Here is a 58,588-nt window from a genome sequence, read left to right on the forward strand (position 1 = left end):
AGACTAGATCACTGTTTTTCCCAGCTCCTGTCACGTCAGTGTTCTTGACTCTCATCACGAGATGACCCTACTCGCAGTCCTACGGGCCTTGGCTGCCGTGACAGTGGCCCTCTTTGTGCACAAAGGGGAATAAGGACCTTTGACACTAGATCCACACTAATGCCTAGTGTGTCCTGGAAACAAGTCAGGAGGGAGGGAGGAGCGAGTCAGTATGGAGAGAGGTTTTCACCAGCATGGGTTTTTAATGCTGACAAACAGTTTTTAGAATTAGATACTTCCTTAAGATTTACTGCTGTAAAAAATGAATATTTAATGCCTCTTTCTCTCCTAACTCCATGTTTCCTAAGCAACCTTGATTTTGCCATCTACAGTACTTTTCAGAAATCTGATTCCCATTATTGGCAAGAGATCAGTGGAGTTCCAGCTTACTAGAGTTAGGTTCTAAAGTCAGCAAGAAAGCAAAAAACACTTGTCATCATAATTACCCCTGAAAAACTCCTTAAATGGTCCATGGGGTACAGAATACATTATGTCACCATCTCTTGAGATACCTAGTTCAGGTTTTCCTCCAGCACTGGAACAGATCATCAGCCATCTAAGTGATATTAAAGGCCAGGAAACCACTAGGCTGACAGACTCTGTGGTGAAGACCTCCCCTACTTGAGGCCACAAGGTCAGCCTCACTGAGGGGACAGCACTCCCAGGGCACTGTTGAGGGGATGGACATGGAACTGTCTTCACAATGAAAATTTTTGCCCCTTAACAACTCATTTTTTGGAAGTTACATCTGTGTTTACTGATACTCCTCTGTGAATGAAGCTCCACACAGGTGGCTGCTTACAATAAGCACAATGACCACCTTTGGAGAATCGCATGAAGCAAAGAGATCAAAATACGATGGGAAATCAGAGCTCCCTGAGTTCTCTAAAAGCACATTTAAATGAATTAAATGAAGTCTGGATAACTGAATGACCTCTGGCTTTCAAACTTCTTGGCTGTGGCCCACAGTAAACATGCATTTTTACAATCCAGTCAAGATGTGTGTAGGTAACTGAAACACATTACTAATTCAGCACTGTCCCTTAACAGGTGTGATGACTCTGATTAATCTAGTGTATACTATTTCCTTAAAAAAAAAAAAAAAAAAAGTTGGTCCCATGAAACTACACACGTGGTGAAAATGCACAGAAACACACAACACACGCACAAACAAGTGCATGTAAACCTGGCAAACTCTGAACAAGGTAGGGCCTGTGTCAATGTCAGTTTCCTGGTGGTGGTATTGTACTATAGTTATACAAGATGTAACCACTTGGGGAAACTGACGAAGGGCACACAGGCTCTTTCTCTGTTATTTCTTACAACTGCATGTGAATCTACAATTATCTTAAAATGAAAAATTTAGAAAATAAAAATAAATTCTGGTTATATGGCAGTCAAGTGATTTCACACTTCATTAATGGGTCTCAAACCATTGTGAAACCCGCTTCCTTAGACTGAGACAAATTTAAAGGGATCGCAAGATGGCAGAAACCATTAGGATAGCCCCCAGACAACTGGAAAGGTGCCTCTGAAATTCTTCTTTTAGAAAGAGGAACTGCGGTCAATTAGTTTGCATTAGATCCACACCTAAACACTCGTCAATGTCCTGCACTGCTACATACACCATGGAATGCATTTTAGGAAACGCTATGCAATATTCATAGCATAAAGGAGGGAATAAGTCATAAAACACTTATATTTGCCTGTCATTGTCCTGGGAGCTTTTGGCCACTCAGGACCAGAGGGGTCAGGTCACTAGACTTAGTGACCAAGCTTTATCATCAGTACGTTCAAGTCTACTTAGAAATGTCAATCAACAGCTAATGGGTCCAGCATTCTCTCCTGTAAGGGGAGGCAGAGGATCTAGACCTGAGGAGTTCTTGAACCCGAGGTTTCCAGCTCAGTTTTGCAGGTTCAAGGGTAGTGCAGCTTTATCCTTCCTCCCTCCTCCTCTTTCTCTTGGACTCATTGTCCAGTTGTTGTTGTTAGGTGCCGTTGAGTCAGTTCCGACTCATAGCAACTTTACGTAAACAGAATGAAATACCGCGCGGTCCTTCACCGCCCTCACAATTGTTTTCATGCTTGAACCCTTGTTGCAGCCACGGTGTCAATCTCCCTTGTTGATGGAAACCCACCAATTCTCAAGTACGATAGAAAGATTTTCTTTATTAATGAACCCAACCGTATTTCTTTAGATATAGGAGTTTTGAACTCAAATACTTAGGAGAAAACAAGTTAAGATTGCATTATCCTGCAACTCATTACCAGTAACATATTGCAAAGCGAAACAGCTTGGAAAAGAGGGTGGAAGGGGAGTGAAGGAGGGAAGATAAAGAAAAGGAATTAAGTTGATCAAGTGGAATTCTTCTTTTTTTTCTTTTTTAAATTCTCGGGAAATATGAAGTCCTTGCAAGCACAGCTCGTTTCTGCAGATTATTTTCCAAACGTTACAAAATGGAACCAAAATGGAGAATCCCTTAAGAATCTGAAGAGGTGCAACATTAAAAGCTACGATTATCCAGTAGCAAGTGTTCCAGCCTTCGGTTGCCAGCCGCTGCCTCCTCCTGTGCCCCAGTTAGCGGGATGAAAACGTCTTCCCCCTTCAAAAGAAGAGAGTAAGTGTGAAGGCTAGTAGTTTCTGGCTGACTTTCCCTCCCACTCCACACTCCCGAACTAGGAATGGGATCCCAAAGAGACACTAACAGGAGGTGGACAGGGCTAGGGATTCCTTAGGTCAAGGTATGTACGATTTACAGGACAGGCACTGAGCTCCAGCTTTCATAGATTGGATTCATCACCCCTCTGCCCTTATGTTAAGCCCATAAGGACATTAAATGTACTGAGTTAGATGGGAGAATCACTTATCCATGATTTCTGGGTGGCCTAGATCTTGAATTTCAGACTGAGCTCAACCTGCTCCTAGTATTACCTAGTCAGTTCAGGCTCCGCCCACAAGCTTATACCTTTTTTTTTTTTTTATCACGAGGCCAAACAAAAAAAAAAAAAAAAAAAAAACCAAACCCCCTGCCGTCGAGTCAACTCCAACCCACAGCAACCCCACGGGACAGGGTAAAACTGCCCTATACAGTTTCCAAGGAGCACCTGATGGATTCGAAGCGCCAGCCTTTTGGTTAGCAGCTGTAGCTCTTAACCACTGCGCCACCAGGGTTTCCTATTGTGAGGGAGTGTTCTAAATATTCTACATTTAATTCTCACGTGGTAGATGTCCTAGCTGTCTCTGATTTACAGATAAGGAAGCTGAAGCACAGAGAGGACCACTTGCCCAAGTTTACACAGTGGCAAAGCCAAGATTCGAACCCAGACAGGCGGACCCTAGAATCTATGCTCTTAACTACTGTGCCACGCCATACGTGCTTATTTACAAGTCACATTCATATGCTACTATGATGATATATACCTTATGAAACATAAGCATCAATGCGGTGGAGCTTCCAACCTTTTCTAGAACCAGGGTCGTTCTCACTTTTAAAAAAAATCAGTGATAAAATATATGCAACATAAAATTTGTCTTTGTAACCATTTTTAACTATACATTTCACAGTGCAGTGGTATTAATTACATCCCCAATGTTGTGTGGCCATCAACCTATCTCTTTCTGTAACCTTTCCATGCCCCAGAGACATGCTCTGTAGCCATTAAGCAGCAACTCCTCATTCTTCCCTCTCTTCGGCCCCTGGTAACTTCTAATCTGCTTTCTGTCTCTGTGAATTTGCCTGTTCTAGGTATTTTATGTAAGTGCAGTCATGCCATGGACACCCTGCTGGCGCAGTGGTTAAAGCTTATACCTTTTAAGACCAGCAGAGAGCAGTTGCTTAAATCTTTCATCATGGGGGCAGGATGTTCGAAAAAGCAACCCCAGAACAGATAAGGGTGATGGATGAACTACATAATGAATGTAGTTAATGCCACTGAATGTGAAGACTTGCTAAAAATGTCAAATGTTCTGTTACATATGTATTTAAAAAAAAAAAAAAAAAGCAACCCCAAAATGTCTAAGGCTAAAGGCACTTCATGTTGTCACGTGGTGATTAGACTCCAGTTGGAACATTTGCCAGACTTTAGGCTCTTAGTCATAGTGGCCTGTCCTACCCAGTATTTCGTAAAAAGGGCCAGGTTTGGGAAGAGGCTGGTTCCAAAAGGTAAGTAAGGGAATTTGGTAAAGCAGCCTGGAAGCTGGAACTGAGAACTATGAAAATTAGAGCAAAAATACAGGGTCTCAATTTTCCCTGCCCTAATGTCTCACCTACTCCAAAACGAAACCATCTTTAATCACCCCTGCCTCCAAATAAAAAGCTCATAAGCGTGCTGACTCTGATAGTCAGCTTCTATCCAGGGCACTTTTTGTCACAGCAGCCAGCCACCTCCTTCCACCAGGTTCAGAGTGCTGCAGATTCCTCCCTCTGCCCCGTGCTGTGCGTGGGTGTCCTGGCACCTCCTGCCCACAGCTGGCCAGTTAACTCCCACCCTCCATTAGTGACATCATCTGGTTTTCAGAGTGGATACAGTTGTCTGCACTCCTCGTCTCCTTTCTGGAGTCTGACTCCGCCAAAGAAGGCCAAAAGACGAAAAAGGTTTATGGACAATTTGTTCATTTCAAGGATTCATCCTTCCTTAGTTCCTCTGTCATGAGAGGGAGTTATCCCTGCCCCTTATACAACGGCCCTTACTCTGCAGCATCCCCAAGACTGCCTGCTGGCTGTGTACTACAGAGGGAGAGAATCCCTGGTGGGAGACACTGGGCAGTGGCTGCCTGGTAGGCTCTCCTCCTGAACGAATGATACCAGCAATCCTGTGACTCTCTACTTACGAGACCCAGCCTTCCTGTGTGGTTCGTGACAGCTGGCAAGGTCAGCTTCCCTCCTGCTGTACCTAGCTGCCAGTTCACCTCCTGGCCTCTACTGAATTGTTTGTCTCTCCCTTGGGCCCTAAAAGTGGCTGCCTCACACCCAAGGTCACCAAAGTGGTGCCTGGTGAGAAAAGCAGCCCTGTGAAGGGCAAGCAGGGAAAGGGGCAATTTTCAACTCCAGGATGGAGACCAAGTTCTAGAGTTGCAGCAAGGGCACGTTCTCTCACCCCCCCACTCCACCTTGTTGGGAGTCATGCCCATTTTACTATATGCTAAGAAGCTGCAGGGTAGAAGAAATGATGCTACAATCTCACTGCATCGCATCTGGACACCTCTCTAAGCAAAAGACCCATCTAGAGGCTGAATACCATTTCTCGGGCTCTGGGTGGTAAGCACAGAGCTAGTACAAAGCCTTTGGTATCCATTTCCTAATGAGACATGTACAGTCTCTAGAGGCTTTGCCCAAAGAAGTCAAGGTGACAAAGTACTTTGTGTAACCGCCTGCTGTTTCTGTGACTGAAAACCCTTCCCTAGTGCTCAGAGTTAGGCAACTCTCTCATCCTTTCAAACGGCAGCAGAAACTAACTTGGGAGAAGAGGGCCTCCTATGCCAGGGGAAGAGGCCAGAAGGCCCAGACACACCACACCCATCAAAGGGGGTTGGCAAATTCACTGGCTGGGAGGGGTGAAGGCAGGCTTGGTTCACCAGAAGACTTTTAACCCTTTAGTGACTTGTGGGACATATGTATCCCAACCACTTTTTATGCCTCTGGAGCTCTTTGTGAAGGTGAAGGAAGGCCAGTCTTATTTTAACACGTTTACCTTTAAGACGGGAGCATTTTGAAATGCGTGCACCTCAGGAACCCCAGCTGGAGCCGTGTTATTGTGTGGAATGAGCACTGTGTTGGAGTATGTCTCCTGGGTGTGTGAATTTTGTAAACTTTTGACAGGTTTGCCTTTGTTTCTATGAGATAAGCCTCCTCACTGTGTTTCTCAGTTACTATGTTCTCCTAAGAATGTACTTATTGCAAGAGCAAGCTATTCCTAGTCTTCATTAAGTCACAGCGGCCGTTTTCTCCCTGATGCCATTCACTGTTTCCAGCCCCCCGCTCTGCTTTGAGTCTTTGCTTTACAATCTGTCAGGACTGCTTTTCTAGCTTCTCCACAGTAAGTAATGCCTTTGCAATAAGGAATAAGGCATTGCAGTAGAACTTTTCAAGAGGCTCAGGACCTCCTCTAAGTTATTCTTACCCCATAATCTTAGGGCCCAATCACTGCTTTCACGTGTAGCAGGGAGAATGCACTGCTGGGAGCAGGTCTATAATATTCCAAGGTGGCTGTTCTGCCTCTTAGCTGTTGATGTTAGTACTGCTTTTATTACAATGAAGAATATGTGGTAGTGCTAACTTTTCTGAGATTCAAATTACTTTAGTTGTGGCTTTTACAGCAATGAAGAATGCACTGTAGTGCTCAGTTTCCTGAGATAAAAAAAATCCCTTGGCTTTATTTCTCTGGGCTGTAAGTACAGCTTTTGCAGTAAGGAAGAATGCACTGTACCATGTTTTGAATACTTTTGTGAAAAAATAATAAAAAGGCTAAGAAGGAAACTAGAATAAAATATATGTGCAATCATTGCCAGGTGCCTTCATGTTTTACAAATTTTCAATTACAAAAAAAAAAAAAAAAACCCAGTTTTATCATTAACTCCTATTGGTAGGATTTACTATGTTCAGTGTCCGCTGGGACATCTGGGATCCCAGATAGTGGGTATCAAAATCCGTAAATCATTAACAAAAATTCTGAACTGGTCCTGTAATCAGCATTCCTTCCATTAGTGAAAATATAGTATCAACAAAAAATTCAAAGGAGAAAATAACTGGATCACCAAAGGGTTAACTCAACCCGCACAAAAGAGAGCAGACCTTATCTTGGGAACAGGATTGCCTAAATTTCCCCAGGAGGGGAACCAAGACCTGGCACCTTGCGCAGCTCTAACTTCCTAGGCCCTGTACCACCCTGGCCTCTCCTGCACGCGGAGCACACACTGCTCGTTTTCCACACAAACTTCTTGCTGAAAAGCCAATGAGGAGAGAACACTGGTGGTTCCAGGACTACTTACTTAACTTAATGTCCTTAAGCAGATTATTCCATTTTTCCAGAAAGACCCTGAGAAGGTCCAGACTGACCTCTCTGGACTCGGGCCCAAAGAGAACACTGCTTATCTTAGCAAAATGGTCTGTTTCTTTCTAGCTGCCATTCTTATAGTTCACAAAAATATGGAGACACGGAAACCCAGCTTGGACTATTCAGTAGCAAAAACCTGCTAATTCCATCATCAGTTTGTCACTAGCTATAAGCCCAATCCTGCCTGCCTCACATGTAGCTACTGCCCAGAAACCTAGAGGGTCAGGCCACCAATGTCCTTTTTTTTCTTCTTGGTGAGTTCAGGAGAGAGGAAGGTGGTCTTGCTGTGGGCCTGCTCTACTTACGTGATTGTTTTCATTTCTTTTTTCTCGGCATCTGGGCGTGCACGGTTCAGCACCTTGAGGAAGTCGGATGTTTTCGCCCGCATACGTGTGTGAATATAGGCCTACGAACAAACAAAATAGGTACTAAAGCAATCATGTTTTAGAAAAACAGCTCTGTTTTCATTAGAAGTCATCAGGAAGGTTTGACAGACTTGGGGCCGTGCAGAGAAGCAGGAAGGCTAGCCATATCCATTTCTCTGTAACAAGGAGGGGTCGGGGAGAAGGGAAAGAGATGAAGAAAGGTGTGATTTCTTGAAGCTTCTAGAACTATCTACTTCGAGCCCCTGCCAAAAGCCTGGACTACAGGAATGGCTATTGATGCAATTAACGCTGGTGAAGAGAAGAAACGGCGCACAGAAAACTGAGATCCTGGGGGCAACTCTTACCTTAGAGCACTTGATGTGGTAGTGCAGGTAGTCCCGAAACGTGTGGATCAGGTTGATGGTGTTGTCTCGGGCACTGGTGTTGGTGTGGCGAGGGAACAACACTGGGAAGTGAGGGGCACAAAGAAAGCGTCAGGGTGGAACATGAATACCAAAGAACAGCAGCCTATCGTCAACTTCAATCTCTCCCTGCTGTAGTTGAACCCACTTGCTTCATTACTCCCAGGCTTTGTCAGGGTTTTCTCCTTGAGATGAGAGAGGCATAAACAGTATAACTAGATAAGGTGTGAGTGTAGACGGAGGGCCCCGAGAAAAATGGAGAGCTCATGGTGGAAAAACAGGGCTACTGAGGGGAAGGACCTGATCCTAAGCTGGATCCTAGGTCTGATTCTATGGCTGAGCTTCTGAAATCTATGCCCAGTCTGCCACACATCTATAGCTCCTGCCTCTGCAGCTCAGCAAAGTCTCCTTGGAAGGGTGACACTAACTGGCTATCTGGGTGGACTGCGGAGAAAACAGTTTTTCTTAAGAAATCAGGAAACGAATCTTGCCTGTCCTAGGTCGCTGGTGCTGATGTACAGAGTAAACACTCAGAGAAACTAAGTTCCAGAGCACAGCCCATTTTCTTGCTGTGAGAGCCCAACACTAAGGGTCTGAAGACCCAAGCCCTCCAAGCCTTGATGAGGGCAGGGAGGGAGGAGGAGCTGCTTTGGCTGGGAGCTGAGAAATGCCCATCCCATGGTATTAACCACGTGAAGACCCATGTGGTACCACTCAGTCCTCGAGCAGACCTCATGACCCCTTTCCCTTTGGCTTTTTGGAATTCTCTCAATCTCTGCACCCACCCTACTCACTGGTCTATCAGCAAAATGCCCTGAGTTTGAAGTTTTGCCAAAATGAAAAAGAATGCTTCATAAGAGTGAGGACCCTGGGTCAATTTTCCCTAGCCTGAAAAGAAATGAACACTAGCACAGAAGATCCATCGAATCTCTGATGTCACTGACTATACATTTCCCATGATACTATGTACCACAGAGAGATGCTGCTAATTAAACTATGACATGCCATGAATTATAGGCTATATCTCAACTTCAGAGATACTAACATGTACAGAAAAATGCATCTTAGGTTTAACGAACTGTGGTAAATCTACTCACTCGATCATCACCAAGAAGCAGGTACACCTTTAGTACTGAGGTTAATTAAATACAACTTCAAAAAAAAGGAGACATTTTAGCGGCACAGATGCCATGTGAATAAGCTGTTATTCCAAACCATGCTGTAATAATCAGCCAGCTCACAAGACTGAAGCAACTGCAGTAAGGGAAGACTTGAATTTCCTCAGTGGGCAAGTGGAACGAGTGAATCATGGCTGGAGCTCAGGGTTAAAAAGAAAAAAAACAAGAATGCCAAAATGACAAAGAATTCCTATCCAGCTGCTTAGCAGCAGCTATGAGGCCCTAACCCCTAAGCCTTGACATCAGAGACTACCCTTTCCCCACATAAGGTTTAGCAAAAAAAAAAAAGGGAAGAGGGGGAAAAAAAGAAAAAACAGAACAATTACTGCACACAAAACAGGGCCTGCCCTGTCATCAGTGCCCCATGACACCCCTCCTACAGTCATGGCAATGGCAATAGGAACAATTTGGTATGCCTGCTTGGGCCCGCCTTAAAACTGTTAACAAAGGTTCTGTCCACATGGAGGCATCCTTCAGCACAAACCCATTAAGAGCTGCACAGAAGAGGCAATCCTGCTCGCTCACCGAAGGTGATATAGCCAATGTTGTCGCCCACGGCAGCATCGGTGTCTTTCAGCTCGAGAGGAGGTTCCCGGTGGCTGAAGAGGACCTGGGGGGCTGTGTGGCTGGCTCTGCGTCCTTCTTTGAATTCCTTCCAAGATGAAGCAAAAGCAACCAGGAGAGAATTAGGTGTAAGATGAGTGAGAAGCAACATATGCTACGGGGTTTGCCCTATGGGGCGCGATCTGTGTAATCTTCTGGACCAGCAGATGGCTAAAAACAGACTACACTGAACCTGAAATATCACAAGGTGCTGGCTGCTACCGATGTACTTCAGATTCAAAAAGGAGAGATTACTATGTACTTAAGTCAGATCTTTACAATGTGATAGCAGCTTTGTTAATCGTTTTTCTCTCATTTTGGATCAACACAGGTGACAACTCCATCTGAAACTTCAACTAAGGTGGGAACAGACAACAAATCGAAAAGCACTGAGAGAACCAGAGTAAATTTAGATTAAATTTAGAAGAAAGACTACTGCTTACTCTTTTCTTTTGATTTAATGTGAGAAGAGGTTAGGTTTTTCAGAAAATCTTTATATTAAAATTTCAGGGTGAGTGGAGCCCAAGCTTTAGCCTGGTTAAGACCTCAAGGTTTAAATTCCTTTTTATTTTGCATGTAAAATAAAGCCCCCTACTATCTGACCAATTTTCCATCACTCCTCTCACCCCATCTCCACTCCTTCCAGTTTCATGAATACCACACTTTCTCCTGGCTCCCAGCCTTTCCACAAGACTTGCTTCACTGAGGTATTTCAGATCCCATCACTGTTTGGAATTCATCAATCAGAACTCTAGACCAAATGTAAGCTCTTCATGGGGTCAGGAGACAACGGAGCTAAAGAAGCCAGGTTCTGTTAGTGCTTGGCAAGAAAGGGAGACCGAGTGACATGAGAATTGAAGTCTGATTTTCAACGCTGGCTACTGTTTGAACCTGGACCACCACTCTGCCTAAGAGCCCATCCATCTTGACAAAATGCATCTATCCTCGCATCAATCTACACAAAAATGACTGAGGATGTAAAAACCAGGCCATTCCTTCTACTTATATCTCCAAACCTCCTGTTTTTACAATCTGTACATTCCTATATAAATAGACAAGCAATACAATACACATTTCTCTCAATCTAGATCAGCAAAAACAGAACTAGATTTTCCAGAAAGGCCAGTAAAACAGGATAATTCAAATTCATTCGGTGGGTCTTCTAAGATGATGGCAAAGGGATGGAACCAAAGACCTCCCAAGGTCTCTTAGGGCACACAGGCTTACGCAACTATTTTATCTAGGGTGTCCTTCTACTGCTGTTCAAATATCACCATTTCCAATAGCTGGGGGCAGCTGGCTTCTTTCTTACTGGAGTTTTTATGTCTTTTCTATATACCTCTATTACGATACTCTGCAGGTACGAAGAATATGCACTGAACAGCAAGCCCTCAGCAAGTTCATGGCAAAAGAAGACAACACTTGGGGAGTCTTAATGCCCAGTCAGGACCTCGTCTGTTTTGCCATACTGGCTCCTGAGCTAGCACTGTTCGGCTTCTTACAGCTGCAAGAAAATGAAGTACCATAAGTTGGGTTAGTTCAGCTCCCTTTAGAGTACATTTGCTTCCCCAAAGGAAAAATATTTGAGGACAGAGGAAGGAGTCAAGGTAACTCAAAATGGAAATTCCTAAACAAGGGCTTCTGTAACTATCCTTCTCTAGAAAACATCTTTCATTCTGCAAAGAGGTTAGAAAGCTTTCTAAATCCTACTGGTTTTATTCTTTAGCCTTACCAGATCAACAGTATCTCCCCAAAATATCTCAACAAATAAGGATGGTTCCAAAGACTCAGACACAAAGAAATCAAGCTCCGACAAAGAGAAGTCTGACTAGTCCTGGAAATACAACCTATGAAACAGTTTCTCTGATACTCTTGTCCCCTTTTTAGTGATCCTGAACCAAGTCCTCAGCACTACTATAATTTAACTGCCAGAGAAAAACCACGTCATGCCAGCCACACCTATCTAAAATTGTGCATGAGGGTACACGTGTGGCAAGCGGGTCCATGGAGTCAATCAGATTCTCAAAGTGGCTGGTGACTTAGGAGTTAAAGTTTTATAAGACTTCTTTTCTTCTGGAAGTCGGGGGGAGAGTTTGAGGGAAGGAATCAGGCCAGTTTCCTCTCTTAGTGACTTTGAAGTAAAAAGGAGAAAAAAATTAAGATTCTAGTAGAAAAAAGTAAATTCCTCAGATAATGGATCTTGATTTCTATCCCTTTTCCTCAATTGTGTAAACTGGGATTACTGAAAAGTATGGGCGTTAGATAGCTCTTGCTAAAAGGGGAGATAGCAACACCTGAAAAAGGGAAAAGAACTAGAGAACCGCTGACTGTAAATAAGCCAGAGATCCCTAGATACTTTTATAAGTGTCATTTAGAAAACAACTAAAGAATACATTTTGTAGTAACCGGATTAATAATAAAATGTGCTATTATAGTTCATCTGTCGGCATATGCTAACTTGTATATAAAACGCTTTGTCATCATAATATCCATCGTGGTGAAATTTTCTCTTTATATCTAAGCTCAATGGCCACAAAATAAAGACAAAAAAAAAAAAAAAGAAAGAAGAGCTCTGCTGTTTTCCCCCGCTGAACCTCCAGCAGGGCCCTCCACGTGAATTTGCTCAGCCTGTCCTGAGGCATTTTCTTGTGTTTGACAAGTATTCCCTGAGGCTCCAATTCACTGGTCCATGTAGTATGCTCATAACCAGATGGGCTATTTGTAAAACTGTGATGACTTATTAGTTCTGTACACGGAAAATAACACATTTAAGATAACCAGTCAACAATACAGTCAGTGTTGGCATTTTCCTTGAGCCAATGTGATGTCATGTCTCTGCTGCTTCTTGGTTCCTCTTCTTCAATAACACTTTTTAAAACAAACAAACAAACAAACTCAAACAACCCTTCATCCTCATTAGTGTTCCTGGGTCCCTTCATTACATATATGCCAGAAATACTGCCTCTTTTTTCTCCCTCTGGCTAGTCTAGTTAGGATGCCTTTTGAATATCATGATTTCTCTTTTCCATCAAAGCACAATTTATCATAAGAAAGGCAGAATAAACTTAAAATACATATAGGAATTTAGTACATAATAAAGGTAGGATCTTAAATCAGTGGTGCAAACATGGATTTTTAAATAATTGCTACTTGGACCACTGGGTAGTCATGTAGATGGACCCACTTTTGTACTACATACCAGAAGAAACTCCACAGATAAGATCTAGATGTAAAAGATGAAACTGTAAAAACACTAGGAAAGAAACACAGGTAAATTTCTTTGGAGCAGAGAAGGTGTTTCTATGACTCAACATCTAAAAGCCGTAAGAGAAGATTGATCAATTTGACCGTGAAAAACAAACTTCTACATGGAAACACAAAACACCAAACAAGTCCACTGACAAACTGGGAAAAATATTTTCAGCAAGCAAAGGGCTAATCTCCCTATTATATAAGAAACTGATGACATCAATAGCTCAATTAAAAACATGGGTAAAGAACATAAAGGGACATTTCATAGGAAAAGAAAAACAAAATGGCTTTTAACAGAAGATGTTTGACCTCCTTCACTCATGAGGACGTAGATACCATTTTTAACCTACAGGACTGGCAGAAATTCAAAAGTTTGACACGCCATCCTGGGGAAATGAGCAGGCTCATGCACTGGAGGTGGGAGGGAAACGGCACAACCCCTATGGCAGGAGGGTTGGCGATATCAACAATTACTGATGCACTTGTCATTTGACACAGTGTTTCCAGTTGAAGGAATCTACCCTACAGATACAACTACAAATGAATAAAAAAAAAATAATGCCCCAAAAAACCAAACCCATTGTCGTTGAATCAATTCCGACTCACAGTTCTACTCTCAAACTGCCCCGTAGGATTTTCCAGGCTGTAAATCTTTACAGAAGCAGACTGTCACATCTTTCTCCCAAGGAACAGCTGGTGGGTTCGAACAGCTGACCTTTTGGTTAGCAGCCAGGTGCTTTAGCGCCACCAGGGCTCCTTAGACTGACTTTAAGATCTAATAATGTGAAAAGGATTGTTCACCAAGCTCTAATCTGTAAAAACATAAGTGATGGTCCTATTGCTTCTCACAGAATGAACTTTGAAATGATGACTTCTGGCTACACTTTCTCTAGTGCTCAGCTTGAACCACGTACTATGACACTCTAAGTAAGTGGTGGAATAGAAACTCCCTTGGGTTTTTCTAAAGACAGGTAAGCAGCCCTTAGAGCCTACCTGCCAAAGGACAAGTGCACGAATTGTCTTCTGATCAGGCTGGATGTGCATGCTGGCATGGGAATACCCGTAAGGGCCCACAGCAAGCAAATTAGTGACCGTGCGGAACTCCAAACAGCATCCCCTGGTCACAATTTTCTGTGCCAGGCATCCATTGTTCTTTTTTCTCCTAGAAATTTAAAATTACTAGGCCCAGGAAGAAGCTCAGATGACTTATTTTGGGGAAAGCTCAGCAAAATAAGTCCAGTGCTCTATGGTCATTTGCAATACATTACCCCAGTCTCTGAATCCAGAGAGGATGGCAGGGCAGCCAGCTTCCTGAGCACAGCCTTTTCACATTCCTAGACACCATATGGGCCCGCGCAGCAGCCAGCTCAGTCACTAACTCGAGATACTGCTAGTGCAAAAATGCAAGAGGCTCTGTTTTCCCTTTCAGACAAGCACCCTACCCCATGTACTTTGAGGAAGGAGTTTAAAATCATACGCAAAAAAATATACAAAATTCTCCTAAGGAACAAATCTCAAGTAAGCTCTCCAAAATAGGTCTGTTTAAAGTATAAATAAGTTAAGATGCCTCCTGAAATAAAATGGAACAAGACTGGTAAAAAATCAGTCAAATCTAAATATATACTTCAGAGCTTTTAAAATTAGTTCATCAGTCTGGATTTAGCCCAATTTCTGAGCGACTGCATTTAATTCCCCTGTCAATTCTGCAGAGAAACACATGAAATGCCCGTCTAGAGGCTGAGCCTGCAGATGCGGGAGATAGATATATACTTTCATAAAGCTCAGAACTCTCAAATTCTGGAAGCGTCAATGTTCCAAATTTTCTGCACTGGGATTCCAAAACCAGAGTTTCTGATTAATCAGCCAAAACACAAAAAAGCCACTAGAGATGGATCAAATTGGGGATATCTATCATGAGCCACTTAGAAGGCGACGTACAAAATATCCTCACCAGATTAAGCATAACTGTCTTTCAGTTTGTCTTGGCAAAAAATATCCCGTCCCAGGATTCTTAAATTTCATCACCCTGCCAAAGAACGGAATGAATGCACAAGCTGTTTTTGAATTCCGCCCATGTACTAGATCTTGAATACGGAGCCATCTTAGAAGAAATCAGCCTGGATGTCACTCATATCCTGGAGCCAGCAACTGGCTAGCAGACAATGTGACAGAGCCACGTGGGTCTACAATGGCTGAGTCCAACTGCACCAAAAATCCAATTACGAGATGTCCTGCTAAACCCATTACTATTCTTATTACATGAGCTTCTGAAGGATGTACCCTAGGATAATCTCATTCCAGTCAAGCCAGTCTCTCCTCTATCAGTTATCAGTTCCATCCTGAAAAGACTTTAGGACTAAACCAAGCCAAAAGGAGACCTTGAAATCTGAGGAAACACAGAGGGTAGGAAACTTGATAGAGCTTTAGGTCAAAGACCCCATAGCAGGAAAGCCACTTAATATTCAGACACATCGGAGCTATGTCGAGTACTCAACTCATCCTCTAGTCCTGTCCTCCAAGGGTAGAGCCGGTATGGAAAAAAACTTTCAGTGAGTTCGAAGGGGCTGTTTAACTGACTCTTCAACGAGTTCCAGTATCAGTGAAGAGCTGCTAGTTCTCCATTCTATGTTTATGGTGTGTTTTTATGCAAAGGCATAAATCAGCATGCCATGGACCGCCCCCCAGCCCCCACAAGACGTCCACTCCATACCTGCATGAACACCTTTCCAATGACCACATCATCATCATCTTTAAACACTGTGCTGAAGACTACTGTGACTCTGTCCTTTTTAGACTCAACATACCTAAGGGGAACAAAACCCACAAAAGTAAGTCCAGAATCAGAATGGGGTGTTGTCAACACAACCTATATGTCAAGTAGCAGGCTAAAGTCATAAATCTCTTAATTAATTAAACAAGGCATGCCAGTGAGACTAGGCTTTTATGGCTAACAAAGTTGGCATAATAAATGCATGTCCTAAAAGGAGGAGGAGATGGAATGACCAAAAGTGGATTTTATTAACTTGTATACATGGTATGACATGGAATCCAGGGTTAATGATTCTCAGAACTCCACTTTTTAAATTTTATTTACTATGAGGTTTATAGTATGATTTAAGAGTTGCAATAACACAGAACCTATGGTCATTCTCTGCCTCCTGATATTCTTGCAGGGGACTCAGAATAACAAACCTGTTGCCGTAGAGCCGATTTCAACTCATAGTGACCCTATAGGACAGGGCAGAACTGCCCATAGGGTTCCCAAGGAGTGCCTGGTGGATTTGAGCTGCCGACCTTTTGGTTAGCAGCTGTAGCACTTAACCACTATGGCACCAGGGTTTCTGGACTCAGAATAGTGGAGCCTAAAGGATTCTTTTCTCAACTTTTGCCAATTCTCAATATCTGGAGACTAGGAGAACTGGCCTATTTTTTTTTTTTAATTATCTACCTCCTGGCTTAAGGAAATTTATGAAAATAATGTTTCAGTGGGGTTCCCACAATTGAGTTTAGGGTCTAACCTCGCCATGTTTCTTTCAGTAAGCATCAACCTGATGTAAGCCACACTCAGGCTTCAGGACCAAATTCTGTACTCACATGGTCTCATCATCCCTATAATGGATAACTGCCCTGTTCTCTCCTTCCTTGCCCTCTTCTTGGAATTGGAAATATTTCTCAAAGACAGAGGCAAAACAATTTCGTTTCAACATGCCAGCCTGATGTACGATGGAATCCTTGGAGGCAGGAAGATTTTCAAGGTCATATAGCAAAGAGACATTGTATCCTGGAGGGGGGAAAAACAAAACCAAACCCAGCAGTTATACTTAAAATCCCTAAAAACACATACAGCTAATTAAAAAAATGCTAAGCAAAAAACTGAAGATCAAAGATGACTGATTAAAAATGTGGAATGGAAGGAAGTCATAAACTGGGAACTTTGATTAGCAATCTAGCATTCCAGACGTAAGTTGTGAAGGGGAAATATATCGTTGCAAGCTATGATGTGAATCATATTTTTCTCTGATGGGTTTAAGGTGCCAAGTGCCAACATGATCAGCAGCTGGGTGGCTTTCTGATAATAAGATATATCCCTGGACATGCCATCAAAAACCCTGTGTGGGAGGAGGCAGGGTACAGAAAAACCTAAAGCCCACTTGTGTATATATACCCCCAACAGATTTATTTGTATATACTGTAAAATTTTCAAAGTATTTTTAAAATACTTTATTTCATTTGGTCTCTATAACAATCTTTTGAAGTAGGTAGGCCAGATAAGGTCATTCTCACTTTACAGAAGGAAAAAGAGATTCAAAAAAGCAAAGTAACTTGTCAAATGCAGTATGATATGGAGGTGTAGGGAACTCTATTTTGAGCTGAACAGAACTGGGTCCAAATCCTAAGCTTGTCACTTTGTGACCTTGGAAAAATTGCCTAACCTTTACAATTCTGGGATCTGTTTAAAAAAAAAAAGGGCGGGGGTGGTGGACGGGGCAGACTATTGCGAGAATTAAAAGAGTATACAGTATTTAAAAGCTCCTGGACCACAGTGGGTAATCGATATCTCAAACCTCTACATGGTGTTACTATTTTATTTTTTCCCAAAGCATTCCTGAGGTCTGTTTTTTGCTGGATCTATCTCTTGGAGGGCATGGACTGTCTAAGTCACTATTCTAGGTAGTGCTTAGCACATTTCTGGCACTCCAGTATTAAATAATACCAGTCACTATTCCAATTTTGGGCACCTGAAAACCAGATAAGCAAATAGAGTACAAGAAGGTTAGATTAAACAGGAAATATTTAGAGTTGAGGTTTGCTAACTTGAAGAAGCCAAGTAAAACAAACTAAATAAAACTATAGCTAAAACCAGACTTTAAGTAAGGCTCAGGATACCAGGCAGAGAATATCCTGAGAATGAAGAAATGTAAGAATCTAGTATGGCCTGCTGAGTTTTCCATACTTTGCTAGATAGATCCACAGAAAGAAAGGAGGAAGGAAGCCACTTTCACATGCTTTTGTATCTTCCATTTACATGAACACAGGGTCTGCAATCTGGCACTATCTGCTTTAGCAGGCCGTGGAAAAAGAAAAAGCCCAGGGACAGAAATGTAAGCTCTAGATATGTATTATGCCTCAGTTGTTCTGATAGATTTTGGGATTTGAGCTGTGACAAGCATCCCCAACAGTTTCTACATGATTTTTCTATTCTAGATCTGATTCTTTCATTCTTTTAAAAAAAAATTTTGATTCCTCTTAAAGTCCACAGTGCTACTTATCTTTTGGCTGATACACTTGGCCCGTCAACATGGAGATTAGCATATTTCAGCACTCTTTACGGACTGCTGTCAGACCTTCCATCTAATATACTCCTAGTAACAAGGTGCATTCCGTCTTCTTTATTAGATATTTTGTTTCCAGAGGAGTCCTGGGTGGCGCAAACAGGGTTAGAGGTTCCAATCCACCCAGAGGTGTGTCAGAAGAAAAGGCCTGGAGAGCTAATTCTGAAAAATCAGCCACTAAAAACCCTATGGAGCATAGTTCTATTCTGACACACATGGGGTCACCACATGATTTGAGAGAACTGATTTGACGGCAACTATTTTTGTTGTTGTTGGGTGCTGTCAAGTTCATTCCAACTCATAGCGACCCAATGTGACAAAGCAGAACTGCCCGGTAGGGTTTTCTTGGCTGTAATCTTTACGGGAGCAGATTATCAGGTCTCCCTCGTGTGGAGCTGCTGGGTGGGTTCAAACCATCAACCTTTGAGTTAGCAGTTGGGCACTCACTTTTTGTACCACCCAGGGTTCCTTACTGATTAAGATCAAAGACTACAGCCTTCAGTATGGATTACAATTAACATCAAGAAAAAAAAAATTCTCACAACTGGACCAATAAACAACATCGTGATAAACAGAGAAAATACTGAAGTTGTCAAGGATTTCATCTTACTTGGATCCACAAACAACGCCCACGGAAGCAGCAGTCAAGAAGTCAAATGACGGGCAAATCTGCTGCAGAAGACCTCTTCAAAGTATTAAAAAGCAAAGATGTCATTTTAAGGACTAAGGTGTGCCTAACCCAAGCCATGGTATTTTCAATCACTTCATAACGCATGCAAAAGCTGGACAATGAAAGAATTGATGCCTTTGAACTATGTTGGTGAAGAATACTGAGTATATCACGGACCCCCAGAAGAGTGAACAAATCTGTCTTGGAAGAAGTACAGCCAGAATGCTCCTTGTAAGTGAGGATGGCGAGACTGTCTCACTTACTTTGGACATGTTACCAGGAGGGACCAGTCCCTAGAGAAGGACATCATGCTTGGTAAAGGAGAAGGTCAGCGAAAAAGAAGAAGACCCTCAACAGTAATGACTGTGCGTTGTTCATAGGATCGCTACCCTCACTTTGGGACCTGACTAAATGCCTCAGAATTTGGGATGTATCACTTAATCACACGGATGAAAATATTGGTCGGTTTTTTCCACTTTAAACTGCTTTAAAGCTGTATAATGCAGCTGTTCTAACCAAGGGACCCAGTCACCTTTCAATTCCCCTGGAGCTGGAATAATCTAGAGATTACCTATTAGATTAGGATGAAATCCTTTAGAATGGATTAAAGAAAGGCTCGCATTTTTGTCACTTGAAAATGAGAGAATATTCTCTTCCCTCTCCACATGTGCAGTGTACAGAAAAGAGGTGTTACTGGGGGCTGGGAATCAGTGTTTGCACACTCTTAAAAAGCATTTTAACTACCATGTACAAACAAAGTAGCCCTTTGGCTGAAAGATAAAATCATATGGCCCCATCAAGTAACTGTTAAAAATGACATACATCAAAATTCCATATGCCCCATTGTCACTAACCATACTGGACAAAGGAGCCCTGGTGGTGCAGTGGTTAGGAGCTTGACTGCTAACCAAAAGGTCAACAGTTCGAATCCACCAGCTGCTCCTTGGAAACCCTATGGGACAGTTCTACTCTGTCCTACTGGGTAGCTATGAGTCACCATTGACTCGATGGCAATGGGGTTATACTGGACTAAGTGAAGCCTCTTAAAAGCTATTTTTACGGAGGGAGTTGAAGTGGGAACTGGGCTCATGCAGAAATATTTACAAAATGAATAATATTTAAGTTCGCTGGCTAAAAAAAGCACAGGTAATACAAACAGGGCAAAGGAAACACATGTTTCTTTCCATGTCATTCCATACAATTGCTCATATTACTACATACCTGATTCTGGATTTACCAAGAAACTTCCATACACTCTCTTTAGTAACTGGAAAATACAAGAACAAATATGTTAATCCAAAGGCCATGATACTTTTGTTAGTTATACAGCACTGTATGTGCCAAGCTTCTCCAAACTAGCATTCTTCCTAACTTTCATTTTGTGGGTGGAAAACTAGATACAGAGGGGAAACGGACTCCTCTGAGTTACCAAGCAAGTCACTCAGAACTGAGATTAGAATCCAAAAGGTTAGTCTAGGATCTGGCTTTCCATCAAAGCTCTTCTTTCACTCTTTCAGGACTTGACCACGCTGTTTTTACATTCTCTATTTTCCTCCAGATCCTATGCTGCACTTAATCATCTTTGTTTTCAAGAGGGTAGAAGGATGCTAAATTAAAGTGAGAAAACATATTATGTTATCAAGTAAAAGTACAGGTAAACCACTAACTCAGGTGAATGAAGGGAAAAGGATGAGACTGTTGAGAAATTATTTCAGTTAGCCTTCTTATCTTGTATGCTTCAAAATTGCTTACCTCACAACCAGTTTTTAAGGCAAAGGACAATGGATAATTGAATCCTAGCCCAGCTTTTAATATAGTAGGTCCACAGAAGGTTGCCTACCTTAAATACCTTTTTCCTAAAACCAATGCTTACTGTTGGCTACTTTACAGGTTTTTAATGTAAATGACAAAACAAGAGGCCCTTTTACGCCTTTTTTTGATTATTCTTTCTCTGCCAGTGTGATTATTTCACCTGGTAGAAACTGCTCCTAGGCTGATGGAGTTTAAAAAACAAACTTTTTATTTGAAAGAAATAGTTCAGACTTAACTATTATATGCGGCACATTAAGCGGTAGAAAGGCAGCTATTTAGAGATAAAACAAATATTAAAGTCACTAACAACCTAATAACCCTTACAGTGCTTAGCAGCTTCTGTATGTCGAAGAGGCAAAATACAGATAGGCCTTATTGGTAACCCTCATTAAAAACTTACAATTAGGGGAGCGAAGGTGTCATTACTTCCTAAGAAGGTAAAACCAAGGCCAATATACTAAAACTCAGTAGTAGTACCAGGCTGCTGGGTTTTGTCTAAAGGCATCCAGTCAATTACAAATATCATCTTCCCAACACACTAACAATCCACTAGGATTTTGTGGGATACAAAAAAAAAAGAAAACCCGTAATACTTATTTTATGACAAGTCACCAAACTGAAAATGAACAAAATTACAAACTTTTGTTTTAATTAGTAAAAGTTACCTATGCTTGTTTTTTTTAACTGTACTTTAAATGAAGGTTTACAGAATAAACTAGCTTCTCATTAAATAATTAGCACACATATTGTTTTGTGCCATTGGCTGCCAACCCTGCAACATGTCAACACTCTCCCCTTCTTGACCTTGGGTTCCCTATTACCAGCTTTCCTGTCCCCTCCTGCCTTCTCATCCTTGCCCCTGGGCTGGTGAGTCCATTTAGTCCCATTCTGTTTTATGGGCCTGTCTAATCTTTGGCTGAAGTGAGAACCTCAGGAGTGACTTCATTACTGAGCTGAAACGGTGTCTGGGGACCGTTTCTCTTGGGGTTTCTCCAGTCTCTTGTTAGACCAGTAAGTCTGGTCGGTTTTTTTTTTTCCTGGTGAGTTAGAATTTTGTTCTACAATTCTCTCTCTGGCTCTGTCCGGGTCCCTCTATTGTGATCCCTTGTCAGAAGAGTCGGTGGTGGTAGCTGGGCACCATCTAGTTATACTGGACTCAGTCTGGTGGAGTCTGTGGTAGGTTTATATTCCATTAGTCCTTTGGACTAATCTTTCTGTTGTGTCTTTGGTTTTCTTCATTCTCCCTTGCTCCAGAAGGAGTGGGACCAGTAAACGTATCTTAGATGGCTGTTCACAAGCTTTTAAGATCCCAGATGCTACTCACCAAAGTAGGACGTAGAACATTTTCTTTATAAACTATGTTATACCAATCGAGCTAGATGTTCCTCAAGACCACGGTCCCCACAGCCCTCAGCCCAGAAATTCGGTCCCTCAGGACAAGCTCCCTCATGGAGCTTCCATGACCTTGCCTTGGACAAGCTGTGCTGGCTTCCCCAATATGCATGCTTGTTTTAAAGAATTTCATTAGCTGCAGAAAACACTGTGAACACAGGCAGCACTGGAGCAAGTTAGTTCCCCTAGAGCGAGGCCTGTCTGTTCATTGCTGTGCTCTCAGTACCTAGAGCAACACCTGCATTCAGGGACACAAAACGAATACCTGAATGAGAATCAGCATTTTTCTTCTGATCTGATTTTCAATGTGTTGTCATTGTTTCTGTGTACTGTTGAGTCAATTCTGACTCATGGTGACTCTATATGACAGACTAGAACTGCCCCATAGGGTTTCCTAGGCTGTAATCTTAACAGGAGCGGATCGCCAGGTCTTATCTCATGCAGAAGCTGCTGGTAGGTTGAAACTGCCTACCTCTTGGTTAGCCGCCGAGCACTTAACAATTTATTTTTAATGTACTCTTTATATATTAAAAAAAAAAAAAAAGGAGCAAACTATATGTTGCATTTGAAAAAATTACCACGTGACTCCCCCATGCCCCTCATTCTTAAATGTTCTTTGGAAACATCTTAAGAATAGCTGCGAGTAGTCCAATGAATGATATTTTCTTAATATCTCACATATTTACTTGACCATTTTCCTATAGTTGGAAAAAAGTCTCAATATGCAAAACTTAGATAACAGAATGGGCCTCAAAGCATCAATCAGTGATCACATTTGTTTATATAAAGACAAAGACTAAGTAACACCATGCGTAGTTCCTATTTGGTGATCATACACCCACTATGAGGTATCTTTTACAGAAAAGGAACTGAAGGGGGGCTCAGGGTCATACAGTTTGTTGGTGGCACAGAGAGATCTGACCTTCAGGTGTCCCATATACCACTTCTCTTGAAGAGTTTGGAAAAAAATAATCAGCACATCTCACAAGAATTTTAACCAGTATGCTGCCACTGAGCTGTAAGTCTGTACTGTCAGTACTACTAGTATTTGGAGGAAGGGGAAATCAGATGTGGAGAAACCATAGCTCCTAAGATTTAGTTTAATTCCAAGCTTACTAAATTAATACTCAGAAATCTCAGAGGTTCTGAGAAGCAAATTCGTAACATATTCAACTCCTCTGCTCCCTCTCCTTGGCAAAACCAGCCAACACTTCCCGGTTTACTTCACTTGCACTTTTAATCATGATTCACTTTTCAGTTTGCGCCCCCTCTTCCAACCTGACACCAGGCAATGATGGAGGTAACCTATCACTCACATCAGACCTTCCCACCCTAACAGCAGAGGCTTTCTGCCTTTGAAGAGGGCCTGTGACAAAGTAACACGCTTCCTGTGGTTATCACAGCCTGGTCACTGTTTAACCAACCCAGGGAGCCATTTACTGTGTACTCTGCTCGAACACTCTGAATGTTACTTACTCCACCCACTGCAGCGGGTGGGGTTGGTTCTTTGAACCTTGTGGTAGCTACCAGAATAGCAATGTGTTCTGGAGTTCCACTGTACGAAAAGCATAGAGGGGAAACGAGATTTTAAGAAATCTAGCTCAACACTGCCTTTCCCTTCCAAGGATTATTATTATTACACCTAGACCTTTAAAAAGAGAGGGCTATCTAGGGAGAACGATTACACAATATTTCAGTTATCTGTTTAAAAGCTTAACAATTCTTTTCAGGAAGTTATTTTATAGCTAATCTAAAAGCAGGGCTGCTGTAATAGAGCCACTTGTTTCCTCTTGCTCTTTCTGGTAAACAGAAGAGTTAGCCACTATCTTTGATATAATAATCTTTACATATGCTTTGTATGATTACGTGTTCCTCTTGGTTTCTTTTTCAGGTGCAGTAACGCTGATTCCAAATTCTCTAAACCTTTCTTCTTCCCTTGAACTTATGGGGCAAATCAATTGCACTTGAATAACTAAGGGAAGTGATTACCTACAGTTCTTAGTATTCTGTTTGGTTAACATGAATTTTAGTTTTTATACGAAAAACTTACTGAGCTTCTGATCATATTCGTTATGACAAACAGCCTTTTCATTACATATATTTTTAATTCAAAAGCTTCTTCTCTTATTCAGAAAGAAACGTAATAGAAATGGCTGTAGCATCATTTAACAGATTAAGGAGAACCTAGTTTGTTAAAACTAAGATATTTGAAAACTGATTCAGGAACTGAGTCATACTTCCTGCTTTGAGACCCAACCACAATGTTCGTACGGTGGTGTAACAGCGTTTTCTTTCTTCCATAAATGGCTCTCCCCAGAGCAAATATAGTTCAACAGGAACCAAAACTCTACTTAAGCTATCAAAAGAAGCCAGTGGACAAGGCATAGCCATCAAAAATTTCAAAATGTCTGGACATCCTTTATTATTTCCCGTAAGGCAGATGAAGGCAGAAGAGATCCTTGAAGAGGCTAGCTCTGAACAACATTAAATTACAAATTTTAAAGGGCTGATTTGTGTCTATACTTGCAGCACGAGAAACTAAGGGTATACAATTTAAACAGGTCAGAAATTATATATCTGCCTTGATAATGCCACAGAAATAGAACAGGATCCCTCTCATTTTTACAACAGCTCTTTTTGTACTGACTGAGGAAAAGTATTCTTTGCTACCTTTTTGGAGGGCTAAGGCTGTTTTTTTCTTCCTTGTTTTATAAAATCTTGGTAGTGAATATAATTTAAAAAAAGGTACTCTGTTAAGATTTTGATAGTTATTACGCTCTGATGGAGAACATCTTTATTTCTCCAGAGTAAAAAGCAAAGAGCCAAAACCTTTTCTGAGAAATAGCCTTCTTTACATCATTATGGGAAATGGAGTCAGAAGTCTCTGGTTAGGTGGGCAAGCCATCCAGACTTCAGTATACTGAGGTGGGGGTGATTCTGTGCCATGGATCATCTATGAATGGAAAGCTTCCAATAGAAAAGAGGAAATAAAGAGTCCAAAGGAAAATGATGCGGAACTTACCTCATCAGCGCCATGTGCCTGAAGTTCCTTGTAGAATTTCAAAGAAATACTGACCATCACTTTTGTTTTGTCTCCATTAGGATTTGAAATATGATAGAGGACCCCATCGAAATCTGTGAGTAAAGCAAACAAGACTGCTCAACCTGGGAATGGGGAATAACATCGCCAAGTGCCTCCCTTGCTGCAGGCCACAAAGTAGTAGTCCCCCTTATGGCATGCAAGTAAAATGGTGTTTATTTTAAATCCACTGAGAAGTCAGCAGAAACACTGGGTTAGAACTGCTGAGCACCCATCTCTTTGCTCTTTTCTAAACTCACAAAGCTATTCTTGCCTTAAACACAGCTTGGTGTAAAAAAATTTAAAGGACTTTCGACAGCTTGGTATAGAAAAAATTAAAAAAAACAAAATCAAAAATTTCTATTGTGACGTATGTTAAGCATGTAAGAAGGAGAAAGGACAGAATGAAACGCCATACCCATCACGCAGCTTCAACAATTATCAACACACGGCCCATCTTGTTTCATTTAGACAACACCCCACACCCCCCATGATTTACATCAATTCATCCATAAATACTTCAGAATGTATCACTAGACGATAAATAGAAGGCTTTTGTTTTTAGGATCCAAACAAGGTCCACACGCTATATTTGGTTATATATCAAGTCTTTCCCGATCTATAGGCTTTCCTTCTCATTGGCTTCTATCATCCTACAAAACAGAGGACTTATCTTATGTATTTCCTGAAACTAGGTGCTCAGTGCCATTGCTTTAGGGAGCTGGCATGAAAGTCACAGAGGAAGATCTGGCATTTCCATTCAGCAGGAAGAGAGAGAGAGAGACAGTGCCTGGCTTCCAAGTCACAGCACTTCAAAGGTGCGAAAGTCTTCTAAGGTCATCTTGTCCAACTCCTCCTTTTTACAGAGGGTGGCTATGTAACTCCTCAAAGGTTACACAGCAAGTGAGTAGTATCAACCCCTCACTCTTCATAGGGAACAGAAAGTAGTAACATCTCTTTCTGACTTAACAAACATGCTTCTAACATTTTCACATTTTCCCACTACTCTTGTGCCAGGCAAACTAAAACAATGGCTACCCGAAGACAGTAACTTAGTATTTCCAAATCAAAACAAACAAACCTTAGTTTGTACCACAAAACTGAAGCCAAGGTATGTTAAGATATCAGCAGGTAACTTCACATAGTTCACTAAACTCCAACGTCAGTATCTGATGGATTAAATACTTGAAATCATCATCTACGATAAAGACCTCAAAAAGACTTGACAATCCAGTGATAGTGCCCAAAATGCCAACACTTATTTTAGGAACAATTTTCTTTTCTATTTTAACAGGGTTGAGATAAAGACACTTACCTGCAAAGGTTACTTCTACTGCTTCTGGTTTGTTTCTGCAAAATAAAACAAAATCTCTTAGTTAAGATAGCTTTATTGCTGCTTGCCTTGAGGGGGACCTGGAAAGGCTTCCGAGGTTTATTCAGGATCAGCCCATTTTGCATAAATCTTAAGCTTACTGTCGATCCAAGCACGCAATTCATTTTTTCATGCACCCGAACCTTTGGATTTGCTTAGAGGATGGAGAAGAAAGCAGGGCAGTTACAGCTTTTGTTTTTCAGGTGCTGTTGAATCTCCTGCTGTGGGTGGTGCTTACCTTCATCCTGAATTTCCTAAGAACACAATATACGTAGGTTTGTATACATGAACAACGAAATGCCATCTTTTGGTCAATGTCTCCCCCATAAGACAGTGGTGGTGGAGGGAATACATTCAGCAGGAAAACTGTTAAGAATAACGTAGAACAGTTTTCATTTGCTCAAAAGTAAAAGGATGATTTCAGGCCATAAAACAGCAAGTTTTATTCTGTATCAAAGTATCAGACAATCTGTACAACCTGTCAGCGCCCCTACACATCATTCCGTCCCCTTTACATCACCTCTTTTCATCCTTCATGAAGCCCTTGGGCTGGTTCTACCCTAGTTGTGGGGTTTTTTTGTTTGTTTGTTTGTTTTTTAATTCCAGCTCTGGACTTGCACAGAAAGTGTAGCACAAAGTAATACTGAGGAGAACAGTCAAGACATGTTTTCCAACTTTAGCTTTTTTATCAGGCCCATGTTTTGGGACGAATTAATACCCTCAAGCCTTTGTTTTCTCACATACACATCTATAAGATGGGGGAATACAAGTGATTCTATCTACCTCATAGAACTGCTGGAGATAAAACAAGAGAACAGACCTAAGAACTTATCCTGGAAGGCAATGAGTGTGTAATACTTTCTGTGCAATTCCCAGCTTAGCTGGGTACATGAACTACTTGTTAAATGCTGCCAAGTTATTATTACCTAGAAGGCATGATACACACCCTAGCCGCATACAGCAATGGTCAATTAAGCCCCAGTGAAAAGCTACTTTACATGCCTCCCCTCCTTCTCCTGTAGTGTATTTGGTAGGAAACAAATACACTACAGCCACCTATAACTTAACTGATTCTACTTTGTTTTACAGGCTAGCAGACAAGATATACAAAATTTCACATTTATTCTTACCTAATTTGCTCAAGACCTCACGATCAAGTACACATTTTTGACACTATCTCTGCTCCCTCACCTGTAAAAACAACCAAGGCTGAGCTACCCTCCAGGGTTGCTGGGAAATAACGGAATACATAACATGGTTTATGGCTATTCAAAAGCTGACGCAGAGGCTAAACAGTACTCTTCAAGGAAACTGGCTTCTATTAGGCATATGTGAATCCTACTGAAAAATCAACCTATATAAATCACACATAAAGTTCCACCCCACTTCTTCAAAGCTATCCAGATGTGACTTAGGAAAAGCACTTTGGGTGTCTCTAAGAATGGAGGCAATAAGTGGGTTTATGGGGAGGCAGTGAGTTCAGAACACACTGGAAAGAACTGGAGTGAAAATTTAAGTTGCATCTGAGCCGTCATTTTGAAACTACAGCCAGGAGACAAAGGCAACGAACCGCCAAAAACCATTCTTCACCCCTAGAAGACAAGAGCAAAGAAGAAGTGGCCCATTTGAATGAACTACTAAGATGAACAATGGGAGGGCGTGCTGAAGTATATTTTCCTGGGAAAGTCTGGCTGTGCCTAAGAGTCAAGGTGGGGATTTATTAAAGTCTATATTCCATAGTTTTGTACGTAGTTTTATCTTATTTTTAAACCATTAAGCTTTAACTCAACCAACGTAGGGCTGAGTTCTTCACTCTCCTACTTCATCAACAGATCAGAGAAAAATCAACTACAAATAACGTTAGAGTTCTAAGCTGTAAACATTTTCATTCTCTTAAAATCTGAATTTCTCTAGGCTATAAAGTTCCCTGAGCACAGATCCCCAGTGGGAGAAGTCACTAAGATCTATACTAAGTGGTTTGCTACCTTAGGAATATTTTGTTGAATCACTGCCATTAATATTTTAGTTTACTATTTATGGCTGCACAAAAGGTTGGAGAGGGGAGAGAAAGCTGCTGAGGAGAGCATTAGGCCAAAGGAGACTTCACTGAAGTCACCTGGGAGTTAGACGGCCAAAAACTCTGTGCCTCAACAAGGAGTACTGAAGTACTGCATTTGAAATATATCATAACAGAATCATTCCTCAATTCTAAGACTTAAGTGTTTGCTATTTACTTTTTTTTAAAATAATTTTTATTGTGCTTTAAGTGAAAGTTTACAAATCAATTCAGTCTCTCACACAAAAACCCATATACGCCTTGCTACACATTCCCAATTACTCTCCCCCGTTTTTTAATGAGACAGCCTGCTCTCTCCCTCCACTCTCTCTTTTTGCTATTTACTTTTGTGATTTAAAATCAGAGACAGAGGTGAGTAAAACTGGTCTGGGGGAAAGTGTACCACTTACACCAAAAAGATGAGTGGTTAAGTTATTGACTGTTCTACCATCTGCTAAAGTTTCAAATGATGGGGTGGCTTTAATCACAGAAAAAAACAAGTCCCTTAGAGTTGACTGGTTGACTCAAGTTCTGTCACTTATTAGGTATATAACCACAGGCAAGGTTACCCAAATGTTGCTGGGCTTCAGGTTCCACTTCTATAAACAACACCTACCTCACAAGGTTGTTGTGAAGACTAAACGAGATGATATACGTAGAGTTTCCAAACCAGTGTTTTTTAAGTTACATATATGCTAAGATAAATGTTCCCATTAGCCCTTAGGGCAGCAATATGGCAGGGTCTCTAGCTAGACCACTTACCCAAATGTGCCATATAAATACTGTCATGTTTTATGTGTGCCATACCATAAGCAAGGTCAGGAATCACCAGTGAAGAGTGCCTAGCACAGCACTTTATAGTAGTTACTCAATAAGTAAGGTGCCATGGTGGTACAATGGTTAAGCATTTGGCTGCTAACTAAAAGGGCGATGGTTCAAACCCACCCAGCGGCTCCAACGGTGAGAAAGGCCTGATAATCTGCTTCAGCCTAGGAAACCCTATGGGGCAGTTCTACTCTGTATCACATGGGGTTGTTATGAGTCAGAATCAACTCAATGGTACCCAGTAACTCAATAAATGTTTACTCCCTCCTCAAACCCCAAAAGGTCCTAGTTTCCTCAATCATAAATAGTAACTACTACATACCTTTTGAAACTAAATAAAACCATGTTAAAGCATACAGCACAGTGCCTGGTTCACAGAAGGTGATCAATAAATTCTTTTTTCTTCTCCTAGGTAGAGTCAGAAGAGACCAGGCTTTGAAGCTGTGGCTGGGAGAGGTTTTAGGATTGTTGTAACTCCCATAATCAGGAATTGGTTAGCAGTACGAGGAGAAACAGAACCCCTTAATAGGTGTCAGACTGTTGTAATGTCTGGAATCCTAGAATAAGCCAGCTGGGTAAGTCCTTAGGGCTAATGACTGGACAGACCAAGACACTAAAACATAATAATGTCTTATTCATTCAGATGTGTTCAATTCATTTAGATGGATTTCAATAGCTATTCTTAAAATCTTTGAGAAAAATTTGCCTTCTATCCTTTATTTCTAAGGTGGCTTCCAGGATGTCACTCATCAGTCAGTAAAGGACTCCCGGCGACTGCGTTATCTAGGCCTCTTTCCCATTAAGGACTTTGGAGTGTTTGCTTCTGAATGCATCCTAGAATCCAATTCCCTATTTGAGAATTTATCCCTCTTCTAGTTATCCCTTCCAAGAGCAGGATTAAATAAACTATTGAATTCTTCTCACCATAAAAATTTCTGACCAGTCTCTTTTAAATGCCCTACAAAGCGCTCATCATCCTTTCTGAGCAAAGCCTACAAAAGGACCCCATTAGTTCGAGGTGGTCCTACTCTCTTCTAAGCCATATCTCAAAATATGGAGACAGAAGCTTCTCTCAAAGCAATAAGCTCCTAAAGAAACCAAGAATCATTCTATCTGGCTTCATTTGCTCCTTCAGGAAAACATTTATTGAGCTGCCTTTATGTACACAGTGAGGATGCTGGAGAAACAAAGATGACTACATTTATAGACCCTGCCTGTGAGGAGTTAGCAGTTTGGTCATAGCTTTATGCCCAAACTGGTTCAACCCAAGGAGGCCAGAGGACCAGCAGCAGTGTATAACTATAAGGATCTGTAAAAAAGATCAACCAGATCTGAGCAACTACTTAAAAATGTCCTGATTCCAAATCACTTCAAATCAGACTGACTCTCTAAGGACATACGCAGCATTTTGGGGAGAGAGAACAGAGTATCAGCAAGATTTAATTCATTCCTTTCTCAAATCTCTCCGCCCACAGTCCTCGCCCACCCCAACTGGCACTGCTTGCTTACTGAGCTTCGCTCCCCCTCACTGAACCAGAGCGCCCCACAATCTGCAAAGGCTGCGGCAAGGAGCCAGCATGCACTTAAAATCAACATCAATTTTCATCTGACAGCATCTCCTCAATTTTGAACTCCAGATTCTAGCTGCATTGATAGGCCTAGCTTCTGAGGTTCACAAGGTTCTTGGTGTATAAGCAGTAACAAAAGAATTCAATTAATTTCCCATATTACTTCTGCTTTAAATGGGGGCCTGGGTTTAAGAATTCCCAAATGAAAAGGTACTGCTTTGATAAGACCTGAGCGTGGGGGTGCTTGCAGGATTGCGTATAGTTTTTTCACCAGTCACATCCTCTTAGGTTGAAGGCTGTTGGGAAAACAATTTACCATTAATTATCATTTTGTGAGGCTATATGGATCACTCCAGTAAACCATTTTCCCCAGTTGTGTGGTAGGAAAAAATAAAAAGCAATTTGTTTGGAATGAATCTTACGCTCTCTGCCTGAAGTGCCTCCAAATTAAAAGGTTATCATGACTAAATGTATTCACTTAAAAGGTTAGATTACAGAACTGCTTTACCAGAAGGAAATGTAGAGTTTTAGTAAGATGTCAGAGGCAAGAAGATTTGAGCAGCATTATTAAAAAGAAGAAACTAGTCTACAGAACCAACAGTCTATACAAACAACAAAATCACCTACCTTGAGACCAGAAGAACTAGATGGTGCCCAGCTACCACTACTGACTGTTCTGACCAGGGGCTCAATAGTCTTGGATAGTATGGGAGAAAAATGTAGAATAAAACTCAAATTCCCCCAAAAAAGGCCAGACTTACTGGACCAGTAGAGACTAGATGAATCCCCAGTCTATCGCCTTGACATACACTTTAAACTTGGAACTCAAACCACTCCCAGAGGTCACCGTTCAGCCAAATGACAGATTGGCCCATAAAATAAATAATATCCCTCGTGAGTACTGTGCTCCTCAAAATAATCACCTAGATGAATTCAAATGATAAGCATTTACCCTACACCAAAGATGAGAAGGTAAAGGGGATCAGGGAAGCTAGACTAATGGAAACAGAACAACCAAAATGGAAATAATGAGAATGCTAATATATTGCGAAGAATGTAACCAGTATCACTGAACAATATGTACAGAAATTGTTAATTAAATGAGAGCCTAATTTCTTGCATAAACTTTGACCAAAAACACACACACACACAAATAAACCCCAAAAGGAAAACTAACGCCAACTGCATTCTGAAGTATATATACCACAGGACTATCTTCACAGTATCTCAATGCTACGTTTTCAGGAGCTGGAACAATGCTGCCCAACAAAAAGAACTTCAAGCAACAATGGAAACGTTCTGCATCTGCACCGTCCAATACAGTAACTACATGTGGTCACTGAGCACTAGATATATGGCTGGTGTGACCGAGGGACTTGATTTTTAATTTATTACCTTTTAATTACTTTTTATTTAAACAGCCATATGTAGTTAGTGGCTACCGTATTAGACAGTGCAGAGCTGGAAGACCCACTCTGGAAAAGGTTGCTTTGAACCATAACTTTCCCAGCTGGTCTGCTCTAAGAACTTTAAGGAGCTCTGGTAGCACAGTGGTTAAGAACTCAGCTGCTAACCAAAAGGTTGGCAGTTCGAATCCACCACCTGCTCCTTGGAAATCCTAAATGGCAGTTCTAATCTGTCCTATAGGGTCACTATGAGTTGGAATTGACTCAAAGGCAACAGGTTTGGAAGATGTGTAAAGCAGGGTGGAACTGCCCTCTTCCAGGAGGCTCCCACACTTGGCACCACCTTTCAAACTCTCAGCATTTTTCTTTAAGGTCTTTCTCTATCTCCCACCCCAGCACATCTCACCCCTTAGCTTCTCTGTAACTTTGCCAACATGCTCTCTCAGAAAGGCCGGCTTCTTTTTTTCTTTTTTGCTCCTGCCTGGTGTTGAGTGCTGGTAAAAACCAAAGCCAAACCCACTGCCCTTGAGTCATTTCTGAATCATAGCGACCCTATAGTACCGAGCAGAACTGCCCCACAGGGTTTCTAAGGCTGTGATCTTTACGGAAGCAGGCTACCACATCTTTCTCCCGCAGAACGACTGGTGTGTTCAAACCTCCAATCTTTCGGTCAGCAGCCAAGTGCTTAACCACTCACTGTGCCACCAAGGCTCCTTTGAGTACTGGCAGAATCCCATCTATGTTTATGATTCTCATAGCAGTCATCCTTTGTGGAAGTTCTGGTGTAGACATGCACTGTGATAAATATTTAACTGCTTCATCGGTGCCTTACCTTACTGGTATGCCTGGAAAAGCACACTTGGCTTGAAATTAGGCTTCTGCTTAGAGTACATCTGCAATCCCAGAAAAGCCCTACCTAGTAGGTCTGAATATTATGGTCTCTTTTCAAAGATTTCCCAAGAGCTTTTCAGCAGAATATGTTTTAAGCCCACTTATTTAAACTACTTTAAATAAGTGGGCATACAATAAAAGCCAAAGCTCAACACCCTCCCTCATATCCAACATCAATACAACACAAATCTTTTAACGAATGTCTTGGAAGTTCTAACTTACCCCTTCCTGACTTGAGGGCCTGCTTTAACCCCTCTGAAATGGTTAGCTGCTCTTTCTAAGAGTAATTTTCTAAAAGAAAACCAGCTGGAAGTTCTGAACAATGGGCCACATTTGGGAATCACAAGTTATTAATACACAAATAGATGTGAAGGTACTCCTGCATACAAGGCAGGCCTCTACTTGAAAATCCACAGGCGGATCTGCTTACAGCCACTCAGGTCTCATTCTTTGCTAGTCTGGACTTGAGAATGCATTAAGATCAGTTGTGAAAATGCAGAAGTTAGCTCAACTTCCTCCTATGTGCTACACTGCTCAAAAAAAGTACACAGCAATCACCCAAAAAAGACTCTAGGCTGATTCACTTGAATTATTTAAAGTGCAAAGGAAATGGCATGATAGACTGAAAAGAAGAAGCAAGTTAGCCTAAAATATACGCGACTATCATCCCTGGCAAGAAACAGTACTGCTCACTGCATGTCATTACTTCAAGGAATAGTCCGTGCTTTGTTTTACAGATAAAATCTGTGGGCTTAAAAAATAGATAAGACTCATAAGACTCACAATACATTCAATTTAAGCAGTGAGGTAGAAGAACTTTTTTTTTTTTTAATTGCCTCCAAGCCACAAGTCCATTATGATTACTCAGAATGTCCCCTCCAGCAAGCCTCTCCCATCTGTGGATCTCTAAGCATTTACTTTCCTATTATTACTTCCCAGTTCATCATAGACACTTTGCATCCAGTTCCTCAACTGAAACTAAGATGTGAAGCCCCATCCTCACAGATGGGGAAATGAAGCAAAAGGACTGGCCACAGGCCACTAAAAATTAGAAGATAAAGCCAATTCCTTGGCCTCATATTTTAAATACTATATTAGAAACCCAAAGCAGCTCTGGGGGAGGGGGCTGTTTGTCTTCTACTGATGCTTGTGTTCAACTGAGAAGACTGCCTTAGAAAAATGTTCTAAGCCCATCTTTAAAAAGGCCAACAATGAAGGTTATCTAAGAACTTTACAGACCTAGGCGGCTCGGAAGGGTGTCATTGGGCCAAGACTATCACAGAAGAAATCACGGGCCAGGGGTCCTGCACCAAGAATTTCAAGATAACCAAATAATGGCTAATGGGTGGGGAAAGTAGCATTAGAACCTCAGAAGACAGATAAGGAATGGATGGATGTGGATGGAGGGACTGTCAACTCTGAGAAATATGTAACAAAATGGCCAGTTTCTTCTTACAGTAGGGTCCGGGGAAAGGGAAATTATAGAAATCGCGTTTTTCCGGTTGTACGGCTGGGTCTGATTGGGGAGATGGAATCGATGGGAAGGAAGCCAGTGCTTCCAGTCTTCCCTCTAGCTCCTTTAGGGAGGAGGTGGGGTGGAGAGCAAGAATGCAGGTGGTAATCTAGGCCTGTATCTTCTTCCCTCCTCCATTCCTGGGAATCCCTGAAAACTTCCAACCCAATCCCAAATGGGCTCTCTTCGGGTTCAGAACAATGACGGGAACAACAGAGGGAAGGGGTCCCCTCCTCGCTCCAGAGGGCAAAGGCATCCTCCAGTGAGTTCAGGCCCAAGCTGCCCTCATGCCCTACAGGTCTCCCTTTGGCACGCGCACTACTGTCCACTCACTGCTTCCGCATCCCTCCTCTGAGCCTCGCCCCACGCATCTCTCTCTGCCCCTCACCCCGCCGCGCCCACGTCTCCACCGCCAGGGCGGCCCCCACACCCTGCCAGGCCCCCCATCTCCCTCCTCCAGGTGTGGGGACCCTGGATGATACTGGGGATTGGCGGGGGTGAGCTCTGCCTCCGCTGCCACCCCTGGCCCCGGGCGCGCGCTCACCCGGCGGCCGCGTTCTCGAACTTCAGCGCGAGCGTCTCCTCGATGATGCGGTTGTTCACCTCCAGCAGGATCATGGCGGCGGCTGCCCCGGGCAGGGGAAGGAGAAACGAGGCGGGTGAGGATGGGTAAAGGAGGGAAGGACAGAGGGAGCGGCCCTGCTGCCCCTGACGAGGGGGCCTGGGTGGAGTAGTAAGTGAAGGGAAAAGGGGAGAGGGGCCGGGATGGGAGGGAAGGGAAGGACACGCGCGCTAGCCCGCGCACGCACACACTGTGGAGACACCCACCCACCCACCCGACCGACCTGGCCCCGGAAGCCTCAACCCGCCTGCCGAGCCGCCGCCGCCGCCTCACCGACAAGCCCGGTCCCCGCCCAGCCCCCGGCTCTAGCCGGTCACTTCCGCTCTCACACCCACTTCCGCTCGCCGCCCTACGCGCGGCCCCGCGGCGCCAATTCCGCTCCGACCCCTCGTGCACGCGCACGCAGGCACGCCTGCGGACCGAGGCCGCGCTTGCGCACTCGTGATGCCGTCGTCCCGCCTCCACTTTCCCACAGACCCCCTTACATCCAGCCCCTTCAAATATGTGGTTTACCCAGCTGTCATTCTCTGAGGCCTTCTTCACTGTCCGTCGCCTCCCTCCCGCTTGTCCCAGAGGTCCAGCTCTACCTTTCCGGTCTAGTCATTTTAGAGATCCCCGCATGAAGCTTCCCATTGTCATCTCCCAGTTCATCTCCCCTTTGCTCTTGGTGCCTGTTCGTTCTCGGTATCCCTTCCTCATCCGCGCTAATGGCTGCCCAGCTGCACCATTACCTTTTCGTTTCTCAACAAATATTTAGTGGGCTTCCTCTCTGTGCAGAGGATACAGCGGTGAAAAAAATAGACGCGGCCCTGCTCTCATGAAGCCTATGGTCTGGTAAAGGAAACAGACAACAAACAAGTAAACGCTGAAGTATATAACTTCAAACTGTTAAAAGGACAATAAAAGAAAGAAATGGGAAGTCACTGAGGTGAATATGCAACTTAGATGGACCTCCCTGGGTTCCTGTCACGCCTCCATTTTTGTGCCTGGGGGAGCAGCTTCCGGGCGCGGCCCTGAACGTAATCTCTTCTGCCTTGGAAACCTTGACGTTCCAGTACCTCTGCAAGAGACATACCGTGCACCTCATCTTCAGGCAGAATCTGAACTCACCTTTGTGGTACATCTGCACCTTCCGCCTGTGTGTCTTGTTTTGTATCTGCCGCCCCTCCCCCTCCCCACCCCAGGGAGACTAAGAGACTTAAATGAGTCCCTTCTACATGCAATACCTAATTTTCTGTTAAGTGTTCTGAGGGGAGGAGGGATCCAAGAAAAGGAACACAAAACTAACCCCTATCAACAAGGCCTAGACAGCCCTTTAGAAAAGATTTCTTATGGGCCATGGATAAGCTTCAGGAAATTGCAGATCCTACCAAATTATATGCTAACGTGTTAAAAATATTTATTGTATTAAAGTAACGCATATACCAAAAAAAAAAAAAAAAAAAAAACAAAAAACCCACTGCTATCGAGTCCGACTCATAGCGACCCTGTAGGGCAGAGTAGAACTGCCCCATAGAGTTTCCAAGGAGCTCCTGGCGAATTCAAACTGCTGACCTTTTAGAACCTAAAAGCAGCCGTAGCACTTAACCACTATGGCACCAGGGTTTCCAACGCATACACACTTTAAAAATAACTAACGCTTTGTTGTCTGGTATATTCTGACTCATAGCAACCCTACAGGACGGAGTAGAACTAACTGCCCCATAGAGTTTCCAGGGAACGGCTGGTGGATTGGAGCTGCCGACCTTTTGTCTAGCAGCCCAACTCTTAACCAGTGCGCCCCTTGCGTCAGAATTGACTCCACGACAACTTTTTTTTTTTTGTTGTTGTTTCTGATATCAAAAGTCTTTGGAATCGACTCGACGGCACTGGGTTTAATATTAAAAGACTTGCAGTGAGAAAAGCAGTTCCCTGGCCCGCTCTTCAGAGGCAATATCCTCTTATTCATCCTGCTATTTATCACCACATTTCTAAATAAATGCTTATACCACTATTTCTTGATTTGTTAATTCTGAGCATTATCTGATTTCCTGCCAAGGTAGGTGAGAACTTGTCTCCATCACTTCTCCTCCTCCCTACCCCCACATCCACACATACTGAAGAAACAATTTTTGGTTAAGTCAATAATCAATGTTTGTTATGTATGCAAATATTGATCATTGAGGAGCCAAGAAATGCACTGTATGCATGCCTTCTAGCTTACACAGCCTTTCAGTTTTTCCTAGGTTAATTATTGCCTTTTTTACCCTTACTTGTCTGATTTTCTGTATATTTATAGTTGGCTGTTTCCTCCCAAGTGCTCTAAGATTCTGCGTAAAAAAAAAAAAAAAAAAAAAAACCTACCAATAATATTTTCTGTATATTCAAAAATATAAATTTCATTTTTCTCTGAAGTCTTTGTCCCAGAACATTCCTTCCTCTTATTTCAATCTAGATTAATTGCTCTGTAGACTTGCTGCACAGCCGCCGTTCTGGGATATTCCTTCATCGTGGTCTGGGTTGGTTTGGCTGGTTGCTCAGCTGATATTTAGACTCTGTAGGTCATGCTCTTGACCACTATGCAATACTAGTATACAAAAATGAACTGGATAGTTCTGTATTTGAGTTTGGAGTTTGATAAAATCAAGGTGTGAGAAACTGGATCTGTCAATATCCGTTTACAAAATAATGACAACTTCTTGACTGGACTGTCACCCTTCCAAACCCTGATGGCTTAAATAGGGAAAGCGATTCTTCAAGGATAGCCAGAAATCTGATGCTTTCAGTCTTAAAGATAGAGGCTGGAGCTCATCTTGGAGGGCTGTCTGGCTATTCTCTGTTTCGTCCTCCAGATCCACTCTTCACCCTTTTCCATCCCCACATCAGCTGGGCCCCCTTGCCCTTTGGCTTTTGGTTGGCCAATAGGGAGCCCCAGCAGGAAAAGAAAGAGATACAGAGACTCCCTCAGGCTGGCTATGTCCCTCAACCAAATGTCACTGCTCTACCTCAGTCAGAACCACTCTCTTCTTCCTTTCAGGTCCTAATAACTGACCCCTCCCCTCATCCTTTTGGGCCTAGGGGCAGTATTAGTTTGGCTGCAACTAGTCCCGGGTTACTGCACTGTCTTGTGATTCTCTTATACCCACATATTTTTAAACCCGAAAATACCCAGTATTTTTTAAATAGTCCTTTGTAAATACACCCTCCTTGAATTATCCTATCTTGAGTGTGCTCTGTGTTTCCTGTGGGGTCAAGACAAAATAAGGAGCAGATGGTTATTCTGGGAGGAATTGCTTTACAGAACCCTTACAGTCTTGCAGTTGTAAGTCAAGCCCTATCCTTAGGGTAGCTGAGCATAGATGGAATGATCCAAATGCTAACGTCTCAGACTCAAATGTTAAATATTCTCCTTAATAATCTTAAAGACATTCCAACTCTCTTAAAAATGGCTTTTAGTGTGAGTTGTTTGGCAGTGTTCTCTAGAGTGCTGGGAGAGAGTGTTGTTGGGTGTAGTCCTGAGATTAGGGGAGAGGGGAAATGAGACAAAGGCCTTGGAGCCAAAGGAGATGCCATCGGAGACCTGGCCATCAGTCTTGGTCACTCTTTGGGCCTTTTTCTCTGTACCACTGGACTAATCTGCTGTTTGGCCACTAGACCAGGGATATCACCATCTGGTTCTTCTGTTGAAACTACTTGGTAACATGGGTAGAAGCTGGGCAATGGGAAACCATGGAAGGGTTTTGATCAGGGGAGTGGCATGATCAGCCCATTCTGGCCATCCTGTGAAAGATGTTTTGGAGACCAGGCAGGAATAACATGCAGCCTAGCCCCGTGACACCAGGGTATCAATCTATGAGGGACGTTAAAACATCAGTAAGTCAAACTGAATTCCTGTTAACTCAGGCTCCCACAAGAGACTGCTTATACACATAACGGATGAAAAATGTTACATTCTATTAGTTATCCATTGCTGCATCACAATTTACCCCCAGTTGTGCTGCTGAAAACAACAAACATTCATTATCTCACAGTTTCTGTGGGTCAGGTATTTGGGAGTGGCTTAGCTGGATTTTTCTGGCTCGGGATCTCTCATGAAATTGCAGTCAAGATATCAGTAGGGGCTGCGGTAATCCAAAGGCTTGACTGGGGCTAGAAGATCTGCTTCCAAGCTCACTCCTTGGCTGATGTCACTAAGTCTCAGTTCCTCTTCTTAGGTCATGGCAGCTGGCTTCCCTTGAGTGAATGATCCAGGAGTGAACAAGGCAGAAGCCACAGTGTTTTTATAAAATAGCCTGCCATCACTTCTGTTGTATTATCTTGGTCACACAGACCAGCCCTAATACAGTGTGGGAAAAGACTACACACAGGCATGAATACCAGGACGAAGGGATCATTAGGGGTCATGTTGGAGGCTGGCTAAACTAGAACTCCTCAGGATTCTATCTTTGGATTGTTTCAGTTATCTCTTGCTGGGTAACAAGCTACCACCAAAAAATAATGGTTTTAAAACAATGATTTATTAGTTCTCAGAATTCTGTGGGTTAACTGGATGGGTTTCTGCTGCTCTTGCCTGGGCTCACTCATATTGTTGCAGGGCAAGGCTTCCCGGGTCAGGACTAAGTCCTGCCTAGGTTCTTTTTTTTTTAAATAATTTTTATTGTGCTTTAAGTGAAAGTTTACAAATCAAGTCAGTCTCTCACACAAAAACTTATATACACCTTGCTACATACTCCCAATTACTCTCCCCCTAATGAGATAGCCCTATCTCTCCCTCCACTCTCTCTTTTCGTGTCCATTTCGCCAGCTTCTTACCCCCTCTACCGTCTCATCTCTCCTCCAGGCAGGAGATGCCAACATAGTCTCAAGTGTCCACCTGATTCAAGAAGCTCACTCCTCACCAGCATTCGTCTTCAACCCACTGTCCAGTCCAATCCATGTCTGAAGAGTTGCCTGCCTAGGTTCTTGCCTTCTACTGACCAAGAACGACCAGAAGAGGCTCAGAGGTTCCACATGAACAAAGGTTTATTAGTGACAGAAAGAAAGTGAAGGCTCACGAGCAGAGAGAGAGGGAACAGGCAACGCTAACCTCTGTTCCCCTGAACAAAGGTTTTTCTGGGGCTTATATGGGTTTGGCGAGGATAATACAGTAATGAATATTTAGTAGGTTTCTTTCAAGGGGCGGATACTTCTCAGAATGGTGGTGCATACTAAAATTAGGTTGTGAGCGCATCTGGAATTCAAGATGCAACCCGTAGCAAAGGCTCCTGGGACTGGGTAACCGGACGTATTATGGGGTGTCATGCCTGTGCAGTCCCTCCTGTGGTGCCGGCTCAGTTCCTGTTGTGGGTACTTGCATCAGGTGGAGGTCATCCATCAGTCCCCTTGCGGATGTCTGCCCATGCTCCAGGACCCAGATCAGGCAGGTCCTTCTGAAAAACATCTTACAAGGAAGTACATTGTTTGTTTTTTTCTTATCACACATTCCAGGATGGGTGTTCTGCATTATTAGCCAAGCACATAATTTTTGCAAATAAGTTGCAGGTTGCAGGTGTTGCAGGGTTCCTTGCCTAGGGCACAGCCCCTTTTTCTTCCCTATCTCAATATGGCTGCATTTAGCTGGTAGGTCAATTGAGGATTGGGCTCAGGTGGGACATTTGGACCTCTCCATTTGATCTTTCATCCTTGGCTCCTTCAGACATGGAGGTCTCAGTGCAGTATTCTAAGGGGCAAAGGTGAAAGCTTCAAGGCCTCTCAAGGTCTATACAATGAAATTTGCACGATGTCACTTCTAGAACATTTCTATTGTGGAGAGATAGATTCTAACTCTAGATGCAAAGGGTTGTACTTACTGAGATGGGAGGCATTTGTGGCCGTAATCTGCCACACAGGTGCTGATCTATTTCTTTGGAATATTCTTGTGATAGACACAATCTATACCTTCAGTTAAAGGCCAGCAATTGCCTTTAACTATAGTCAGCTGAAACTCTGAATCTGAAAAACTCAATGGATTGTTCTATTTACAGAGATTGATTTATTTTGTTGTTTATATTTTAAGTAATTTAATGTGCCTTCCATGAAGTTATCTGCTTTGGAAAATTGTTGTTGTTACATGCAGTCAAGTAGGTTCTGACACATAGCGACCCTGTATGAGTCATATATTGAATCTCTCATTTTGGGTTAAAAAGAGGCATACCACTTTTATTACTAGACATCCCGTTTCTCATCATCCCTGCTGAATAAATGTTGAGTACATAACCATTTGAAGAATGCAATCAAGATGTCTTGATAATTACTGGTGATTGGAATGTGAAAGTTGGGAACAAAGAAGAAGGATTGGTAGTTGGAAAATATGACCTTGGTGATATAAATGCCACTGGGGATTTCATGATAGAATTTTGCAAGACCAATGACTTCTTAATTGCAAATACCTTTTTTTAATAACATAAATGGCAACTATACACATGAACCTTACCAGATGGAATACACAGGAATCAAATTGACTACATTTGTAGAAAGAGTTGATGGAAAAGCTCAACATCATCAGTCAGGACAAGGCCAGGGGCTGACTGAGGAATAGACCATGAATTGCTCATATGCAAGCTCAAGTTGAAGTTGAGGAAAATTAGAACAAGTGCATGAGAGCCAAAGTATGACCTTGAGTATATTCCACCTGAATTTAGTGACCATCTCAAGAATAGATTTGACTCGTTGAACACTGATGACTGAAGACCAGGTAAGTTGTGGAGTGACATCAATGACATCCTATATGAAAAAAGCAAGAGGTCATTAAAAAGAGGGAAAGAAAAGACCAAAATAGATGTCAGAAGAGACTCTGAAACTTGCTCTCGAATATAGAGTAGCTAAAGTGAAAGGAAGAAATGATGAAGTAAAGAGCTGAACAAAAGATTTCAAAGGGTGACTTGAGAAGACAAAGTATTGTAATGAAATGTGCAAAGAGCTGGAGATAGAAAACCAAAAGGGAAGAACATGCCTGGCATAGCTCAAGCTGAAAGAACTGCAGAAAAAATTCAAGCCTCGAATATTGAAGTATTCTACATGGAAAATATTAAACGATCCAGGAAGCATCATAAAAAGATGGAAGGGATGCACAGAGTCACTGTACCAAAAAGAATTGGTTGACTTTCAGCTGTTTCAGGAAGTAGCATATGGTCAAGAACCGATGGTACTGAAAGAAGAGGTCCTAGCTGCACTGAAGGCACTGGTGAAAAACAAGGCTCCAGGAATTGACAGGATACCAAATGAGATGTTTCAACAAATGGATGTAGTGCTGGAAGCGTTCATTCCTCTATGCCAAGAAATTTGGAAGACAGCTACCTGGCCAATCGACTGGAAGAGATCCGTATTTGTACTCCTTCCAAAGAAAGGCGATCCAACAGAATTTGGGAATTATCAAACAATATCATCACTATCAACATAAGTAAAATTTTGCTGAAGATCATTCAAAAACATTTGCAGCAGTACCTCGACAGGGAACTGCCAGAAATTCAAGCCGGATTCAGAAGAGGAGGTGAAACAAGGGATATCATTGCTGAAGTCATATGGATAATGGCTGAAAGCAGAGAATCCTAGAAAGATGTTTACCTGTGTTTTATTGCCTAGGTGGAAGCCATTCGACTGTGTGGATTACAACAAATTACGAATAACATTGTGAAGAATGGGAATTCCAGAACACTTAGTTGTGCTCATGAGGAACCTGTACTTAAACCAAGAGGCAGTCGTTTGAACAGAGCAAGGGGATACTGCATGGTGTAAAGTCAAGAAAGGTGTGTGTCAGGGTTGTATCCTTTCACCATACTTATTTAGTGTGTATGCTGAACAAATAATCTGAGGAGCTGGAGCTGGACTATATGAAGAAGAATGGGGTATAAGGATTGGAGGAAGACTCATTAACAACCTGCATTATGCAGATGACACAGTCTTGCTTGCTGAAAGTGAAGAGGACTTGAAGCACTTACTAATGAAGATCAAAGACCACAGCCTTCAGTATGGATTACACCTCAACATAAAGAAAACAAAAATCCTCACAAGTGGACCAATAAGCAGCATCATGATAAATGGAGAAAATGTTGAAGATGTCAAGGATTTCATTTTACTTGGATCCACAGTCAACACCCATGGAAGCAGCAGTCAAGAAATCAAAAGACGCATGGCATTGGGCAAATCTTCTGCAAAAGATCTCTTTAAAGTGTTAAAAAACAAAAATGTCACTTTAAGGACTAAGGTGCACCTGACCCAAGCTAAGGTGTTTTCAATCGCCTCATCTGCATGTGAAAGCTGGACAATAAATAAGAAAGACCGAAGAAGAATTTATGGGTTAGAATTGTGTTGGCAAAGAATACTGAATATACCATGGACTACCAGAAGAACAAACAAATCTGTCTTGGAAGAACTACAGCCAGAATGCTCCTTAGAAGCATTGATGATGAGACTTTGTCTCACATACTTCGGACATGTTTTTGGGACAGACCAGTCCCTGGAGAAGGACACCATGCTTGGTAGAGGGTCAGTGAAAAAGAATAAGACCCTCAATAAGATGGACTGACACAGTGGCTGCAGCAATGGGCTGAAGCATAACAATGATTTTGAGGATGGCACAAGACCAGGCAGTGTTTCATTCTGTTGATACGTGGTCTTCTCACAGCATGACAGTTTACTTCTTCAAAGTAAACTGCCCTATAAAGTTTCCAGGGAGTGCCTGGTGGATTCAAACTGTCGACCTTTTGGTTAGCAACCGTAGCTCTTAACCAAAAGGTTAAGCCAACTTGACAGCAGTTAACAACAACAACTGGGGTGCTCTCGTGTCATGGTCCAGCTCTGATGGGCGTGGGACAAATGTGACAGGTGAGATCAAGAGGCTAGTCTATTTGTCTGGGTAGGAGATGATGACAGTTTGCTCTGGGTGAGGTATTAAAGATGGAAAAAAGTGGATAGATTCAAGAATTCTTTCAGTGAAGGAGTCAAAAAATTCTGGTGATGTATTGGATGGGCACTGCGTTAGTTTTCTTTGCTGAACAATAAGCTACTGCAAATTTAGTTAGTTAAAATAACACCTGTTCATTATCTTACAGTTTCTGTGGCATAGCTTAGTTTGCCACATGGCATGGCATAGTTTCCAGTTTTAGCTTAGCTAAGTCCTCTGTTCAGGGTCTCACCAGGCTGCAATCTAGCTGCTGACAGAGGCTGTAGTCTCATCAAAAGCTCAATTGGGAAAAGATCTGCTTCCAAGCTCCCTCAGGTTGTTGGTAGAATTATCTCCTTGAGATTGTAGCACTGAGGTCCCTGTTTTCTTGCTGTCTGTTAAAGGCCATCTGAAATTCCATGGTTCATGGTCTTCTCACTGCATGACAGTTTACTTCTTCAAAGCAAGCAAGGGAGTCTCCCTCACCCCAGTTGGCTAAGGTGGAGTTTTATATAACATAATGTAATCGTGGGAGTGGTATCCCATCACCCTCGCCATATAACATAACCCAATCAAGGGGCTGGCATCCATCACCTTAGCCATATTCCACTGATTAGAAGCAAGTGCCACCTGCACTCAAGAGGGGGAGATTGTACAAGGGCATGACTCATGATGGCGTATCCACGTTAGGATGTGTCCACCACAGGTAGGATAAGGGAAAGGGAAGTGCCAGCCATAATGCTCAGGTTTGAGCAGCTGAGTGGAAATAATGCCATTTATGGAGACAGAGAACACAGGGGAGCACGTTGGTTTAAGGAAGATCTTAAGCTCAGCTGTTGACATGTCAAATTAAGCTGCTCAAGGTCACCATCTGTGTCTATTTTTTCTTCACTCTGTATCAGTGCAAGCATAGTTCCTGACACATAGTAGGTGCTCAGTAGAATGAATGAATGAGGTCTGTGATATATCCAAGTGGAGACATTGAGGAAGCCGATAACTCCTGGAGGTCAGTAGAGAGGTCTTGACTGGACATATATTTTAAGAAGTCAGTCGTGTTTGCACAGTGACTAAAATGCTGGCCTAAATGAGACTACCTAGGAAAGAGAGTAGAGGGAGGAGAGCTAAGGTCTTAGGACAGAGTTCCAACACAGAAAGGTTAGGCTGGAGAGAAAACACTGCTGAGAAGGTGAGACAGGACTGAGAGGTGGACATTGAAGAGCTGTTCTTGGTAGGGCAATGGGGCTCAGCATTTAATTTGATGGGTTCAGGGATAGACAGGAGGTGAAGAAAGGTAGGGCAAGTAGACAATTCTTTCTAGAAGTCTGGCTATAGCGGGGAGGGATTAGTGATAGGTCTCTTCCCTACACTACGAGTGATAGGTAGAGAGAGATAAATCCCCCGCAATTGAGACCATCCAGGTTCTACCATCAACAGAGGGCAGCCTGAGGCAGGTGCTGGGGGATGAAGGGCTGGATTGGCCCTCTTGGTCAGAGGAAGAGAGAGTGCCTTTGCTACCTATCTCTAGTCTAGTTTTCATGCTGCTTTCTTTATCATGTTTTCATTATAGTCAAACTAACATATTTAGAATGTTTAAAAGTCACCCCTTTTGCAGAATATCTCAGGAATCCTCCATCCTTCCCTGTTCTTTCCCCTCTCCCCTTTTACCTGACCCCTCACCATAATTCTGGTCCAGAATTTCCTGCTCTCTCCTTCTTCATTCTTTCCCCACAAGAGAGACTTGAGCAGTTTTCATTGCTGACAAGTAGGCTGCAAGATAATGAGAGGTTGGAGATAAAGAAAGCAAGAGTGATAATTAAGAACATAAGGCTTTTGAGAAAGTGGTAAAGAGATGGACTGTAGGGCACAGGTGGTGGAATTGGCTTTGGGGAGGCCAAGGGACAGCAGCTCCACTGTGGCAGGAGAAAAAGAGAAAGGGGCCTAGCCATAGTATTGGTTTGGTGGCAGGAAGTGGAGGGCAGTTCCCAGAGCTCAGACCTGATTGTCTTTTTTGACCACCCCAATACCTGGGAAAAAAAAAAATCCCACTGCTGTTGAGTCGATTCCGACTCATAGCAACCCTATAGGACAGAGTAGAACTGCCCCATAGGGTTTCCCAGTAGTGCCTGGCGAATTCAAACTGCCCACCTTTTGGTTAGCAGCTGTAGCTCTTAACCACTACTCCACCAGGGTTTCTGAAACACATAATATTTGTTGAATGAAAGGATGTGGGAATACATCTCCTAAAAAACAGCATAAATAGCCTACTTCTACCTTATTTAAAAAAAAAAAAAAATCCTTACGGATTTTTGTTATCATATAAGTAATATAGCTCTTTATAAAAAAGTTTAAATAATATAAAGATTTTCCCTTGAACCTCTACCCAACAGAGATAACACCTGTTAACAGTAGGTGTCTACCTTACCAGTGGGTTATATATTAAACAAAAGAGAATCACCTTATAGGTGAAATTGTGTGAGTTGTTCTTCTCACTTTAACATTATATCCTTTGTGTCAATATGCAAAGATCTTCCTTATCTTTTGTAACACCGGCCTCGTCTTTATAATACCTTCTAGTCTCATAAGCTTGTTTAACCAAAACCCTATTGATGGCATTTAGGTTGTTTCTAACTTTTCAGTATGATGACCATTCTTGTTCATACAATTTTGTACCCCTGTACCATTATTTTGTTAAAAAAATAATTTCCTAGAGGAGTTCCACATGTATGCAAATTTCATATGTTGATACCTATCTCCAAATTGTCCTCCAGAAGGTTGTGCCAATGCAGCCTTCTATCAACAGTATATAAGGGCACCGATTTCCCTACATCCTTGCAACACTGGCTGTTATAAATCTTTGCAATCTGTCAATCTAAGTGAAAAATGATATCTCATTTTAATTTGCTCTTCTGTAGTTATTAGTGACGTTGAACACCTTGAAGATGAATTTTGGCCATCTGTATGTCTACTTTTATGAAATGCTTCTTTATGCCTTTTGCTCATTTTTGTGTTTGGCTCGTAATTCTCTTATTGGATTCTAAACGCTCCACAGCTTAACAATTTAGTAATACTACTCATTCTCCACCATGTTGTAAATACTTTTTTGAATTTTGTTTTGTGTCTTTTAACTATGCTGTTGATTTGCTTTGCCATTTACAGATTTTACATTTTTGTGTTGTCGAATTTCTCTAACCTTTTCCTCTAGTAGTTATAAGAAAGCGTATTCCCACATTAACGTTGTAAAAAATCTCCTATGTTTTATTATTTTGTGGATTAACCTTCCTTGTTAAATTTTTTTTTTTTTTACTTCTTTTTAATTAGATGAGCAATACATGATTATAGCATTGTCACCTCCTTAGATATAATCACTGTTATCAGATTGAGGTTCATCCTTCCAGGGTTTTTTAATACATTTACATTCATATGTTCATAGTTCATGTAGAGGTGTGTGTGTGTATACAGTGCTGTCTCAATATTTGACATAAATGGTGTCATACTATGTATTTTGTTTGTAATCTAGCTTATTTTTTTATTGATCAATAAATCTTGAAGATACACCCTTGTTGGTACACAGAAATTGACCTATGGTGGTGTGATGGCTCACTTTTAGATGGTCTTTCTCATCATGGTCTTGTAACTCCCACCAAATAATTGAGTGGGACTACGCAAATAAGTAGCCCACCAAGGGGATTGGACAGCTTGCTAATAATGCAAATAAGGCACATGGAGCCCCTGTGAAGGATGGGATCATGCAAATAAGGTGTATGGAGCCCTAACAAGGGGACCGGTCAGTTTTGCCATCCCACTAATCTTAAAGAGAGCCAATGTCAGAGCAGAGGGGGATCTCACTACCACCAAGAAAGAGGAGCTAGAAGTATAGTAGGTCATTTGGGACTGGGATCCCTGTGCTAAGAACCTCCTGGACCAGGAGACAGAGGGAGGGGTATAATACTGGAGACAGTGAGAGATGGCAAGAAGCAGCAGCAGAGAAATGGTGGCAGCAGAGGCAGCAGAAACAGGAGACTGAAAGGGGGCAGCCCGGTGGGCTTCTTGGCCCATGGAATGAGAAAGCTGAGCACTTTTAGGTAGGAGGCTTCCTGGTGGAGTAGTGTGCCTCCTGGCAATTGTTGGTGAAGCTGAAGAGCTTTGTAACACTCGCCTGATCAGGGCAGTGGCTGGGCTGGCCCAAGAGGCCCAAGAGACCCGAGGCGCCTGAGGGAGAGGCCTACCTGTGGGCACGGCTGAGAAGCTGCCCTGACCAAAGAACTGTATCCTGAGTCATTTCTGATCTTGAATTGTAAACCTGTCACTTCCCCAATAAATCCCATAATCATGAGTATTGTCTGTGAGTTCTGTGTGGCCATTGCAATGAATATTGAACCTAGCAGACAAGTAGAGAGTGCCATGGGAGGGACGGCTGGTGTCAGAATTGGTAAAAAGATTGGAGAGAGAGGAGGTATGTCTGACCTCTGCTTCGCAGGAGTCAGCCTTGGGCTGATGCTGATGGTGATTCTCCCCCTTGTGAAGTCAGAGGAGGTTAGATACCTCTGCCACACCATTTTTAGACCTATTTATTTTTTAAACTGCTGTATAAAGTGTATTTTATGAAAGTACCATAATTTATGGCTTAATTTTTTCATAAAAATGTAAATATAAAATTTAAATCTTTGATCCATCTGAAATTTTGTGTGTGTGTGTGCATTACTGGAGTGCAGTACCAACGCAAACCAAACCCATTGCTGTTGAGTTGATTTTGACTCATAATGACCCTATAGGACTGGGTAGAACAGCCCCATAGGGTTTCCAAGGCTGTAATCTTTATGTAAGCAGACTGTCACATCTTTCTCCCACAGAGCAGCTGGTGGGTTAGCGGCTCAGCACTTAACCACTGTACCACCAAGGCTCTTTGGAGTGCATTAGTGACATAATTTTCTCCCAGTAATTTTCCAGCTGTCCTAACATGTTGTGTTGAATAATCCATCTTTTCTCCACTGACTTGAAGTGTCACTTTTATAATTGAATGAACACTCACTATTAGGAGATGGACCTAACAGAGTGTTCAGGAGCATCTGAGAGGGCTTCCTGCTTCTGCTGTACTAGCAGAACCAGCTGGCCTGGACATCGTTATTTCTCCCTCATCCATGTAGCTGGCTCTGCACAGACATAAAAACAGTGCTGACCAATAGTTCTTAATTGTTTTGCCTTCAGGCACACAGAAATCTTAGTTTTGAAATCAGGCCCAGTAATCATAGTAATAAAACTTTATAAGTCTGCGGGAGACCTGGCAGTCATCCCCATCTTCACAGAGTCCCTTATGTGTCCCATGTAACTCAGGGGGAGTCCCTGATCAATAGCATTCCCTTTTGGGAATCTGAGAGAGGAATATCGGAATATCCAAGACAGAGTGGTATTGCTTTATCAAAGTGCTCCACTGGTGAAAATGAAGTGATTTGGGGAGGTGTGTGGTGAATCTGTTAAGTTTTAGTTAGTAGATTTATTTTAATGGATCTTAAAAAAACAAAACACGTGAAAGCCACAGGCTACAGTGGGTTTTTAAATTAACAAAGGTGAATCAATTTAAAGAAGAATACTGGTACTTGATTAGACATAACAAAAATGCCAAAGGTGGTTTGAGAATGACTACAGTTTGGAAAACCCCAAACTAGACGATGATGTTATCAGTCAGTAGTAATGCTCTCAGATGCAAAACTAACTCGTAGTGGTTTAAAAACATAGGGGTGAGGTCTTGTTTTGTTTTGTTTAATTTTACACATAATGTCTGCTAATTTTGGGTTGTGGACTCAGTGATATTCAAGGTCAAACTTGTTATTCTTTTGGTCATTTCCTCATGGTCCCAAGATGGCTGCTGTAGCTCTATCCATTACAACCAAAAGAAAGAAATAGGAAGAGATGGCACCAAGCCATGTTCTTCCCTTTTGTGAGGAAGAGCAAGAGCTTTGCTAGTGTTCCCAGTAGTCTTCTCCTTAAGCTTCACTGACCAGACCATTTCACATGGCCACCCCTGGGTGTAAAGGAGCTGAGAAGGTGGACAACAGATTGTTGTAATTGGCTTAGACCATTCTCACCAAGGCTGAGGTTTTATTAGCGAGGAAGGAGGGAGAATAGTGGATAGACAACTGCATAGTCTGCCATGTGGGAATATATAGATCTTCAGAGAGAAGCCTGGATGGGACACCATATGGCCCCAAAGGGGCCATCCCCTAAGTGACAAGCTGTACTTCATTTCCTGTTCTTACAAGTTGGCGAGATTACCAGTTGTATCCTTTCCATAAACTCTCCTTTCGCTTGAGCTAGTAGGAGTGGGTTTCTGTTCTTCATAGGTCTGAGCAGAGTTTTGAATACATTAAAATTGTATTTTCTAATTTGTTCTTTATAGCAGTTATTATTCTCCTTATGTGACCAACCCAGGTTTTCTGACAATTAGTATATTCTTCATGCTGTCTCTCTATTTTTAAGAGGGCCGTATTTAAAGGGGAAGTGTTTGTTCTTTAAATAGCAACATGAGGACAAAGGGAATAAATACATGAGAGATTGAGTTTCCTCTGGGGCTTGTCAATGTCACCCATCACTCCATCCCTGGATTAAGTCAAAAGGTGGGAGGCAGCTTGTCTTTGTCATGTGTCTGAGTTTCAGAGACCTAGAGAATGTTTAGTTTTCGTCTATTTCCAAACTTTATGTATGTAATTTATTGTCCTGATTACAACTTAACATGGTTGGAGGGTATGAGACATTCAAGTCACGGATTTGTGTGAGAAGCACAAGAGAAAATAAGTGCACTGGGGGCTGTGACCCCCTCCCTTCTCATGCCATAGGACGTCTCTCCTTGGGTGGCCTTGGCCATGCTCCTGATTTTACCATCACCAAGACAGTGCTGCCTCTCAAAATGTTGATTCATCCTGGTCAAGCCAAAATCATTATCTCCTTCTCCAAACTTGCCCTTTCTCCACATTCCCTATCCTGGAAAATGGTACCACCATCTATACAGTCATGCCAAGAAGTCATCACCACCGCGTGCAACCTCTCGCCAAATTATCTAGGTTTTTTTACCCTAAATCATTCTGTAACATGCCCATTCCACTTACCCCTTGTGCTTTAAGTTCAGGCCTTCATTCCCTGTTAGAGGATGGTTGCCATGATCTTCGGGAGTGAGTGTTTTCTAGGAATAATCCCGGGGTGGTGCAAACAGCTAACACACTCGGCTGCTAACCGAAAGGTTGGTAGCTAGAGTCCATTCAAACCTCCTACGGAAGAAAGGCTTGGAGATCTACGTCTGAAAATTGGCCATTGATAACCCTATGGAGCATAGTTCTGCTCTGATATGCAGTTGTACTTTGAGTCAACTCAACGGCAACTTGTAGGCTTATTGGAAAACCTAGGGTGGTTGTTAATCATAGAGAGTCCCAGGTTCTTCCCCTAAAGTCTGATTCAGTAGCTCCGGGGCAGGGCCCTGGAATCTGTATGCTTAACGAGTGTCCCAGGAGATTCTTTTGAGCAGTGGGCAACACTGGTACCTAGCTGGTCTCTCTCTTTCTGGCCTCTCTTCTGCCAATTTAGTCCTGCTCTGTTGTAGAAATATCTTTCTAAAGCGTGCCAGTGGCTGTTTATGTGCAGCACAGAACACAAACTCTGTAGCATAGCAAACAGGGCATAATTTTGTTCCTACCTCCCTTTTCAGCCTCGTCTCTTGCCTTCTCCGGGCTCTAATAATATAAACTATTTGTCAGTTTTGAAGATTCCATTGCTCTTTCATTGCTCAGTGCCTTTGTATATGTTGGTCTTTCTGCCTGGACAGCCCCCCTCCCCCAGGTCTACCTGAAAAACTCCTATCCATCCTGCAAGACCCAACTCAAGTGTTCCCTCATCCCTGACACCTTCCTTGCCACTCCTGTAGCTTGAACATCTTTTTATTATTGCGCTTACCCATTGGCTCCTCTGCAGCAGAGACTGCTCAGCTCACAGGTTCAGGTAGTAGCAGGTGCTCATTAACATCTGTTAGATAAAGCTGTGTTTCCTTTGTGGGAGGAAATTTAGTGAGTAGGGCAGTTTCCAGGAAAAAAGGTTTTCTTACCCTTTCCCCTGTAAATCTAAACTCTAGAGAGTTTTGTACTTTGAAATGAATCATTATTTTATGGTTATATTAACAAAGTCAATGTATTAAACTGTATAATAACAGTCAGCATTTATTTCGTGCCCACTGTGTGTCAGGGACTTTGCATTCAGCATTTCATTTCATCTTTTAAGAGGAAACTGAGGCTCAGAGGTGAAGTATTTTGCCCAAGATCACAAAACTGGTAAGTGGTGGGATTGGTGCAATGCCATGCTATCTCTCCTGGAGAGTCACCAAGAATTAGGATATGTAGTATGTGTCTAGGATAAAACACCTCTGTACCAAAAGGTGCAGATAAAGTAAATGAGTGAAGCAGCCTGGACATGAGGCAATAAGTAGGGGTAGGGAGTGCAGCAAGCTGGAGGGAGTGTACTCTATTTAAGGCGTCAGCCAAGAATGAATGCCAGCTGATCCCCACCCACCAACATTTTATTGTGAAAAATTTCAAACATACAGCAAAGTTGAAAGAATTTTATTGCGTATCCCTGTACTGGAGCCCTGGTGGTGCAATGGTTAAGAGCTTGGCTGCTAACAATGTTTTTTTTTTTTTAAATCCCTGAGTACTTACTACCTACATTCTACCATTAACATTTTACTTTACTTGCTTTATTTCATATCTGTCCATCTATCCACCCCTATATCCATTAATCGATTTTATTTTTTTGATGTGTTTCAAAGTAAATTGTAGGCATCAGAACACTTCTTCCTAAATACATCAGCGTGCACATTGTTAACTGTTGCTGTGTGCCATCCAGTCGATTCTGACTCATAGCGATTCTATAGGACAGAGTAGAACTGCCGCATAGGGTTTCCAAAGCTGTAAATCTTTATGGAAGCAGACTGTCACATCTTTCTCCCACGGAGCGGCTGATGGGTTTGAACCATCAACCTTTCAGTGAGCCATGGAGTGCTTAACCATTGTGCAACCAGGACTCCTCATATCGTTATCTAAAGATCAATATTTACATGTTTTTTTTGTTTGATGTAAAATTTATATAAAATGAAATGCGCAAATCTTAAGTGTATATTCCCTAAATTTGGATAAATACATTAAAAAATAAAAAACAAAAAACAACCGCCGCAGTCAAGTTAATTCTGACTCGTGGCAATGGCGACCCCATGTGTTAAAGCGTAGAACTGCTCCACAGAGTTTTTTTGGCTGTAGTTTTTATGGAAGCAGATCGCCAGACCTTTCTTCTACGTGTCACTGGGTGGGTTTGAACTGTCAACCTTTAGTTTACCAGTCAATTACAAATCACTTGTGCCACCCAGGGACTCAGACGAATACATACTCCTGTGTAATCCCAGCCCCTATCAATACAGAAAACATTACCATCATCTCTGAAAATTCTCTCATGCCCCTCCCCAGTTTATCTCTGAATCGATCCCCTTCAGATGTAACCAGTCTTCTGATTATTTTACATCATAGATTAGTTTTGCCTGGTCTGGAACTTTATAAAAGTAGAGTCATACAGTGTGTATTCTTGTGTAAGGCTACTTTCAGTCAGCTTAATGTTTTTAAGACTCATCCATATTGTTGAGTGTATCAGTAACTCATTCCTTTCTGTTGATGAGGAATATTCCATTGTATGAATATACCATAGGTTATTCATTTTCCTATTGACGAACAACTGGCTGTTTCTAGTTTTTGACTATAATGAATAAAACTATGAATACTTTTGTGAGCATATGTTTCCATTTCTCTTCCATATACTTCTAGGAGTGGAATTTCTGGGTTATAGGATAGGTGTATGTTTAGTTTTATAAGAAACTTCCAGACCTTTTATCGAAGTAGTTTTAACATTTTACATTCCCACCAACAATGTATGAGCATTCCAGTTGCTCCCTAGTCTCACCAGCACTTGATGTTATCATTCCTTTTTATTTTTAGTCATTCTGGTGATTGCCTAGTGGTATCTCCATTGTGGCTTTAATTTGCATTTCCCTAGTGATCCAGGCTGGAGTCCTGGTGGTGCAGTGGTTAAAGCACGCAGCTGCTAACTGAAAGGTCTGTGGTTCGAACCCACCAGCTGCTCCACGGGAGGAAGATGTGGCAGTCTGCTTCTGTAAAGATCACAGTCTTGGAAGCCCCATAGGGCAGTTCTACCTTGTCTTATAGGGTCACTGTGAGTTAGAAGGAAACCCTGGTGGCATAGTGATTAAGAGCTACTGCTGCTAACCAAAAAGTTGGCAGTTTGAATCCACCAGGCACTCCTTGGAAACTCTATGGGACAGCTCTATGAGTTGGAACTGACTTGATGGCAACAGGTTTAGTCTGATTTTTTGGGTAGTCATCAAGGAGATCCCTAGATGGGGCAAATGGTTTGCACTCGACTGCTAACCTAAAGGTTGGCTGTTGGAACCCACCTAGTGGTGACACGGAAGGTAGACCTGGCAATCTGCTTCCATTAAGATTACAACCAAAAAAACCCCATGGAGCAGTTCTACTCTGTAACACATGGAATCAACACGAGTCAGAATCAGTTCCATGGCAACCAATGAACGACAACAACAACATGATCAGGAATGTTGAGCGCTTTTTCATACCATTTGTGTATCTTCTTTTGTGGAGTGTCCCTTTATATCTTTTGCCCACTTTTTGGGTTGTCTATTATTATTGTTGGAGTTCTTTTTATATCTTGGATGCCAGTCCTTTTTCAGGTATATGTTTTGCAATAATTTTCTCCCAGATTATGGCTTGCCTATTCATTTTCTTAAGTGTCTTTTTGATGTGCAGAAAATTTTAATTTTGATGAAGTCTAAATTATCAATTTTTTTCTTTTATGGTTATTGCATTCTTTGAATTGCCTTGGAAGCTTTTACCCTCAAGTCATGAAGATGTTCACCCATTGTCTTAGTCATCTAGTGCTGCTTTAGCAGAAATACCACAAGCTGATGGCTTTAACAAAGAGAAGTTTATTTTCTCACAGCCTACTAGATTACAAGTCCAAATTCAGCGTGTTGGCTCCAGGAGAAGGCTTTCTCTCTCTGTTGGCTCTGGAGGAAGGTCCTTGTCTTCAATCTTCCCTTGGTCGAGGAGCTTCTCAGGCACAGCGACCCTGTGTCCGAAGGACACACTCTGTTCCTGGTGCTGCTTTCTTGGTGGTATGAGGTCCCCAACTCTCTGCTTTCCCCCCTTTCCTTTTATCTCTTGAGAGGTAAAAGGTGGTGCAGGCCACACCCCAGGGAAACTAATTCCCCTTACCTTGGATCAGGGAGGTAACCTGAGTAAGGGTGGTGTTACAATCCCACCCTAATCCTTCCAACACAAAATTACATTCACAAAATAGAGGACAACCACACAATACTGGGAATCATGGCCTAACGAAGCTGACACGTATTTTTAGGGGGACACAATTCAATCCGTGACACCCATGTTTTCCTCTAAAACTTTATAGTTTTAGCTTTTGCCTTTAGCTTTTACACAGTGTGTGATATGAAGTAGGGGTCAAGGTTCATTCCCCTCCCCCCCATATCCAGTTATTCCAGCACCATTTTATTGACAAAACTTTCCTTTCTCCATTGGATTGCTTTGACGCCTTTGTTGAAAATCAAATGATGGTGTGAGTGTGGTCCTGTTTCTGGGCTCTTGTTTCTGTACCAGATTTAGCAGGTTTTTGCCCGTTAGGAATACGGGCTCAGTGTTGTCAGATCTTTCAAAATTTGTTGTTATTCCTGAGGGAGCAGGAGAGCAGTGGGATGCAGACCTCAAATTCTCATAAAAAGACCAAACTTAATGGTCTGATTGAGACTAGAAAGACCCTGGAAGTCATGGTTCCCAGACCTTCTGTTAGCCCGAGACTGGAGCCATTCCCAAAGCCAACTCTTCAGACGGGGATTGGACTGGACTATAAGATAGAAAATGATACTGGTGAGGAGTGAGCTTCTTGGCTCATGCAGACTCATGAGACTATGTGGGCAGCTCCTGTCTGGGAGGGGAGATGAGAGGGCAGAGGGGGACAGAAGCTGGCTGAATGGACACGGGGAATACAGGGTGGAGAGAAGGAGTGTGCTGTCTCATTAGGGGGAGAGCAACTAGGAGTATATAGCAAGGTGCATGTAAATTTTCGTATGAGAGACTGACTTGATTTGTAAACTTTCACCTAAAGCACAATAAAAATAAAAAAAATTAAAAAAAGATTTTGTTGTTATTAGGTGCCATTGAGTTGGCTGTGACTCATAGCAACCCCATGTACAATGGGAAGAAACACTGCCCAGTCCTGAGCCATCCTCATAATCTTTGATATGTTTGAGCCCATTGTTGCGGTCACTGTGTCAATCCATCTTGTTAAGAGTCTTCCTCTTTTTCGCTTACCCTCTACCTTACCAAGCATGATGTCCTTCTCCACGCACTGGTTCCTCCTGATAACAAGCCCAGAGTATGTGAGACAGAGTCTTGCCATCCTTGCTTCAAGGAGCACTCTGACTATATTTCTTCCGAGAGAGACTTGTTCATTCTTTTGGCAGTTCATGGTGTATTTAATATTCTTCATCAACTCCTAAATTCAAAGACATCAATTCTTCTTCAGTTTTATATTTTGTCCAGCTTTCACATGCATATGAAGTGATTGGAAATACCACGGCTTGGGTCTGAGGCCCCTTATTCCTCAAAATGACATCTTTGTTTTTCAAGACTTAAAAAAAGCAAAAAAACAAAAACAAAAAAATTAGAGGAGATATATATCCAGTTTTTTTTTAATGTGAAAAAACATTAATTTTTAAAAGTTGGAAACAAATTCCAATTAAAACGAACAAAGAAACGAACCAACTCTGTGCAACCAAAGAAACCCACCTGCATACTGCATTGGGTCTATGGCCTTTGGATTGGGTAAGGTAACTTCAGCAAGAAGCTGGCTATATGTTTATTTAGTGTAAATAAAGGGTCTAATTTTAAATAAGAGCCCTGGTGGCTCAGTGGTTAAGCGTTTGGCTGCTAACCAAAAGGTTGGCAGTTGGAATTAACCAGCTGCTCTTTGGAAACCCTACGGGACAGTGCTACCCTGTCCTACCGGGTCGCTATGAGTTGGAATCGACTCGATTGCAATGGGTTTGGTTTTTTTGGTTTATTTTAAAGAAAGATAAAGGGCATGTTCCCAGGGCAAATAGGTGGGTTTCAGTAGTGAATGCAAGCCAGTGAGAATTCACACTGCAAGGGGCAGATTAAAATCCAGAGATAGATGTCTCCTGGTGGCTAGGAGAGTGGGGGAGTGAACTTGTGGCAGTGTTTGAAATTGCATTTAGAAATAATAAGGTCTGAGAGATCCAAGCGGGATCTGAGGAGAGGCCAGGACGGCCTGGTTCGTATAGGGTAGGCATAGACACACCAGTGACAGGAAAGAGAAAAGCCAAGAGAGTCCAGGCTGAGCTGCTTTGAAGTCAAAGGCCTAGAGAAGAGTGAATTAAGAGCAGCAACAGGTCTCCAAACCTGACCCAGAAAGAAGCTCTTTGGACTTGGCTGATGGCCTCTTTGGCTCTCTGGGCAGAAGTTAAGACAGAGCAGCCAGGAAATATTTAAGCAACTGCAGATGCCAGAGCTTAAAACAAGGTTCTCCGCTGCACGACAGATTTCCTACCATCATGTTTATCAGTTTTTAACGTTTTGAAATTACTTTTTACATTTAAAAATTTTAGTGGGAACTACTTCACGTGTCTCAAAACAAAAAAAAAATAAAAACAAAAAGCCGTTGATGAAAAGACTTCTTCCCACGTGTTTCCCATCTGCCCAGTTCCCATCTCCAACCCCTCCACCCCCAGGTAACCATTTGTGCAATTTATTTTTACTGCAACCAAGGATACATATTTTGGCAGCTGTGCCTGTCAGACAGAATGCTGATTATGCTGGCTGGGCCACAGAGGGTAGAGCTCAGTACAGTTGGCTGCACCAAGAGAAAAGCAGTGACATATAATATAAGCAAGCCTGCTTCAAAGACAGATAGTGGTACATGTTAGACCTTGCTAGCACCTTGCCTCATGAATATATAAGAGATCACTATTGTTTTTTTTTTTACTATCAGAGAAGGAGTTGTTCCCTGGGTAGCACAAAAGGTTTGCACTCAACTACTAACCTAAAGGTGGGCAATTTGAACCCATCCAATAGTGCTGTGGAAGCAAGC

At 42.3% G+C, this 58,588-nt stretch overlaps 1 protein-coding gene across 2 annotated transcripts; it reads right to left on the reverse strand.

Annotated features, from left to right (window-relative positions):
- Nucleotides 1-2,188: 2,188 nt before the first annotated feature.
- Nucleotides 2,189-35,780, reverse strand: ARPC2 (actin related protein 2/3 complex subunit 2). Of its 2 annotated transcripts, XM_064286688.1 has the most exons (11): nt 35,675-35,780; nt 35,374-35,455; nt 26,514-26,548; nt 25,142-25,254; nt 20,137-20,182; nt 16,507-16,693; nt 15,623-15,716; nt 9,583-9,709; nt 7,823-7,923; nt 7,398-7,498; nt 2,189-2,642 (listed from the first exon to the last, which is right to left on the reverse strand). In XM_064286688.1, exons 2-11 carry the CDS (start codon nt 35,445-35,447, stop codon nt 2,618-2,620), a joined length of 903 nt encoding a protein of 300 aa, XP_064142758.1. In that variant the 5' UTR covers nt 35,448-35,455; nt 35,675-35,780; the 3' UTR covers nt 2,189-2,617. The 2 variants fall into 2 exon arrangements, with proteins under 2 accessions (XP_064142758.1, XP_003406116.1); XM_003406068.4 differs by lacking the exon at nt 35,675-35,780 and having other exon boundaries at nt 35,374-35,649.
- Nucleotides 35,781-58,588: the final 22,808 nt, after the last annotated feature.

The sequence above is a fragment of the Loxodonta africana genome, chromosome 6 (assembly GCF_030014295.1).
Source record: "Loxodonta africana isolate mLoxAfr1 chromosome 6, mLoxAfr1.hap2, whole genome shotgun sequence".
Taxonomy (NCBI): domain Eukaryota; kingdom Metazoa; phylum Chordata; class Mammalia; order Proboscidea; family Elephantidae; genus Loxodonta; species Loxodonta africana.

Excerpts from the sequence above, each read along its gene's own strand:
- ARPC2 (XM_064286688.1), bottom strand. The coding sequence starts at position 35,447 with ATGATCCTGCTGGAGGTGAACAACCGCATCATCGAGGAGACGCTCGCG. Across the intron at positions 26,549-35,373 it reads TTCGAGAACGCGGCCGCCGG|AAACAAACCAGAAGCAGTAG; the intron begins GTGAGCGCGCGC and ends TTTATTTTGCAG. Across the intron at positions 7,499-7,822 it reads ACCACATCAAGTGCTCTAAG|GCCTATATTCACACACGTAT; the intron begins GTAAGAGTTGCC and ends GTTTGTTCGTAG.